The following is a 61050-nucleotide window of genomic DNA, read 5'->3' as shown; positions in this document are numbered from 1 at the left end:
CAGGAATTCCTATTATGGGAAAAGAGCAGAAGACAGTTCTCTAGTTGGGTAATTATTAGCTAACACATTTGAATTCAGGCTTATATATCAGTATTTTCGGAGTCAGGTTAGTGGAGCTTCATGCTAAGAGGCTGGTCAGCTATGAAGAAGGCCTTGGGCTGATCTGATTTTCAAGTCTGAAAAATCAGGAATTCTAAGGGCAGCAAATAAGTACTACTCCCCAGGAACTACTGGGTGACTTGAATCAGGCTTCACTCAGCAGTGCTTTTCCTTTGCTGGCTGTCCCTTCAAGTTACAGTACATGTGTTCAGACTCCATCAGATGATTAGCAGCATAAACACTGAAAGTGCAAAATCTAGAAATGATCTCTACTTGCATTGAGGATTTAATTGTTCTATGAATCAGAGTCAAGGTCCTTATGAAATAAACAGAAAATGTTTTGGAGGCAGATTTATAATCTTGAATGAATGCTGTATGAAAACAGAAACAGTTCAACGTTGTGATGGACGTTACACACCTCTGAGGCCACCTGATGAATTGCTACAAAAGAGGAACAGTGAGAATATGAGAAGTGCTGATGGTCCAAAACTATGCTGCTCTAATGTCCTTGCATGATGACAGAGTTGGTTCAGCTTGCTCGAGTTGACCCTGAGACCTTGACCTTTAGTTTCTAGATGTGTCTGTTGCTTTTCCCTTCTTTCTGTCATTTTGATTCTTACTGTGTGCTGGTGCTTTACATGCTGACAACTGCATACCTTTCCCATTCCCAACATCCAAGGCCTTTTATAATCTGACCCTTCTCTGCCTTGTCTCTTTCTTCTCTTAAGCACTTAGATGTTCTTTCCTCAAGCTAACGCTGACTGCGGTGCCTGCCTTATTTTCTGGGGCACTCACAGGATACTTAGCTTGTGATATTAAACTGATTATTCCACATTGTGGGAAGAGAACTTCTCCTTTTTTACATATTCATGCTTAACACAATCTTGAAGTAGAGAAGTGCCCAGGACATGTTTGATCATAGTACTTGGATGCAGAAAAGGGCTCATGATAGGATGTGACTATCATAAGTGGAAGACTGGTTGGCTGTCTTCAAGCCGATGAAGAGCTTGGCATTACTATAGAAATGTCCCATGGCTCAGACTCCAGTTCGATAACTTGCAAAAGACTAATGTATATAGTCATGAATATCAGTTAATTCATTCACTACCGGCTTATTTATCACCTTGCCCACCTCAAATCAGAAATTAAACCTCCTGGGATCAAACCGAAACTCTCCACTAAACATTAATGGATAAATGTGGTCAATATCTTATTTTTAAACCTTGCTCAAGGGCAGCCCTGGTGGCTCAGCGGCTTAGCACCTGTCTTGGGTCCAGGGTGTGATCCTGGAGACCCAGGATCAAGTCCCATGTTGGGTTCCCTTCATGGAGCCTGCTTCTCCCTCTGCCTGTGTCTCTGCCTCTCTCTCTCTCTCTCTCTCTCTCTCTGTATGTCTCTCATGAATAAATAAATAAAATCTTTTAAAAATAAAAATAAATAAACCTTGCTCAAAATTGACCCTACACTCCTGCAGATATACTGACTTGTAACTTTATCTCTCACACATATTTAACAAAATGCCGTTTATTCCCCTTAATAAAGAACTCTTACCTTTCATTTTTGCCTTTGAGTTTGTATCCAGTTGTCGGTCTGATTATAGTTGGAGCTCTCCAACATTTTAGTTATAAAATCTCTTGGTTCAGTACATTAGGTGTTTTGAATACACCCATTGGATATGGATTTTACTATCAAGGCCCAATCTTCTGTCCAAGTTCATCTCTAGTGACACACTTTGAACATGGCCTTGAGGTCGGAGCAGTGGGCACTGCTGTATCAAGTCCACTCACCTGAATACACGTTGGTAGGCACCTTTCCAATTATCAGAGAGCTGGCCATCATCCTGACGCTGGCACATGTGGTCCTGCCATTTATTTATTTATTTTTTTTTAATTTATGATAGTCACAGAGAGAGAGAGAGAGAGAGAGAGAGAGAGGCAGAGACACAGGCAGAGGGAGAAGCAGGCTCCATGCACCGGGAGCCCGACGTGGGACTCGATCCCGGGTCTCCAGGATCGCGCCCTGGGCCAAAGGCAGGTGCTAACCACTGCGCCACCCAGGGATCCCCCCCTCCTTTTTTAAAAAAAAGATTTATTTACTTATTTATTCATGAGAGATGCAGAGAGAGAGGCAGAGACACGGGCAGAGGGAGAAGCAGGCCCCGAGGGACTGGACCCGGGACCCCGGGGTCACGCCCTGAGCAGAAGGAGCCGCTCCACCACTGAGCCCCCGGCGCCCCTGGCGAAGCCAGGTTCCTTTCTCGGGGTGTCGGAAGCGGCGGTGTTCCTTTAAGGCCGGGATCGAGGGGGAGCCAGCCGACCGCCCCAGCTGCAGTCTGGGGCCCAATTAGCCGGGAGCTAAGCAGGGCAGGGGTTTGTTTAGCTTAGCAACGGCCGCGCGTCCCGGGGGCCGCCGGGGTGTCCCGCGGGCGGGGCCCAGGCACCCTGCAGCCCGCGGTGGCGCTGGGGCCGCGGCCGGCGCGTCCGTGGGCTCCCGCACCTCGGGCCCCCGGGCTCTGCCCACGCACCGGGCGCAGCCAGGCCGTCCCGTCGGGGAAGGTCAGTCTCGGGCGGCGCGGGGCTGAGCGCGGGGCCGGTTGCTCCGCGCGGGGGGTCAGCGCCCTCCCCCCCGGCGTGCGGGGACCCCAGGACCCCCGGCAGCCCCGGCGGCGGTGGATGGAGCCCCGCGGCCCGGCCGCGCGCGGTCTGCAGGTTCCGGCTGCAGCGGGCTCAGCGCCTCGGAGACCGGGTCATGAAGGTCGCCGTGTCGGACCTGGGGTCGCTCTTTGCCAGGCTCTTCAAGACCTCGGCGGCGCCCCCCGCGGTCCCGTCGCCCGCCGCCGCCTGCAGCCCCGCGGGGGGCGCGGCCGCGGCGGGGAGGGCGGGCTGGGGCGCCTGCACCCCGCTTAGCGCGCCCGCCCCCGCGCCCCCCGCCCCCGCGCCCCCGCTGCCCCCCGCTCGGCGGGTCCCGGGCCCCGGCGGGGTCTGCGCGGCGCTGCCGTCGGCGGGGGGCAGCAGTGCAGCCGCGAGCCCGCGGAGCTCGGGCCGGGCGGACCCCGCAGAGCGAGAGCCCGGCGCTCGGGAGCCCCCCGGGCCCGGCCCCAAGGCCCTGCTCTTCACGCTGCCGGACATCGGCGAGGAGCGGACCTCGGACAGCGACTCGGAGGGCGGCCGCGAAGCGTGAGTAGCGCCCCCCGAGGGACCTCGGGGTCCCCGGGGGTCCGGTCGGGACGCCTCCCTCCTCCTGCCGCCCCTCCCGCTTAGCAAACCAGTTGCAGTAACTTGCCCTGGCTCCCCTGGGCGCCCTGCTCGCACTTTGCGCCTGGCCGGAGTCCTTGCTGCTTGGCGGCCTGTTCTTTTCAAGCAGGAGCTGTGACAGGCTGCGCTCCGCCTCCTCGGAGGGGATCCTCTGCTGTTTGCCAGCGCCGGGGCGGGGGACACCAAGTAGGGCTTTAGGGAAAGGAGGACACAATTGTGTCTCTTCCAGCTGAAGCGTTCGTTTAGATCGTTGGATACCCTGGTTTCCTTAGGGACCCCGAACGGAGGCCTCAACTCTTTCTCTCATGCAGAATTGGACAGATAGAAGGGCAGCCTAACCCCCCCCCCATACACACACACACACACACACACACACACACACACACACACACGTTGGCAGCTACAATGTTAAGAAATGGTGAGACACTGTGCTTCCCTGCTTTTCAGAGATCACCCACAACTTTTATCCCAAATGGAGTAGGTTTTCTTTGCGTGACATCTAATTAATTTACATACGTACAACATCATCTGACACAGATGGGACTTGTAATGCTCAGGACACTTCTGATCATATACCCTAGAGCTTCTGAGTTCTTGCAGCAGCGCCCTGAGATACTACAGAAGCGCTGTCTGACTTCATGGGAGCCTTTCACTGGGAATTGGGGAACGCTGTCCTCGACACACACATGCACGCACATACACACTTCCCCATCAAGAGCAGTGATGAAAACATTCCTCTTGCGAAATATGCATTTTTAGAATTAAGGTGAATTTTTAAAAAAAATTAAAGATTTTATTTACTCATGAGAGACACAGAGAGAGAAGCAGACATAGGCAGAGGGAGAAGCTGACTCCCTGTGGGGAGCTGGATGCAGGACTCTATCCCAGGCCCCTGGAATCACCACCTGAGCAGAAGGCACTCAGCCACTGAGCCACCCAGGTGCCCTTTGAATTTTATTTCTTTTATTATTATTAATTATTATTATTTTGAATTTTATTTCTTAATGAGCAAAACATATGGCTACTCCTATGTGGGTACAAAAATGCTCAGCCTTCGGCATCCTACAAAAAAAAAATAATGAAATGGTGGAAATTTCTACATGTAATGGAAGAATAGTCAGGCCTGCTGGCACAGAAGCTCTTGCCCATCTCTTTTCCCCCACGCCCCCCTTCCCTTCTCCCCCACCCCCCTTCCCCTAGAGCTTTTGCATTAAAACCCATCCTAACCCATACACAATTTAAATAACTGCATTTTCACAATTCTGCATGACATTCATCTCAGGTGCTAAAATAAATAATTAAATAACGTTTCTTTTGATTGAAACATCATTATTAGAAAATACATTGATCAATTGATTTTTTTTTCAAAGGGAAATCAATTACATTTGAATAAATGGCTAGAACACCTATTCTAAGGAATTAGGCCTTTCTTTTTGGCTACTGGTCCTTAATACTTACAAAGTTAATGTTTTATGAGCCAACTGGTCTACACATTGACTTTAAACTCTAGTCTTAGTGCTTTTTACAAACAGACACTGAGGCATTCAGCGTGGCCACCGAAGGAACTGCTATTGGTTTCAATTCTCAAGCATCTTGGTCCATGTTTATATTGCCCAAAAATTTTTAATAGGCACTTTTTGAATAACACTGTATTTGGCATTCTCTATGGAAGTGACTCTTCCATATTAGTAAATGTACCCAATTTTACTGAAAGTGTAGGTGCTGAGTTTTGAATAATTGCTATCAGAAATAATATGCACAGATATGTGCATTCAAGAATCTTTCTGGTAATGTGTGTGTATACTCTCCTAGGACATCAGACAGCCTTCTCAGTGCACCATTTTTCTTTTGTAAATACACAAATACTCATTCCCTTCCTTTCATGCCTCATTCCTTTTTCATTTATAAGTTTACAAAGGGACAAGGAGAAAGGAAGACAGTATTAAGATGATTTTTCCTTCAATACTACAAACCTTTTGCACCTGAAAATATATTTTTTCCTCTCGGATTTCTGGGTTGGCTATTTATAACATTGAATAAACCAACACCATTCAATCATAGATTTACATTATACAACTACAACCTCACCTGCCGGTTTGCAGATAGCTGCTTCGAATTATTAGCCTGCTTGATTAATATTAAAATAGAGTATTTGGTTTTCTAAGGCCCCGGGGACATGGGGAGGTGGAGGTGGTTAATGCAGGAGTAGGAAGAAAAAGGCAGTAGGTAAAGAGAGTGTGGAGACATGGAAACAACAGTAAATAAACGCCTGAGCCCACGAATCTAATGGTGAGACCATTACACTCAGTTACAAAGGAAAATCCTCATTCAGTTTATATTTCTTTGAAGAAAACCCATACGTTTTACATTCTGATTCTGTACTGTTCTATTAAGGCTAAAAATGGTGAAATTAATTTGATGGGGGAGTATGCAAACTTTCTTGATTCTGTTTTTCTCTTAATTTTTTTTTTTTTTTTTTACTATCATGCTGTATAGCAGCAGGGGTTTTGATCTCTGAACCATGGCTTCAGTAAATGAATGGCCCACGGAAGAAGGGCTTGCCCTTTGCATCCCACAAGGCACATTGGCTGCCCCTCTGAACCAGAGGCAGAGGATACTGAGTTCCCTTCTTCACCTCACCTTCTTGCACTCCCTGATAGGTATCCCACACTTTTTGTCTTCACCCTTACTTCCCCTTGCCTTTCTTCCACACGGTTTTTCAGTTTTGCCCACACGCCACACTACCTCTTTTTGCACTTCTGGTGTGAACTACACAACTACCACCTTGTGAAAGGTCTTATTCTGTTTGTTCTCAAAATAAAAGAATTTCTAACAGTTGTTCAGGTAGGTATATAGATAGATAACAGCTGTATACAAATGTTGGTGGATTGTAAACTTCATGTGATCAGAAAGGATTTCTGTCTTTTATAAGTTATAGCTGTTAGCAGATAATTGTTGCTATTTTGAGTCATTGAGTTCCATTGTCAGAGTCATGTTAGTATGGAATTATTGCAGTAACTGCCTTCAGGGCTTGTTAACTTGGCTGGTAGTAAAACAAATGCAGGGACTTATCTCAGTTCACCTGTTTCAGAAGCAGCCCAGGGTTGGAGCGATGTCTGTCTACCCAGGAATCAGAAGAGCTGGATTCCAATCTTTTTTTTTTTTTTTTAAGATTTTTTTAAATTTATTTTTTATTGGTGTTCAATTTACTAACATACAGAATAACCCCCAGTGCCCGTCACCCATTCACTCCCACCCCCTGCCCTCCTCCCCTTCTACCACCCCTAGTTCGTTTCCCAGAGTTAGCAGTCTTTACGTTCTGTCTCCCTTTCTGATATTTCCCACACATTCCAATCTTAAACCATTTGCTGACTGTGTAAACCATGGCAGGCTATTCAGTGTTCCAAATTGTAGCTTTTCCTCTTCAATAAAATGCAGATGATAATACTGGCCTCATAAGGATGTTCTAGAAATTGATTGCAATAGTATTTTAAGTACCTAACACATGGAGAAGTGCTTTAAGAATGTTAGCCATGATTGCCATCTGCTTCTTGGCACAGATATGAAATTTGAGAACAGGTTTCCTGAAAGGATGCATTCCAGGTGAAGAACCAAGTGACAGAAAAAAAAAAGAATCCATTTACACTTATCATATGACTGTAATAAATGGTGTCTTTTAGTTCCATTATTTGGGAGAACAACTTAGAGTACTCTAATCTTTCATCAAAACTTACAGAAGATAAAGGTTAGCTTGGTTAGTATGACCATTGATTGTGGTATAGTACATAGAAGAAATGTATTTGCCACCCTGGGATCGAACTTTTAATTTTTTATTTTTGCAGATGCTGAATGATCAGTAATGTCACAAATTATTCCCAGCCCATGTTTTGTACAGGTCCTGCACATTCCTACCCACTAACCTTGTGATTCATGCTCACATATTACATCCTTTTTGGATAATAAACTCTTTGTCCTGTGCCACTTTAGACAACATGTGTAATAAATAAAACACTAAAAATAAAATAATATAACAATAAATATAAGCTAGAAAACAATTTTATTAACTTTAGTGGATAATCTCATAAAACTCTAGAGGCAATTTAAATGTCCTTCCTTAGGAATAATTGCTGTCTTGGGTCTTTCTGTTTCCTTGTCTTAGAGTTTCCCCAAAGTTAGTAATATTTTCTGCTGGGACTTTGCATTTCCACAGGGATGGATAGTGAGCTGAATAGATCATTGTTATATGACTATTACTTTCTATTTCAGTCTTATGACCATTACCTTTATTAAAAATACTAATAAAGTGAGTTGGTTGTCCAAGTATTTGCTTAATCTTCTAGCATTTGCTTCAATCCAAGAAAACAACTTCATTTTTACTGTCTTATGCAGTCGTTTTTTATGCTTTAAATTATCATCTTTACTTTGTTGTATTCAAAAATCTCAAAAATTATATTTGACCTAATAATTATATGTTCTGCTACATATTTAAAGAACACATTTTGATTTTCTTCTAATATAGTAGCTAACATGTCTATAATGTTGGCTACTTGAGATGTGCCAGGTACATAACAACAATCCCATAATGTGGGATATAAAATCTTGATAGTCTAAAATTATAATAATAAATTTAAATGAGGATAGTTTTGGGATTCCTGGGTGGCTCAGTGGTTGAGTATCTGTCTTTGGCTCAGAGTGGGATCCCAGGGTCCAGGGATCAAGTCCTGTATCGGGCTCCCCAGAGGGAGCCTACTTCTCCCACTGCCTAGGTATCTGCCTCTCTCTCTGTGTCTCTCATGAATAAATATATAAAATCATAAATAAATAAATAAATAAATAAATAAATAAATAAATAAAGTTTTTAGAGTGTACGTTTGAAGTCAGATTGACTTGGATTCAAATCCTTCTTTATAATCTTTCTGAGAATATTAAGAATAGAATACTAGTTAAGTATCCACCTTACTTGTCTTTAAGCCTTACCTTTTCATCCCTAAAGTGGGCGTTAATAATAATACCTAGTCAAAGAGATATTGTACACATTAAAAGTGATAACACATGCAAACATCTTCCAGTGGCTGGTATGTAAGCACTCAGTAAGTAGCTACTACTATTGGCTCATAATTATTTTCAATATCTTTTTACTTATCACCCACCATCAGCATTCTTTATATAAAGTACAGTTTATTGCTATGATCTTCAGTAGAGATTAATATATTATTTTCCAAACATTAGTCATCAACTTGTGTTTATAAAATATCTGTTCTATCTAAAACCCATATAGAGCTAGACCTTCTGTGCAACAACTGGAAATGAATCTTATCATCAAAGAATAAGAAAAATAAGATGAACGATTCAGGAGAGGTTTCAGACGAATTACCATGAGCACATGGTTAGGGGAGAAGGTGTCCATAGATAATGGGAAGGGGGCGAGGCTCAGGAATTTGAGTCCTAAAAAACGTGTCAAACTGGGGGACATAGAGACTTGTGATTTGGAAGGACATTTCAGGAGACTAAAGCCATGTGAGCCAATCATGGAGGCACAAAACCATATGTCACATAGGAAGTCCAATTTGTTAGGAGCACAGTGTTTGTGAAAAGGCATTAGGAGAAAACCAGGGAGAGCCTTGGATACCAGATTCTGTTTAGTAAACACTGGAGAGGCCACCAAGTGTTTTTAGACAGGGAAGTGGCCTGAACAGGGCTGAGCTTTTGAAGGATTAAGCTAATGCACAGGAGAGTGTAAAGCCTGAAATAGTAGAGAGGCTCTGGCAATAAACCGAATGACAAGTAGGAGGGTCTGGGATGCAATTAATAATAATAAAGATATTGGGATGATAAATACCATAAGATTGGCAATGCATCAGTGCCGCTGAAAGAAGCAAGAAGGAGACATGAAGATCATTTTACATGGCTGCGAGGAGAAGGTCATTAATAAAGCAGAAACACAGAAGAAGTGGGTGTGTTGGGTAGATGAGGAATTCACTTTGGGTTGCACATTGAGTTGAAATTTTAGGGAGGCAACTGAAGAAGGTGTCAGGCAGAGAGCTGGACATTCACATGTGGAACTTGGGAGAAAGATTAAGGACTGGAAATATAAATGTGGCAGCTTTCCTTAGGCAGTTAGTGGTGAATGTGTACAGCAGTTGCAGATTCGATAGCAGAGCATTACATGCTCTGCAAGTATAGAGTGTTCTTTCTGTTGGTGTTGCTGGGTGTTATAAGATCTTCTAAAATTAGAGGTGTTTCTTCTCTGTGCTAGACTAGTGTTTCTCAACATGTGTCCTGTCGGTTACCTGTTCACAGTCCAAGACTATATAAGTACAGAAAGTGAGAATAAGCATTTAGAAACTTTCACAGCAATTGACAGAGTAACTTTATGCCTATTGACTGATAGGCAAACATTTGTGTTTGTATTTTGTGTGTCTTTTTTCCAGTATATTTTCTAGTTAATTTATATTGTTTATACTTTGACAATTATTTATCCACAATGAATTGGAAACTTTTTTTTTTAAATGGTCAGACACTACACAGTAGTTTGAGAAGCACCAACACAGACTTCACTTACATAAGTTTAGACCACAGGGAACAAAAAATTTCAGGACAGCAAGAGAGAAAAAACCAACCAAGCGATTATACTATCTTTTCACTTTCCCTAAGGTACAGGGCTAAGCAACATTCAGAGTGCCCTCTGATTAAAGATGAGATTCTTCAAGTTGTTCAAATGATCTAGAGTTGCAAATATGCTCTATTCACAATACCTTTGGGGGCTGTGGTCCTGTGGTTACAACCTACGGCCAAGAGTCCACTGCTCAAAGGGAAGGGATTTCTCATACTATTACTTTTTTGTTTGTTTGTTTTTTGAAGTTATAAGCCAAAGGTGATGTTCATCATGATTCTCATAATTCATTCACAACCCTTGCTGGCAATTTGTCTCATAAAACATAACTTGCAAACACAGATAATTTCCAGACAAAAGTAACTTTTGACAGAAAATTTGCAAACATGACTGCTTTCTTCTCTTGTTGCCAATCTTTGGGAACAGTCCTTTGCTTGTGATTAAGTGATGATCACAATGTATTAATCTCTCCTGAATCCAATGGAAAAGAAGCATGTCACAGTGAGGACTCTGATCTTATGACCCATGAGATTATTTTCCCGTAGTTTACATTTGATTTCTATTTGAGGCTCACATTCTGCCAAACTGATAGAAATGAACACTCAGCTATTTGGGATTTCTCCCATCATTATCTTAGGCTTGAGCCACTTTTTGGGGGTAGGGGTTGGTGCTCACATAGGATCAGGATATTCAGTGGCAGGGAAGGAACCCACTTGTTTTTTGATAACCTCTGTCCTTTCTGGATCCACTGAAATGTCCATAATCTCATCTTATCCTTCTTTATAACCTTCTTTATAACCCAGGTCTCATGCACATATCCACCAAGGCTCTTCAAGTTAGGGCTCTCTCCCTTATTTCTGTGTTGCTCATGGGAGTCCCTGGAGTCAGCCTGTTGCTCTCATACCAACATTCTTCATTATAAGACATCCAGGAGGATGCCAAACCACGCCGCATACACTTTCTTTTCTCTGGGATCCTTACCCCAGCTCTACTGAAGGATCAGGGCACAGGTACCCTCTGATCCGTTACCTTAGATCCTAGAGAAAACCTCTAGGAACTCCCTGGTGCTGAATGCCTGATTTAGGAACCCACCAGTTCATGGGAATGAGAAAAGATACTCCTCCACTAGGCCCATTACTGCACTGTGGTGCAAATCAACCAGAGGGCTATCTAGATTTCAATTGACCTCCTGGCTTTGTGCCTTGTCTAGGGTGCAGTGTCCCTAGTGCACTCTTTTGTCTTTAGTGGCCACTCAAGTCACACATCCTCATTTCCTACTCTCTCAAAGATTGCCTTCTTGGAGACGGAAAATCTGACCCACAGAATCTCTCCATTCTAGGGGATCTTTTTCTCTTTGAAGGGATGGGAAGAACTTCCCTGAGGTATGTGTTTTTCCTTAAATCTTTTACTAGGTTAAAAGTCCATACCAATCTTGTAAGTACAGGTCTTAATAAAAACACACAGACACATAAAAATCAAGGGGAAAAAATCCTGCTACATTCTTTGTTTTCTGAAGCATTAGGCAAAAAATCTTTGGATTATTCAGTGTGGGAAGGGACAAAGGAACATGAAAGCACTAGGGAAAAAATATCAGTTGAAATACATTTAAAAATACTCTACCACATAACCTTCACATGGGAACACTTTTCCCCTCACCAGAGCAGTGTGGATATGTGTTTAATTCACCAACAGCCAAACCACACACCTCTTGGGTATAATTTTATGCTCTATAGGCAAAAATTTTGCTTTATTATAAAAATTTACCTGAATATTCTATGGTCCTAGGAATACCAGGTATTATACATATGCATATTAAATAGGACATGATTCGTTAGGTACTTTGTGCTACTCATTAAATAAATGAATAAATACTATTCATTAAATGTGTATTGAAAAAATTCAAAAATTGACTTTTTATTCTTGAGCAATGGAAACAGTCAACGAAGACAAGACACCATGTTTCATAAAGCACAGAAATTAAATAAAGCTTTCGAAATGAGTAAATATCCAGGTAGAAACTTGGAAAATAAGTGGATGGTCATTGGCAATGATAAGAAAAATAGTCAAGCCAAGCCTTTCCTTACTTTTGTTTAAAAAACAGATTATTTAGACTAAGTTGAACTGAATAAAGTGTTCTTTTCATATGCGCATATACACATATGTTCTTCTTCCGATCATTGTCATCTTAAATTCATTATAATGCCAGTAATAAAGATGAAGACAAACCCCAACTTGGAAGCTCATAAATTACATTAGATTTTTAATGCTAATAATTAAATTACACAGAGTGTCACTAGACGGTTAAACCGTCATAGATGGTTAAAATGGGGACTTCTTTTGAAATGAAACATTTAATTCAAATTTCTACCATTCAACAGTGAAGTCTTAGAAGCTATTCATGCATATCCAAGATTCTTTATAATCTAGTTGAATTAAGAGTCTCCATTGAAAAAATGAACTCCTGCCCCTTAAAATCCAGTAATTTCATTGCTAAGTTAATGCATAAAGATAAATCCTAGGGAACTTTGATTTTATATTTAAAATATATTTTAAAGAAGCAGGTGATATATTCTCAAGAAAAGGCCTACTTCAGTCAGACTTTTGTTTTACTCACTAGTTTTAACATTTTTATAAGCATATTCCTCAAATATGTATTATTCCGCAAAGCTAAGATTCTTAGCATTGGAAATGACAGCTGGTATTTCCATGTCTCCTAGATACCAAATGCTGCATGTAGGTTTTATAGACTTATCATGAATCCCCAAAACAAACATACAAGATAGGAGTTTTATTTCCTTTTTATAGATGAAGAAATTGAGGCTCAGAAAAGAAAAGAAATTGTTTACTTGCACACGGCTAATAGGTGGAGAATGTAACATTCAAATCTGAGCAGTTGATCTGTGTCATGCATACATATGTAGAGCCCAGTGTTTTTCCAGGAATTGTTTAAGATGGTAAGGAGGATAAAAATCTATTTCTAAGATGATTAGTAGTATTTTCCCTGGAACAAACTGACTCTAAGAAATTTTGCCAAAAATAAAGTTTCCAAAATAAAGTTTACTCTTTCCAAAACTAAATCTGAAAAATAAAAATTATGTTAATGAGTAATCTAAAAATACCTTTCTTGGAATAATACTTCTAGTAATACTGATAAAGGGACCAAATTTAAGGCTTAGTTTTGTCCATTTTGAAGTGAAGATAAAAAAAATGACTTTTATCCCAAAGCCATGACTTCTTTAAAATAAAATATTAGTTTAACCAACTCTCTTTTATTGTATATATTATTCTTATAAATTATTTCACATATATTTAATAGCAAATCAAATATTTTATTCATACTAGTAAGGCAGATGATTAGCAAGCATTGTCTTACTAGTAAAAATAGAGAAGCAGCAATTAGATATGGCCCTAGCTAGGGAAAAGGGTACACCTTCACATTAGCATTTTCTTAATCAGACGTTTCACTTAAGGGTTTAGAAGAAGCCTTATAATTAAATATTGACCACTGTAATCCTTACCAGGCACTTATATTCATGTTTATCTAATGAATTTTTTTCTTTCATGTAACAGTTAACATTTTGGATCTTGCTTATTGATTTCTAACATAATGATATAATTTTGAGTACCTAAAAAAAATCAAATAATGAGGTATTTATTTTAAAGATTCATTAAAGTGACAATTTTTAAATTAATCATTAACTTCAGTTCCTTACAATGGAATTTCTTTTAATGGAACACATTGAAATTATATTGAAGAAATCTGTAGGACCCTATTTCCAATGTAAAATAATTATTATTAATGACAGTTGCTAGATTCCAGTGTATGCAAACCTGCATTGTGCCTATCCTAACACACTGCCCCACACATACACACCACCTAGTTTGAGGTTGCAAAATGGAATCTTGTGGGAGTCACCTGCCATCCAGCACCTGTCTCTCTATCCTTGTTCTCCCTTCTGACTCCACTGCAGTTCTGCTTCTAATACTTTGTCTTAACTTGGTGGTAGAGTTTAACAATGGATGTGAAGAGAAAATCTGGCTCTTAATATAACCCTGACTTAAGCTGGCTAAAGAGTAGAATGGACTTCTGCAGTGAGCAAGCTGTCTTGTGAGTCAGTTCGAAATATTGTGGTGATGGCAGTTGTTTTGGAGGCAAAAGTAGCAATTTGTGTGATTCACTGAGAATCCTTCCTTCCTCAGAAGCAGTGGTCTGCTGGAGTTGATTGAAAGGGCTGGTAGGAGCCAATTATGTGCATCTATTTCCTGATCCACGCTGAGTGGCACCACAGCCTCAGCGGTGGCTGGAAGCTGGCCAAGGAGAGAGTATTCACACCCTGCACATCTGCAAACACCTCACATCAGGACTTATGTTTTTTCAAAGAGCCGGTTTACCAGCACACCACTGCTAATGAGTATAAGAAGTATGCTTACTTCCAAAGCCTCCTGGATATGACAGGTAGATTGGAACAAGAGGATGTTTTTAACAATAGCTTATGAAATTACTGAAAATGGTACTCTCATATGAACACTCAAAAGAGATGTTAGGGGCTCTGCTCTTCAGAATTCACAGAGCTGGACAGGAGATGGGGATCCGCCAAGGAGATGCTCTCAATCTCAGTTTCCCCCACGTTAGAGAATGACATTTTTATGTGCAAGACACATTTTCATGCACAATTGTTCGTGTAATCTCTTCCTCTCCACATAAACAAGAATATGAAAATGTAAATGAAAATCTCGAAAGCATTTTAATTTGAAATGAACATCATTGATAAAATTGGTCCCAAATTTGTGGTTCATAGCTCACAATGGAGATTGAAGTTAGGATTTTTGATGATACATGGATAAGAAAAAATTGTGCCCTGCAGGAGAACTCAGAGTAGTTTTTTCAAGACAGAAGTCTTGAAGAGTGACTCAGCTAAATGTTATCAAAAGTCAAACAAAACAAAAACAAAGGAATTCTTCATGAAACACCTTAGCACATAATGTGTTTCCTTCCTGTAATGAGGAAAATGTGTTTTTGAGTTTATTATTATTATTTATTAAGGTTGAGCTGTGCTTACTGGAAATATGTCTGTTATATCTCAGAGCTCATGATTTTTGTGAATTCAAGGTCAATATCAAATTCAGTTTAGGATTAGAATGTTTATTATTATTATTATTTAATGCATTCCAACTGCTCATTTAATATTGACACTTTAGCATCTTTTGTGTATGTGTGTGTGTGTGTGTGTGTGTGTGTTTGTGTACTCCAAATATACTTCTAATTCATATACTTGTCCCTGTTGGAAACATCTGTTTTTGCCTCAAGCTGACCATGAAGCAGGATGCAACCCTGTTTTCACCATAAAATGTTTGCTAATTCTTCCTCATTAAACATTAGGGGAAAAATGTATATTTTATTGAAGACTCTCCTGGGAGATGAATGGTGATTTATATCACACATTGTACAATAGTTTGCTACAAAAATTCCCTTAATTTTAATTCAGCAACAGCAGACTAGACTATGTCAGACCAACCACCACCTGAGTGCAACTAGGAGGGCTGGACAATAAACAAAAGAAACCACTCAGGAGTTAGGGTGAACTGGAAAGAGACCAGCATCAAAGAGACTGAAACCCAGATTTAAATCTTCTTAATTACTGATTGGATTAATGTGATTTGGGATTGCTGGAGTGCCTCAGCCCAGTCTGCCATAAGAGGCAAATTTAATCCTCTCTGAATTTAGCTCTAAGCAACAACTTTACATTGTTTACTGAAGAAGCAGTTTAAATATAAGAATACAGAAATACTGAGTATAAATGTATGGACGGAATGTCTATATGTGTAAATTCTAATGAAAGGAATGCTGTTGTAGGTTATATAATATCAGACCAAGAAAACTTTAAATTTTATTTATTTATTCATGAGAGACACACACAGAGAGAGGCAGAGACACAGGCAGAGGGAGAAGCAGGCCCCATTCAGGAAGCCTGATGTGGGACTCCATCCCAGGACTCAGGATCACACCCTGAGTCAAAGGCAGAGGCTCAACTGCTGAGCCACCCAGGTGTCCCCCAAGTAAACCTTAAACAAAAAGCATTCATGGAGGTAACAAGGGCCATTTTATAAATATAGAAGAGCTACTTTATTAGAAGATATGAAAATTCTAAATTTAGGGACACCAAAAACATAATTTCAAATTATGTAAAGAGGTATCTATTTTTGACAGACCTGGGACATGTAATATCTGCTGCTAAGTTTTCCCTACCAGTGTTCTCATGCTTTATGTCTGGTTGTGGCAGCCAAGATTGAATGGGGGAATACAAGAATTACCAAATATGGGGAGAAGATCATTTTTACAACTCAGTAATAACCTTGTAGATAGCAAAGAGTGTATTTTACAGCAAAAAAAAAAAAAAAGGAGCCTAAAATTTTAGTTTGTGAAAACAAAAACCCATCTATGTTTATAGCAACAATTGACTAAAAGAATAAGGAAATCTAAAATCCTAATGAAAGATATTAACATACCTTTCACAGCAATTGGTAGAGAATATACAGGAAAAATAGCAGTAATTACTATATAACAATATTTACAAAAATATACAATACATACTCTAAAGGATACTAGATTTATTATAAAGCCACATTAATACATAAAGTATATTATTGATGCCAAGACAGACAAATAGGCCAGTGGCGTGTAATAAGGAAGCCAAGTACAGTCTTCTAAGTATATGAATGTGTGATTGTTGCAAAGTAGGCTTTGCAAATGTTGGTCAAATGGTGGTCTTTTCAATAAATGGTGCAACATCAGTTGTACATCCTTAAAGAGGTAAAATGGACTTGATCACTTACATCACATTTCACATAAAAAATCAATTTCAAGTGAATTGTAGATCTCAATATGAAAACAAGCTTCCAGAAGAAGCTTCCAGAAGAAAGCCTAGGAGATGATCTTTATGTCTTATATAGACAAAGATCTCTTAAATAAGACCCTCCAAAAAATGCTAACCAAAAAGAAAAGATTGGTAAATTACACTATATTAAAATTAAGAACTTCAGTTAATCAAAAGAGACCACTAACTAGGAAGGTTTTTTGACTGTTTTTTTCTTTTTATAATAAATTTATTTTTTATTGGTGTTCAATTTACTCTGGAAAACTGTGTGGAGGTTCCTCAAAGAGTTAAAAATAGACCTGCCCTACGACCCAGCAATTGCACTGTTGGGGATTTACCCCAAAGATACAGATGCAATGAAACGCTGGGACACCTGCACCCCGATGTTTATAGCAGCAATGTCCACAGTAGCCACACTGTGGAAGGAGCCTCGGTGTCCATCGAAAGATGAATGGATAAAGAAGATGTGGTCTATGTATACAATGGGATATTACTCAGCCATTAGAAACAACAAATACCCACCATTTGCTTCAACTAGGAAGCTTTTAATTACCCCCAAGAAAGCTTTGTAAGGTGAGCTGGCCCTGTAACTGCAATTAATCATTGCATAGGAGGCCCTTTGGAATTTATGAGTTGAGTTTAGCTTCTATTTTACATTATCATCTCTGTACAAGGTTGAAAAACAAAAACCTAAATAGTTTCAGAGTAAGACTTAGAAACACAGGGCGCTGTGGTGGCTCAGTCCATTAAGCATCTGACTCTTGGTTTTGGCCCAGGTCATGATCTCTGGGTCATGAGGTTGAGTCCCATGTTGGGTTCCACACTCAGTGGGGAGTCTGCTGGAGATTCTCTCTCCTTTGCCTTTCCCCCCACTCTCTCTTTCAAATAAAAAATAAATCTTTGTTAAAAAGACTTAGAAACACAGATAAACTTAGTATTTCCACAGCAGAGACCTGGTAATATTAATTATTTGATAAATTCCCATGGCACAATATCATTCTCCAGTTTATGTTGCCTTTAACAAAGGGCAAATCTTTATAGACTTATTTCCATTTCAGCAAATTTTCTTATTTTTTTAAAAAATTTATTTATTTGAGAGAAAGCAAGTACACAAACAGGGAGCAGCAGACAGAGGGAAAGAGAGAAGCAGACCCCCAGCTGAGCAAGGAGCCTGATGTGAGGCTCCATCCCAGGATCCCAGCATCATGACCTGAGCCAAAGGCAGACACTCAACCGCTGAGCCACCCAGGCACCCTTGTCTATCCTTTTAATTTTGAATTTGTTTTCCACTCAGCATTGTCGGGGCCTTGGTTTTTCCACACATTTTCTATAGCATTAAAACAGGGATGAAACAATCTTTTTAACATGAACCCAGTAAAGTATAAAAGGTGGGGCTGACCTCTTAAGCTGGCTTTGCAGTTAGTAACATAGAGCCAACCTACACTTGACCCCGCTTAGGGAATGTGAATAAAGAAGTCTGATTCAACACTGTCCCATGTCTTCCCTAGGGCATTGGCTGTTAAAGTTTAGATAAGTGCTTCTGTATTATTTCCAGATTTTGTTTCAGGTCACTAATACTCATTACTCAAATTGGAAGGTGATCCTTTTTTTAATGTGATAAAATATAACATAAAATGTACCATTTTAACTACTTTTTTTAGAGAGAGTGTGTGTGAGAGTGATGGAGGGGGAGTGGCAGAGGAAGAGGGAGAGAGTATCACCTTCATGTGATAGCATGTATCAAAATTTCATGTTTTTTAAAAACAGAATAATATTTAATTGTAAGTATAGACTACATTCTGTTTGTTTATATGTTTTGTTTGTTTGTTTGTTTGTTTATATGTTGATGAATATTTGGGTTGTTTCCATCTTGTGGCTCATGCAAATAACGCTGTTATGAATAATGGTACATAAGTATCTGCTGGAGTCCCTGCTTTCAATCCTTGGGGTATTTACCTGGAAGTGGAAATGTTACATCATATGGCAATTCTATATTTAATTTTGTAAGGAACCACCAGATTGTCTTCCATAATAGCTGCACCATTTTACAGTCCCACCAACAATGCCAGGGCTTCAAGTTTTTCACATCCTCACCCACACATGTCATGTTTTATTTTTTTGGATAAAAATCATCATCATCCTAATGATGGATGCCTGAGTGGCTCAGTGTTTGAGCATCTGCCTTTGGCTCAGAACGTGATCCCGGAGTCCAGGGATCGAGTCCCACATTGGGCTACCTGCATGGAGCCTGCTTCTCCCTTTGCCTATGTCTCTGCTTCTTTCTCTCTGTGTATCTCATGAATAAATAAATAAAATCTTAAAAAAATAATCATCCTAATGAGTGTGCCATGGGAGCCTAGTCTTTATGGTGTATCACAAGGATTTCCTGATTGCCACTCAGCTGGCCACTATGGTAAGATGCTCTTAGTGATCTTTATCCCAATCCCAGAGATTAAAAATTTGAGAAACTATGGTTTTATTTTTTACTTCTGCAACTTTTTAGGCTGGCATTTTTTAGACTATTTTTTGAGCAATTTGAAGTTCACAACAAAACTGAGTAACGGTAAAGATATTTCACATATTCCCTCTGCCCAACATATGCAGAACCTTCCTATTATCAACATCTCCCACCAGATCTGGGTATTTCTTACTAATGATGAACCTACATTGTCACATCATCACCCCAAATCCATAGTTTACATTAGGGTTCAGCCTTGTATGTGTTTGGACAAATGTTTGACATGTATCTACCACTGTAGTACCACACAGAGTATTTCCACTGCCCTAAGAATTCTCTGCGTCCTCATCCTTCCCTCTCTCTATAAGCCTTGGTGAACACTGATCTTTTTATGCTCTCCATATTTTCATTTTCAGAATGTCATATATTTGGAATCATACAGTGTGTAGCCTTTTCGGACTGCTTATTTCACTTAGTAATATGTATTTAAGTTTTCTTTCTGCCCTTTCATAGCCTGCTAGCTCATTTATTTTTAGAGCTGAATATTTCATTGTCTGGATGTACCTCAGTTTATTTATCCATTCACCTACTGAAGGTGCTTGGTTGCCTCCAAGCTGTAGTGATTATGAATAAGGCTGCTATAAACATCTGTGTGCACATTTTAGGTAGACATAAATTTTTACTCCTTTGGGCAAATATCAAGAAGTGAGATTCCTGGGTTGCATTGTAAGAGTATGTTTGGGGGCACCTGGGTGGCTCAGTCTGTTGAGCATCAGACTCTAGGTTTTGGCTCGGGTCATGATCTGGTTGTGGGATCCAGCCCGGCTTCTAGATCTGTGCTCTGTGTGGATTCTGCTTCAGATTCTTTTTCCTGCTGCCTCTGCCCCTCTCCCCTGGGACACTCTCTCTCATTATCTCTCTCAAATAAATAAGCAAAATCTTAAAAAAAAAAAAAAAAAAAAAGAGAGAGAGAGAGAGTACATTTAGTTTTGTAAGAAACTGCCGAATTTTCTTCTAAAATGGATGTACCATTTCCCATTCCCACCAGCTATGAAAGAGTTCCTTTGCTCTATCTCCTTACCAGCAATTGGTGTTGTCAGTGTTCAGAATTTTGACCATTGTAAAGGGTGTGTAGTGGTATTTCATTTTTGCTTTAATTTGCAGTTCTCTGATGACCTATGATGTGGAGTATATTTTCATTTGCTTCTTCGATATCTGTACATCTTCTTTGATGGGGTGTCTGTTAAGGTCTTTGGCCCATTTTTAACAAAGTTCTTTTCTTATTGTTGGTCTTAAGAGTTCTTTCTACATTTGGGATAACAGTTCTTTATCAAATGTGTCTTTTGCAGATATTTTCCCCCACTCTTGTTTCCCAGGCTTTTCTTTCCATTCTCTTGACAACATCCCTCAGAGTAGAAATGTTTCATTTTAATGAAGGCCCACTTGTCAAATCTTTCTTTCATGGGGCATGCCTTTAGTGTTTTATCTAAAAAGTCATTGCTAAACCCTAAGTCATCAAGATTTTCTTCTATGTTATCTTCCAGGATTTTTAGAGCTTTTTTGTTTTACATGTAGGTTTATGGTCCATTTCAAGTTAATTTTTGAGGCGGATGTAAGGTCTGTGTCTAGGTTGATTTTTTTGCATGTGGATATCCAGTTGTTTTAGCACCATTTGTTAATGAGATTGTCTTTGCTCACTGTATTGTCTTCACTTCTTTGTCCAAGATTAGCTGACTATATGTAAATATATCTGTGGGCTCTCTACCCTGTTCCATTGATCTATTGTGTACTCTTTTACCAATACCAACCTTGATTATGGTAGCTTTATGGTAAGTCTTGAAGTCAGATAGCATCAGTTCCTTAACTCAGTTCTTCTCCTTCAATGTTGGTTAGTAATCTGGGTCTTCTGTGTCTCCATATAAACTTTAGAATCAATTCTAGATATCAGTTTGTTGATATCCACAAAATAGCTTACTGGAATCTTGATTTGGATTACATTAAATCTATACATCAATTTGGGAAGAACTAATATCTTAACAGTATTGAGTCTTTCTATCCATGAACATGGACTATTTCTTCACTTATTTAGTTCTCCCTTGATTTCTTTCATCAGAATTTTCCTCATATAGATTTTGTACATATTTTGTTGGATGTATATCTAAATAATTCATTTTCGGGTGTGCCAATGTAAATAGCATTGTATTTTTCATTCTAAATCCTCTTGTTCATTGCTGATATGTAGGGAAACAATTCACTTTTAAATGTTAATCTTGTATCCTACAACTTTGCTATAATCACTTATTAATTCCAGGAGGGTGTTTTTCGTTTTTGTTTTTTTGTTTTTTTTTTTGTTTTTTTTTTTTTTAATTTTTATTTATTTATGATAGTCACACAAAGAGAGAGAGAGGCAGAGACATAGGCAGAGGGAGAAGCAGGCTCCATGCACTGGGAGCCTGATGTGGGATTCGATCCTGGGTCTCCAGGATCACGCCCTGGGCCAAAGGCAGGCGCCAAACCGCTGCGCCACCCAGAGATCCCTGTTTTTGTTTTTGTTTTTGTTTTTTGTAAATTCTTTTGGATTTTCCATATAGACAGATAATTTGGAAACAAAAAGAGTTTTCTGTCTTCCAAATCAGCATACTTTTTCTTTCATTTTTGTGTTTTATTGAATTTGTTAGGACTTCCAATATAATGTTGAAAAGTGAGTGGTGAGATAGGACATCCTGACATATTCCTGACCTTAGGGGGAAAGCTTCTAGCTTTCCACCATTGAGTAAAATGTCAGCTGTAAGCTTTATGTGATGCTCTTTATCAAGTTGAAAAAAATTCCCCTCTAATCCTACTTTATTGAGAGTTTTTTCATGAAGGGATGTTGGGTTTTGTCAAATGCATTTTATGCATTTATTGCTGTAATCATGTGATTTTTCTTTAGTTTGTCCATATGATAGATCATGTTCATTGTTTTTTGTATGTTAAACTAGCCTTGCACACCTAGGGTAATTCCTTCTTGGTCATGGTGTATAATTCTTTTTATACATTGTTGGATTCAATTTACTAATAACTTATTGAGAATTTTTGCATTTATCTTTGTGAGAGATATTGATCTCTAGTTTTCTTGTAAGGTCTTTGATTTTAGTATTATGGGGATGCTGGCCCCATAGAATGAGTTAGGAAGTGTTTCCTCTGCCTTTATCTTCTGAAAGAGATTTAGAGAATTGGCATAATTTCTTCCTTAAATGTATGGTAGAATTAGCCAATGAATCAATCCATTTAGGCCTGGTGCTTTCTTTTTGGGAAGGTTTTTAATTATTGATTTAATTTCTTTAATAGATTTAGGTGGCCTATTCAGATTGCCTGCTTCTTTTTGTGTGAGTTTTGGCAGATGTGTCTTTCAAGGAATTGGTCTGTTTTATCTAGGTTATCAAATTTGTATGCAGTGAGTTTTCAGTGTATATTCCTTTAGTGTATTTTTAATGTCCATAGTATTTGTAGTGATATTCCCTCTTTCATTTCTGACTTCAGTAATTTGTGTCTTCTTTCTCTTTTTCCTGCTAGAGGATTATTGATTTTTATCAAGCTTTTCAAAGAACCATCTTTTGATTTCATTGATTTTCTCTATTAAATTTCTTGTTTTCATTTTTAAAATTTCTTCTCTAATTTTAATTATTTCTTTTCTTCTGCTTACTTTGGATTTTATTTGCTCTTCATTTTTCTAGTTTCCTAAGGTGGAAGCTTAGATTATTGATTTTAGATCTTCTTTTCTAATATATGTATTCAATGCTATAATTTCCCTCTAAGCACTATTTTTGCTGTATCTCACAAATTTTGACAGCAAAATCAGTAACTAAAAACACAAAAATACAAAGTAGCATGGCATTAAACAGACTACAAAAGGGCATTTATTTATAGTATTAGAGCAAAAATAAGCAGGCAAAATGGCGCCCTGTTCCACCTCTACTGAGAGCATGCCATTCAGGGAACTCAAGTTTTTTGCCACTCTTCGCATGTCCATGAACAAGCATGAAAGCACTTTGAGTAATGATTTTGGAATTACAAATAAAGTTTAGCAAGTAGGTGAATTCAGAAATATGGAAACCATGAATAATGAGGATCAACTGTATTTTAATATTTCAATGATATCAAATGAAACTGAAATTATAATAGTGATCTAGCAATTATTACCAAGTCTTTATTTTCCACTCTCTGAATTAAGAGAATGAGTGAAATTAAACATTAAGACACTCGGTTTTGGAAAATTTGACTATATTGATGCTGCTGTGGAGGAAATTTGACTCTTCATAGGATATACTTAATTGTTTTCACTTTGAAAGTCTGATGAATTCTTTATAAAAATATTTATAAAACATTTTTTGGATTATTTGTTTCTTTTTTCACTTTCTACTATAATAGTACAGTAAAGTTAACTCCTAAAAGTAAGAAAAACTATTGAAGAATGTTATTGAATCCATTTATCCATTGTATTAGGTTGACTCATAAAATTTCTGGTTTTTTGGTTCAAAACAGTACACAACTGGCAATTTCATATGATCTTACCTGATAATTATTGTTCTTAATAGATTGCAGCACCAATTTAGAAATTGTTGGATTTCTAAATAACCAATTCAGGTGTTTTGTTTTGAATAAAATACTAATTCTATATTTTTCTGTAAATTTTATATAAGCTGTTAACCTCATAAATAACTTAGGACTTTCCAAGTTTTTTATAGGCTTCATAGTAAAAGTCTAATAAAAGTCTCTACTTCTTTACAGATACAACATTTCTGTAACAAATAATATAGAAAAATTTAAAAACTTTTCTATATGCTTTGTTAAATATAGTATGCTTGAGGTGCTCCAGATCTTTTGCAGAGGGCTTGTAAGGTGTATGCCCTGCATAAAAGACTGAAGTACGTCACTGAATATCTCCAATAGCTGAAGTTAGAATGTTGGCTCAGTCACATCATTGACTTCTTTCTGCCTCAGTTTACTAGTCTGCAGAATTAATTATGAAACTTAAATACACTAACTTGAATCAAGAGCTTTAAAACACAGATGGGGAAGTGGTTAATACTCAAGAAATGTTAGTGAATATTATTATGTAACATATTTGGTATATCCATAAGAGATGTCCATAGAGCATCTTTATGAGAGAAGGAACTTCAGCAGAAATCTGCAAATTAGATCAGAGATGAATCTTAGGGCAAACTTGTGAACTCAGACCTGACAGATCTGGATAAAACTGTTTACTCTCAGTAATTTACTTACATTGTTCACTCTGGGTTTTCTTTTCTGTACTTAAAAGCAGCCACTCATCAAGATGTTGTTATGTTTTGAAGTAAGGTGTGTAGGTCCCTGAGCCTATTTGCCTACTAAAGTGTGATACTAACATAGACTAGCATAGAGGATGTTAGCATCTTGACACTGTCAGCTGTGCATAAACAGGATTCCACATCTGTACTGGAAAGAAAATTCACTACATCCTAAATCTTGAAAAAACAAAACAAAACAAAACAGGGCAGCCCTGGTGGCGCAGCGGTTTGGTGCCGCCTGCAGCCTGGGGTGTGATCCTGGAGCCCCAGATCGAGTCCCACATCGGGCTCCCTGCATGGAGCCTGCTTCTCCCTCTCCCTGTGTCTCTGCCTCTCTCTCTGTGTGTCTATGAATAAATAAAATCTTAAAAAAAAAAACAGAAAAAATAAAACAGAAAAAAAACCCAAATCATACGTGGTATTAATATCCGTTTGGACAGTCTTTAGTGTTAACATATGGGAAGGATTGATCCGTTTGGACAGTCTTTAGTGTTAACATATGGAAAGGATTGACATCTAGTGGCTCTTTAGTAGGATTGCATGCAAACATTTCAATCCCAAAATGGGTCAAATAATGTAGTTGTATTTTGCTTTACATAGGCTGTTCTTAGGAAAATTTTATATAAAGCTAATTTATGTTATTATTTAACATTAGATACAACTTATTAAAGTTTATTGCAATTCTTTAAAAATAATGTCCTTATAAATTTTACTACCTACGTAATTCTTTTTCATTTTTATGTTAAATAATATATCAATTTTAGAGCGCCTGGGTGGTTCAGTTGGTTAAGTGTACAAGTTTTGATTTCTGCTCAGATCATGATATCTGGGTTGTGAGACTGAGCTCCATATCGTCTCCTCAATGGGCATGGAGCCTGCTTAAGATTCTCTCTCTCCCTCTGCCCCTTGCCACCTCTCTCTTTTTCTCTCCCTCTCAAAAAAAATTATATATATATATATATGCTATATATATATAAATTCTATGTTTTTCTATAATTTTCTGTAAGCTATTGACTTTACAGTTTAACACATTATGAGATGATTATACTCACATTAAAATAATAATAAAACACGATATTGTTTTATTGGTCTTCTTGGAAAATAGTTACTAACTTGTAAAATATATTTAAATGTGTAGAGAGTTTATCACAAGCACTTTTTAAATAGACTTTGAGAACAGCTTTAAATGCACAGGAAAGTTGCTCCTTATTATTAATATCTTATAATGGTACATCTATCACAAATAATGAACCAACATTGATGTGTTATTATGAACTAAAATTCACGTTTCATTCCAATTTCACCAGTGAATACAGCCAGGGTCTTCCAGAGAAACAGAACCAATAGGATGCATCTCTATGTCTACATCTGTATCTATATTTATAGACTTAAATAAAAAAATATATTCTGAGACAGAGAGAGAGATTTATTTTAAGGTATTGACTCACATGATGGTGGAGGATTGGTAAGTTCAAAATCTGCAGGGTAGGCTGGCAGGCCAGAGACCCGGGGAAGAGTTACATTTTAAGTCCAAAGGCAGTCCATTTGCAGAATTCCTTCTTGCCTGTGAAAAGTCAGTCTTTGTTCTATTAAGGGCTTCAACTGATTGGATGAGGCCCACCCACATTATGGAGGCTAATCTGCTTTATTCAGATCCACTGATTTCAAGTTAGCCGTTGCAGCTAGTTGATCCCCGAGGTACATCTTCGGCTCCACAGTCCCTATTACATTTAATTATCACATCCCCTTAGTATTCTCTGTTTTGAGACAGTTTCTCAGACTTTCCTTGTTTTGATGACCTTAAGAATTTGAAGAGTGCAGGCCCTGTATTTTGTAGAATGTCTCTCCATTAGAATTTGTCACTTTTATCATGATTAGACCGCAATTATGGGCTTCAAGGAGGAAGACCACAAAAAAATGAAGCAACATTCTCTTTGTATCTTCTTAAGGGTACAGGCTATTATGACTCACCACCACTGATGCTGACCTTGACCACCTGGCTGAGGGAGTGCTTGTCAGGTTTTTTCCCTTGTAAAGTTGTCTTGCCCCCTTTTCAGACTCTACTCTTTGGAATCAAGCCCACACTCAAGGTTTAGAGTAGGGTGTGTTAAGCTCAATCTCCTGAAAGAAGGAACAATTACATAATTCATTTATAATTCTTCTATAGGATATTCACTTCTTTCCCCCATTTGTTTGTTCATTCATTTATTTATATCAATGTGTACTCATAGATATTTATTTTGTCCTTTGGATTGTATATCAATGCTACATTATTTGTTACTCAAATTGTTTCAGCTTTGGCTATTCTGGGCTCTTTCAGGTTGGCTCCTGAGTCCCTCTGACATGCCCCCACTCTTTTGTAGGTTTTTGAGTACTTCTTTATTTTCTGGCACTGTGAATGCTCCAGGTATATTTTTATATTTTCCCTATCCCAGCCCTGGAATCATCTTTCTCCAAGGAACCCTAATTCCTTCAATTAGGGAATGGTACTAGAAACCAAAATCTAGGTGCTGGGTGTGCTCATGGCTACTGGAGACAGCTCTGCGGTAGAGATAGAAAATACATGTGTGTCTATATGTGTATATTTGCAAAACAAGGACCCAATTTTTTTTTAAAGATTATAATTTTTTATTTATTTATGATAGTCACAGAGAGAGAGAGAGGCAGAGACACAGGCAGAGGGAGAAGCAGGCTCCATGCACCGGGAGCCCGATGTGGGAATCGATCCCGGGTCTCCAGGATCGCGCCCTGGGCCAAAGGCAGGCGCCAAACCGCTGCGCCACCCAGGGATCCCAAGGACCCAATTTTGATACAGTTTCAGTTCACATGATACCTGTGCAAAGGAAAGACTGCCTGTACTGGGTAAATATAAAAGCTTATCTAGATGCAACATTTGTATATTGCAACTGCATAAGAATTAGATGAACACAAATGAACTCTCCACTCAATTTTCTTTCTAAACTCTCACTGGAAGTAACTCAATGTTTCTAGCGCTGAAGGGGGAATGATTAAAGTTAGGATGTATTATGCATCTACATGCATTTTCCAGAAATCATCTCTAATTCATGCAACTCTATAAGGTAGAGAATAATATTAGATTTGTTTTCTATAACTTATGCTCAGAAAATTGTTGCCAGCTCAGGATGGCCTGGCTAGAGCAAGGCAAAGCCAGGATTTGAAATCAGGTCAATTTTTAGAAAATTTAAATGTTGCTTGTAACTATTGATGTATCTTTAAATTACCAATAGATTTTTAGAGAGTGATAACATATACAATTCCATGTCATCCTAATGAATTCCCCCAAAGTAGGCTAAGGCAGATGCTAAGATCCGTATTTTAGGAATTAAGGTCTCCTATTTAATTACTGTGATTACTGACTGATCCCAAGCCCCTTGCCCGCATTAGAATGTAAAACACTCAAACTAGAATGTGGAAATAGCTATTTACTTTCAGTTCTCAATTATGATTTGAGATAGTCAATGAAGGAGGAAAAATTACATGCGCTAAGTACAAATAACATTGAGAAAAATGTTTTTCTTTTATAAGTCATATCTGAATGTAGAACATTTTTCATTCTTTTTTAAAATTAATTTTTGCCTGCCCATATAAATTTTTATGTGTCTTTAAGGATAAACTGACAGCATCAGTAGCTTTAGATTCTGATATGCAGTTAAGCCTTTAACTGTCTATTGATGTTTGTGACAACTACTTGGAATATGTGTGTATTTAGAAAATAATATATAAATTTTTCATATATATGTATGTTTATATCTTATATATATAAATATCTCACAAGTTCAGTCTTGGCTAAGTAAGATGGAGTCTTAAAATGCTTCAGCCATATTAAAAATAAAAGTCAAGGGATTTTATTTTATGGTCTAGAGCCACCATCCAGCATGGAAGCTGCTAACCACATGTAGTGAATGAGCACTTGAAATATGGGTAGTCTAATTGAGATGTACTATGAGTGTAAAATACACACTGGGTTTCAATGACAGCCCCCCCTAAACATATTTCAAATATCCCAATAATTTTTATATTGATTATACGTTGAAATAATATCTTAGATATATTGAATTAACTAAAATATATTAAAATTAATTTCAACTGTTTATTTTAGCTTTATTAATGTGGATACTGGGACATTTAAAATTATGTGTGGCTCACATTATATTTCTATTGGAGCACACTGCTCTAGACCAATCCAGCCGCAAGACTGTATGACTTTCATCTCGAAATCAATATTGCTTTTGCTTTTGAAATTTGAGAGAAGAGACATATGAACTAAAGAAGGAATGGTCCAGTTTGGGAGCAGAATTCATATGAAATCTATGAGCCAGGACTTGGGTTTGAGAAGTAAACTGTTTCAACATCACAGTTTCTCCGAGCAAAATTAAGAAATGACTTCCATGCACCAAACAGATCCCAGGCAGTGGTAAAGGTGAAACCAAAGATTGGCCAACTAAAAGCCTCAGGAAGATTTAGGGGCATAAGAGCATTGTCCCACAACAGCCTCAAAGGGGCCCCAAAAACCTGTTCCAGAAAGAAAAGCCAAGAGTGTCTTAGGGCCTAATGGAGTGAGCTCTGAGGAAATTCAAAGGAAAGCACACAAGTTCTGTAAGAGGAGGAGACTGGTGGAGGAGTGGAAGCACTGGCAGCTTGGACTAGACGCCCCTCTGGAAGGAAGCAGGCTGCGAGCCTACTCCGTTGCAAACCTGTGCCATGCCCTCCTCGTGAAGACGACTCAGAGGGTGGGAGCCAGAGCCCAGAAGGCAGAGCGAAGAGCTAGAGGAAGCCAGGGAGCAGAAGTGGGTCCTAATCAAGAAATTGGAAACATGAGCTTGCTCGGACTCCAACAGCCATGGGCCAGTGTCTGCGGTGTCTCCCGCTGCCCCTCCTTTGGGACACGAGTGCCAGTTCTGGTTTCTTCAGTCTCTGTGTCTCTATTGTTCTTTGGGCACGTGGGAGGCCGCTGGCTTGTCTCTTTAGTTCACTAGTTTAGTTCTGGGTCTTCAGATCCAGAAGAAATGCCCCCCACGAGGAGCCTCCTTGTCCTCACTTGGACATGATTGAGATGATTAAATTTTAGGGAATTTTGAGTGGCTTGAGTATATTGTGCATGGAGGGGGAGGAGTGTAAATAATGTCTGGACAGAAGGTGGATTATGACTTGAAAAAAAAAGAAAGAAGGTGGATTATGGTAGAGTAAAAATGTTCTTTGACACACTCCCCATTGGAGAGGGGTTCTCTTTTCCAACACTTGGAATCGGTGAATGCTTGGATAATGGAGTACAATGTAAGTGGCACTATGCCCGTTCGGAGCCAGCCTTTAATAGAGCAAACAGCTTCTGCCTTGGTTTCTTAGAGCCCTGAGTGCCATGTAGGACCCACTGGGCTTCTGGCTGTCCTGCTGGAGAGATTCCCCGGGGAGGTCCCGAGACTACGGGAGAGAAGGGCCAGCTGGGCCCAGCCTTCCAGCCATCCCTCTGCCCCAAAGGGCTAGATACGTTGTGCGTGAAGTCTTTTTGGTATCTCCAGCCCAGCCCAGAGGCCAGTTGAATACCACTGAGCAATTCCAAGAAGCCACAGTGACACACAGAACAGACAAATCACCCAGCCACATCTTGCCAGGATTCCTGACTTCTGTGGTTTGTGAGCATAATAAAAATGACTTGTTTTAATCCACTAAATTCAGGGTAGTTCGTTGTGCAGTAACAGATATCTGGGACACATACACACACACACACCCCACATCCTAGATGAGTGACCTGGAACATTTCACTTAAGGTCTCTATCTTCAGTATTTTCATCAGTAAAATTGGATGATAATATCTACCTAGCATGGGTGTTAAAAAAATTAAACAGGGGATCCCTGGGTGGCTCAGCAGTTTGGCGCCTGCCTTTGGCCCAGGGCGCGATGTTGGAGTCCCGGGATCGAGTCCCGTGTTGGGCTCCCTGCATGGAGCCTGCTTCTCCCTCTGCCTGTGTCTCTGCCTCTCTCTCTCTCTCTCTCTATCATGAACAAATAAATCTTTTTAAAAAATTAAAAAAAAATTAAACAAAACAATGTACATATAAAGCAGCCAGTCTATATTGGGATCATAATCATAATATTCTTCTCTTTTGTTTCTCTATCAGGTCTCCCTTTATGTATCAATAGTTTTAGCAGGTATGTGTTTAACCTCAGACACCATCATAGCTTTCCTCATAGACACATCCATGCACACTCGCTCCCCACAGATGTACACATATGTATGGATCAGGATTAAAATCCTATTAATTTTAGGATTTAAAACCATTCACCACTTCAAACTGATTATTTGTGGTGGTAAGTGTGGGGAGGATGCAGTATCCTTAGTTCAAGACATGGATGGTTTTATTGTTGGTAGTGGTTTCTGACCATTTTCTTAGGGTTGCTCATTAAAAGTCAGATAAAAAATAAATAAACCAGACTTTTTTTTTTTTCACTAATAAATGGAAGAGGCGTGGTGTACCTCTAAATGCAGGATGCCGAGCAGAAGGAATAGGTCGGCTTCATTGTACCTGTTCAGACTCGGGAGGCCTCAGATCAAAGGCGAATGGATATACAGGGCGGACTGCAAAGCGTACCAGCACCCGTTTATTCATTGTAATTATGAAAAATCTTGTAGTGGGGAAAGGTACGCTATGTGCAGTGCCCGCACTCTGACACCTTGCTTGCGCAGCCTACTTAAGCTAAATCATTCCCATTCTTCCAGTTTATGAATATGATGGCTTGGTCATCACACGACACAGGGGCCAGTGACTTTGGTCCTGGTATAATTAATTGTGTGACTCCAAGATGGAAACAAGCACATACCAATACACACAGACACAGGTTTGCAGAGAAGTTATTGGATCGGATACGATAAAACACCTGTGTGAGAATGGAGAGAGGGACCCTGAAGGGGCACAATTAGACCTAGAGTTCCTGTTAATCAGGTTTGCATCTTGCATTTACCAGGTCTGAGGCTTCGGGTTTTTTTAACTTTCCTTCTGCCTACCCTCCCCCCCTGCCCAATTAGGAATTCTCTTGATGGAAGGAGAGGATAGGTCGGTTACCCTCGCCCCCCTGCACCCCTGCACAATTAGGAATTCTCTTGATGGGAGGAGGGGGGACAGGTCGCCTACCGTCCCCCCTCCCCCGCACCCCTGCCCAATTAGGAATTCCCTGATGCGAGGAGGGGGACAGGTGAAGTCGTTCTGTGGTTCTCGGTCTATCTCCTGTTAATTAAAGGTCCACTTCGGGGAGTTGAGGAGAGCAAACACCTGTCGGGGCAGCCCGTCCAGCCCAGACAGGCCCGCGGAGGGGTGAGGGGCAGCGGGTGCGCGCGGGCGGCGCAGGGAGGCGGCAGGGCGGGCGCCCAGGGGCCCCGTGGCTCGCGGCCAAAGCTCAGGTCACTGGGTTATGAGATCGGGCCTCTGGCAGCAGGCTTTCCCCAAGGTTAGGTTCCCGGGAACGCGGGAGGCGGCGGCTGGGACGCGGAGCCCTCGGGGACCCCCCCCAGCCCCCCCCGCCCGGCCCGGGCCGACCTCGGCGGGGGCGGAGGAGGAGGAGGAGGAGGAGGAGGGCAGGGCGTGCGCGGCAGGACCCGGCCGGCGGGGGGGGGGGGGGGCGCGCCCCGCGAGCAGCCGCGCCCATGGGCCGCGCGCCCCCGGCCCGCAGCGCCCCCGCCAGCGCCGCTCCGGGCTCGGGCCTCCGGGGCGCCACTGCGCTGCGGGCGCGGGGCTAGCGGGCGGGGCCCCGAGGCTCCGGGGGCGCGGGGCTGGGCGGGCGGGGGCCCGAGGCTCCGGGGGCGCGGGGCTGGGCGGGCGGGGCCCCGAGGCTCCGGGGGCGCGGGGCTGGGCGGGCGGGGCCCGAGGCTCCGGGGGCGCGGGGCTGGGCGGGCGGGGGCCCGAGGCCCCGGGGGCGCGGGGGCGCACGGCCGCCCGCAGCCTGCAGGGGGCCCGCGCGGGGCGTCGGCGGCCGGAGGCGCCCAGGCCTCGGGGCGCGCGGCCGGGCCCCGGGGATGCGAGCCCGGGCCCGGGACTGATGGTGATCGGGTAAGTCTCGGGCGCCCAGGGACGAGGGGCGGGCTTCGCTCGGGTCGCGGGTTGGGGGCGCGTGTGGGGTGTTTCCCCTGCGCTGGCTGCGAAGCGGGACAGCGTCTGCTCGGCTTCCCCGCATCCGTTCGTGAGATCTGCGGTGCGGACATCGCCCGGCTTTCCCAGGGAAGCTGCTCCCGTGCACCGAGGCGACAGACTGTCCATCAGCCCCGAGAGCTGCCGCCGCTTCTAGGATGTGCTCCTCTTGGGTCAGGGCGGCGCTGCTTTGCTTTTGCTTGTGAACTCGTTGTTAGATGTATTTATTATTTGACAGCACAAGCAGGTGATGCAGCTGGCAGAGGGAGAGGGAGAAGCAGACTCCCCGCTGGGTAGGGACCCCCCCCCCGCCCCCTCCCCCCGTGGAGCTGGGTCCCAGGACCCTGGGATCATGATCTTGACCCGAGCCTGACCCCCTGAGCCACCCAGGCGTCCTGGCGCCCTTTCAGGGGACGAGGGGCTTCCTGAGAGCCAGCCCACCCAGGAAACCACCCCGCATTTTAACCCATTCAGAATACAGTGTTCGTTTCAGGCAGGCCTTTAAAGCAGAAATGCAAAATTACGAACGCTTCGATCACACTAATGTTGAATTTCTACAAGGCAAAAGGACAGAGGTTTGTGGGCTATCTAGAGGCAAGTTTTACTTATTTATTCATGAGAGAGACAGAAGGAGAGAGAGGGGCAGAGACCCAGGCAGAGGGAGAAGCAGGCTCCATGCAGGGATCCCGACGTGGGACTCGATCCTGGTCTCCAGGATCACACCCGGGCTGAAGGTGGCGCTAAACCACTGAGCCACCAGGGCTTAGAGGCAAGTTTTAAAGAGTAAAAATAGATAATAGAGTCATATCTTGACACTGGAAATGAGCGGCTCATAGAGATTGGGACTCAGCCTTCCCTTTGTTGCATGGGCAAATTAATGCCATATAGTTCAGTGGGTGCACTTCAGTCTGCTCCAAAACGCAGGTCACCTTTCCAAATGAACAGCCTTAAATGTACACCCATTAGCAGTTTTTTTTTTTTTAACATCTCTAAAATTTAAGCGGCATAGACAAGAAGTAGTGTAAAGCTTATATGCCCATGTGTAACATAATAAAAGCTTAATAGACATTCCACCACTTTCAAGTTTTATTTATAGGATGCATCCTGTACATCCTGTACACTTTTTTTAGGCTGCATAGTTTGCATAGGAATTGATGGTTTACAGGGAATGAGAGATGTTCAGTGCTGTGCATGAAATAACAGTACAATGATTGGTTAGGGGAAAGAAATCAAAGGTTCAAAACAAGGCATAAAAAGAAAAAACAAAAGGAAAATTGTATAGACTCTGTTGTTAACAATGTCAATAATTTGGGATTCCTGGAGAGACAGGCAGATGGCCTGGGCCCAGGGAGCAGCTGCATCCCTGTTTTCTTGGTGACCTTGGGTAGTCATTGCATTAATAGGCTCAGGTTTCTCTTTAGGTTGTTCTGAGTTCTGTGGTCAAATGAACTCTGAAGTTCAAGAAGTTCCACAGAAATACAGAGACTTTTCAAGGAGATGAGAAGAACAGAGGAGAAAAAAAAGTTGGAGAAATACTATAGAAGTAGGTGGTGGTTGAGGACATGGCATCCATTTAATAGTAATTCCTCCCCCTGCACTCCCCCCACTGCATCCCTGCATTTTGAAGCTCTGTCATCAGCTACCCTTTGAAGTGAGTAGTAATGCTATCTGCGAAGGATATGGTGTTATATGAAGAGAGAACTTAGTCCTTTCATTTTGCAAATCATTTTCTTAGGTTGGAAAGACTCCCTCCCCCCTCTCCCCCCAAAAAAGGGTGAATTTTCCTGGAGCAAGAGATTATTGTTCATTAGAAACAAAACAAACAGGCATGAGTCTGATTAGTGAATTTAGTTTTCCGGTTGCTTAAAAGACAGAGGAGGAGTGGAAAGCAAGGAACCATTGTATCCAGCCATCCAGTTGTAAAAGTCACTTTTGGAGATAGCAGTTGCTCCAAGAGCTGGGAATTTTCTGTCTTTATAAAGGAGAAGCAAATCTCCAGAAATGTCTTGAATTGGAAGAGTATGCTTGCGTCTGGTCACAATGTAATCTTTTGTGGTAAGCATGAATTTATAGAGTAAAAACATGTTGTTTGTTTGGCTCACTAATTATTAATTCTTTCAGCAAACATAGACTGACAGGCATCTCTATGTGACAGGCATTCTTTTAGGTGCTGCTGATAAAAAAAAAAAGAAAATAGTGTAAAAATCATCTCAATAAAAGGCTGAGGGCCGGAAAGAGATCTATGTAATACAAAATGCTGCAGGAGGTACAAAGAAGCAGCTCAGTGTAGCAGGTGGTAACACTAATAGCAGTGAGGAAGAGCAATCTGATGGACCCAGCACTGATTATGCGGACTTTACATGCTTTTATCTAAGCTGGGTCTCACAACTGTAGGAAAACATTGACAGTATTGTCACTGTTTTTACAGATGTGTGTATTGGGTCCAGGAAAGGAAACAACTTGCTTGGAGCGCACAGCCAGTCAGGGCAGAGCAGGATTCTAATCTATCTTTATTTATTTATTTTTTTAAGATTTTATCTATTTATTTATTTGAGAGTGAGTGAGAGATCACAAGCAGAGGGAGTGGCAGAGGGAGAGGGAAAAGCAGACTCCCCACTGATGTGGGCTTGATTCTAGGACCCTGGGATCTTGACCTGAGTCAAAGGCAGATGCTTACCCCGCTGAGCCACCCAGGTGTCCCAATCTTTGTTATTCTTATGCAGATTATTATGAAGGAATTTATTTTAATTCACCACCCCGAAGTTTAAAATTGTCTCTCAGTGAGAAGCAGGTTAATTCATATGCTAGTGTGTATTTCTTAATGCTCAAAGAAGCTCTATTTGATGTAATTGTTGTCTCTTTTTTATCAATTATTTTTATGTTTATTTTGAGTTATTGAGTCACATGAAAATGATGAATAATTGATAGTTTTTTGAGGCAACTGAAAAAGGCCAAAGGTAAAGCAATTTGTTAGCATACAAGCTTGTCCTGTATTCTTTTCTCTTAGTGCCTTTATGCTCAGAACCACTTGATGGTATTTAAGATAACGAGCAGTAAGAGGGAAAAAATTATATAATTCTGTTATTCTCGCATATAAGACATATGTATGGAAGAAAGATTCTTGCTAAACTCTGTCGTAATGAACTTGTTTTTTCAAATTTCATTTTTCATAAAGTATTATTGGTACATAACTCAGGGAAGAATTTATTCCTATATTAATATTTTTTAAAACTCCATTTATTTATTGTTTTTTATTTTTTAATTTTTTTAAACATTCTTTTTTTAAAGATATTTATTTATTTATTTATTTATTTATTTATTTATTTATTTATGGTAGAGAGAGAGAGAGAGAGAGAGGCAGAGACACAGGCAGAGGGAGAAGCAGGCTTCATGCTGGGAGCCCGATGTGGGACTGGATCCCAGGACTCCAGGATCGCACCCTGGGCCAAAGGCAGGCGCTAAACCGCTGAGCCACCCAGGGATCCCTAAAACTCCATTTATATTTAGAAATACAAGTGTAAATTAGGCACTGTTTTAATTGATAATGCAGCAAATTTTTTTAAATGAATGTTACTGTGGTATCCCTGTTAGAAATATTGAAAGTTGACTTTCTTTTTCTCCAAATCACTACCATATCTTCACTTAATACAAAATTTGAGTTATTTGTATGGGAAAATATGATTTCTGTAAAAGAATAAGAGGTGTTTACTGTTAAATATTAGGAAGCTACTATGACTAAGAGGGAGGTAAATGTTTTAAGAGGTTCACTGGAAGGGCATTTTAATGATTAACACTATTAACATTAGCTTTTATACACCAGTCAGGTTTAGTACCTTATTTAAAGTTTAGAGATTTCTTCTGTGTTAGTTTTCCATTAATTCTAATATTTTATTTTATTTTTTTGTAGTATTTTATCCATTTATTCACAAGAGACACAGAGAGAGAGGCAGAGACATAGGCTGAGGGAAAAGCAGGCTCCCTGCGGGGAGGGAGCCTGAGGCAGGACTCAATCCCAGTACCCCGGGATCACAACCTGAGCCAAAGGCAGACGCTCAACCATTGAGCAACCCAGGCATCCCTATTTGTAAACTGCCTACACATCAGGCTACAAACCAAACAATGGTGCCAAACTAAAATGAATTATTGTTTGTGTGTTTCAGTCATTTCTTCTATTCATTCACGTGTTTAGTGATTAGAGAGAATTTAATATATTTCAGAATTAATGTGGAATTATCAATTTTTTCCCAGAAGACTGGTTGCTTTTGTAATCACAAGGGCACCTGGTCAAAGGACAAGTGGGATCTGAAATCCAGCTCATGTTTCATTTGCCTGGGAGTGGAGCTGTGTCTGCCAAGTTTTGAGCAAATTTTATTAGTCTGCTAAGTCACAAAAAAAGTTGTGTGTGTTTTTCCATTTTGCATAAAGTGGCATGTAGGTTAATGGCAACCTTGTTCTGAGAAAAATAAAAATGGTAAGCTCCCAGGCCTCAGTTTCTTGAGGATACACAGAGTGTGTGTATGCAGAGTATATGTGTATGTGTGTAGGGGGTGCATGTACACATGTGTTTAGGGGGACATGGAGGAGAGGAACAACTTTATGCAAAAGGATGTTTTAAAAGTTTTAATGAATAAAATCACTACATTAGAGATATTTTTCATAGTTTATTTTATTTTTCAGAAGAGGACTGTCAGAAGGACCTGGAAGGCAAAGTTTGGCTGCGAAAGGCAAAGATCCTTTGCCTACACATTTTACAAGAAATGTGCAGAAAGCCATTGACAAATATACCTGGTAAGAATTAACGTGTTAAATGGTTCTGATCTCAAAATCAAAAACATGCCCATAATGAAGAGAGGAAGCAGAATCAGTGATTGGTCATGCATTTCTAAGAGTTAAAAAAAAAAAAAAAAAGCAGTTTTCAGTTTTAGTGTAATGAAATGTTACACTGCATAAATGTTTTCAAATAAGTTTTAAAATCAACTCAGAGCAGTACAACCACTTCTAGTTTAATCCCTTCCCAAGAAATGTTCTTTCTGTTGCTTGCATTGGTCTCTGCAGTGAATCTGGGTCATCGTTTCGATCCAGTGGAAGCCCCACGCCGGCAGGTGCCCACAGCTCTTGGCCTGGGTCTGGGACACAGAGTTCTACTACCGGCTTATCAACGGAGAGGAGCTCGATTTACTCTTGGAGAGATGATGTATGTCTCAGAATCTTTTGTATAATTCCATGATTACAATTTATAATGAAGAATTTCCTGTCTTACTTTTCAATACTCTCTTTACCAATTTTGAAAGCACTACCTATTTGTTACACATACACACATACATCCATAGAAACGTATTTACACGTCACGTGGGAACACTTAAAAATATAGAATATGTAAGGGAAAATAAAAATCACTCATAATCTCATAGCCCAGCGTCTTAGCCGTTGATAATTTTGCTCTTTCCCCACCTCCTATCCCCTCCCCCCCGTATGTTGTACATGATCTCTTGTATTATATCCGTGACAGGAAATTGGGGACTGACTTTGACAATTAGGAACTTAAATACGAGAAAAAACGTGGAGAGGTAAAAATTGTACAAAATCACCAGATGAAGTGATATCCCCCCAATACTCTAAATCAGATCTTTTACTTTCACCTCTCACCCTAGCAGAAGCTGTTAACTTTAACCCTTTTTTTTGTTCTCTTCAAGAGTGGGATTCTTAGCTGTGGGAGTGAGTGTCCAGCTCAGGCTTTTGTTGGGAGCTCTACTAACCACAGTCTCCTGCCCCTTTACCCTCTCAACTGTCCCTGAGAATAGGGTCCCAGGCCTTTTGTGAAGCCCACGTGGCTGCGCAAGAGCCTCCACTACATCACCTTGGATGCTCTGACTCCTGCTCTTTTTTTGATGTTCCGATTTCCTTTGCCATTTTTAAAGCAGTTCACCACTTGGAAGGCACCTGTAGGTCCACTTCTTCGGGTCTGGGGTGTGTGTGTAATAGCTGGGCTTCTCACAGCCGCGGGGAAACACTGGACAGAGTCAGCTCCAAATCACTCAGGCCTTTTTGAACAAGGTGGGACCAGCTCATCTGTGACAAGCAGCCCTCCCCCTCACCCCCATGCGTCTGCAAATGGGAAGAAGGCTGAGGACCATTGCTTCATGCCATCCAAATTCTGAGATCCTTTCTATACACATTTTTGTGCAATTATCCAGAGAGATTCTTGCGACTTCCATTTATAGAATTGAAACAACTTCAGGCCCTACAATTGCTTTTCATTTAAAAACTTTAACTTACTTTTTTGGTGGGTAATATTTACAAAAAGCAGCAAAAGCCAAAAGAAAGAAAATTGAAAGTAAGCCCAGTCCCCTCCCGGGAGGCAAATATTATTAGTTGTTACCCTCTTGGCATTTTAAAAGAGATCATTCAACTCACCTGCTGTCTGGGAATCTAGTTTATTATCAATTTAAGCGAAGACGCAAAAAAATATTGAATATCATTCCATGATACTCAATCCAGTTTGAACCATCTTGAATCAGGTATATCACACTGAATGTATGCTTTGTTGCTCTGAGTTGTGGATTAGATTACAGGTTCACACACCCCTAAAAGAAATTATAGTCAAGGTTCTTCATTAAAAGAAGGTAAATGGCCCTCACATAAAAGTAATTTTCCATTTCAATGGTATCATCATCAGAAGAAAAACTAGCTGATATTTTGCAGATGTGCTTAGGTGTGTGACACCCAACCATATGAGGGACATGTGTCTATGTACACATGTGTACATACATACATATAGATATATAAATATGTGTAGTGTGTATGAGTCCATTTATGTCTGTCAATATGTGTACCTTTACCTATATTTACATCTCTGTAAAATCTCAAATAGGCCTCATAACTTGTGTGGTAGAAATGGTCTCTATTAACAATTAAAGAAGCTGAGTCTCACATTAGGATATAATTTATCAGAAGAGTAGAAATTGGGCCACTGGTATGTCTGACCACAAAGTCCACATTCTTGTTATCATGTCATACTTCTTCCTATATAATGGGCATTTTAAATTTTGCAAGCGTTATGGATTATGAAGGCCGGATTTCTACAACTTTTAGTCTTGTAACTAAGTGTGCATTTCTTGTTTTAGGAGTTTGACAAAGCCAATGCACAGAAAGTACAGCAGTTATTCTGGGAGGTGGAGGAAATGTTATTTGAAGGGAAAGTCAGCCCTCAGACTCAGAATCTAGTGGCCGAATGCAGTGAGTGGGCAAGAAGATCCCTCCATCTGAGGTAGGGAAGTTGTTTATGGTAATTCTCTGAAATGGGTTTCGGAACCACCCACTGATGTTTTCACTGAAACCAATTGCCCCATCAAAACATGTATCCAGAACACGTCTTTGGTGAGAAAGCATATCCTTTGTTTTTATTTATTTATTTTTTACTTTTTTAGCATACCTTTGAAATGGTGCTGGAGGGAGGAACAGAGTAATTATTTGCCAAATGATTGGAAAGATGAATCTTACTGACTAACCAAGATTCCTTATGTAGGAAAGATCACTTATTTTTTTAATCCCTCTGGTATTTATTTTATTTTATTTTATTTCATTTTTATTTTTATTTTTTAATTGATTTTTTTTATTAGGCTCCACCCCACAGTGAGAAGCCCAGTGCAGGGCTTAAACTCATGACCCTGAGATCAAGACCTGAGCCGAAATCAAGAGTTGGATGCTTAACTGATCCAGGCGCCCCAGGATCATTTATTTTTTTAATATCAAAGATGGAGAATATACATTGGGTCTGAAGGAAAGCTTTTCTTCTCTCAGTATTCAGCCAAACTCACTTAGGAGAGAAAAAAAAAATCCATCTCTGTTATCAGAAGTTCCTTTATATTAATTATATTTGGGGAGAATAGATTAGAGCACTTATACAAATGCAGATGAATTTTCTGGTTACCTCAACTAGGTAACTTAAAAAAAAAAATCTTGACTAAGTAGTCTTTCAATTTTTCTACTCAGTCCTTTATAAGCCTTTTACTTGAAGAGTATAGTACGTCCAACCAATATTAATTGTGGGTGCTTATTTTTCTAGGTGTAGGGCACTTAGTGAAAAGCCAGGAGCTCAGAGCAGCTCCTGTCACTCTTACATAGTTAAGATAATAGTGAAGGAAGGAGGGTGGAAAAAGAAAACACTGCAAGGAATATAAGCCAGGTGTACATATTTATATAGTTTTATTCATTATGTAGATATTAGTTAACATTTATAGAGAGCTCCTACGTGCCCAGCATTACCCTAGCTGTCTGTTCCTTATCACTTCATATATGTGCCTTCAAAATATTATTTCATCTGACTTTCAACATTGCAAAGCATTTTTCCTTTTTCTAATAAATTATATTAGAGTTCCTTTTATTCTTCCTTTTTATTTTTATTTTTTTACCTTGCAGAGTATTAGGAAGACAGCTCATCGTGCCAACTGATGAAGGGTTCCAACATTTCCAGGGCAGCGAGCCTCGTTCTGCACTCCACAAACCCTTCTTAGATGCCTGTGGACACAACCACAACAGCAGAGAGTAGGTTCCTATAGGTTATTTTTAAAAGTATTTTGAATTTCATTTTAGTTTTCCTTTTTTCATGTCTGTAGCCATGAGGCTTGGCTCCACTGATTTGGAAGCTTAGATTTCAGGGACTGGCAGGTACAGAGCATTTTTTTCCCCAGGATGTTTCTGATTCTAAATTGATGGTGATGATGATAATGGTGCAGAGTGTGTGTAACGAGGGAGTTAACTCTTGAAATTCTGTTTCAAAGACTCTGAAAGGTGGGTTAGATACAAAATCAAAACCTGACCTCTTGTCATGGATCCTAAGTTCCAATGCAATAGCAAAAGAAATAAAGCTCTATCATATTTTCTTTTGTTCATCAACAGATTTTGATAAATCCCTCTATGCCAGTCACACATATTTGGGACTATGCCATGACATCATCTTATTACAGCAGAGGGGATACAAACTCACATAGTAACTTAAACTTAAGAGACCCTTAGAATTTTTAATGATGCCTGTGTAAAAATGTTGCTTTTAAGGATATGATTTTAACAAGTGTAATAAACAATGATTTTTTTGTTTGGGATTCTGTACTTTATGGATTTTAAAGACTTGCCAAAATCACACAAGCTTTATATTCTTGATATTTTACAAACTCTCACAGAGGATCTGCTTTTCCCTATAGGTTGTGCATCTCTGGCTCTCAAATACTCCCAGAGGCATGCTCAGCCTCAGCCCGGCCAGGCTCTGATGGCACAGGGGTTGCAGACCTAACAGCATGTTCACCCCTGGAAGAAGAGGTTTATGGCGTGGATGGAAAGATTGAGGAATATTTTGCTTTTGACAGAAAAGAAGAGTAAATAGAATTTATTTGACATTAACTTGGTGTAATAGTATTAATTTACTTGACATTTATTTGGATTATATGCTCATTTATTGTTTTGTGTATTTTTTACTTATCCCCCAAATTTTCCATTCTTTTGAGAGTATTACACTCCCAAAAGATTTTAGATTCCTAGCAGGATATGTCTATGCTGCATCAGGGCTTCCTCTCCACCCCCCCTTTTTTTTTTTTTTTTTTTGAGAATATAGCACAGCTAGTAAACAAGAATTATGTTCAGCATGTTGGTGAAAGCGGACAGAGCTACTAGTGGCCTTCATTTCCTGAGGACTCCAGGCTGCCCAGAAGGGTAAAAGGGAAGGCCCAGACTCTGCACTAAATACAGAGACTTAAATTCGTTCTTAGATAAAAGCTACAAATATTGAATAATAAAAGTTGGCACATTAAAAAGTAACGTGCTGTTTAAAAAAGAATGTTATGTTTACATATGTAGAATGTACATGTGCATGCATACTAGGTAGAGATGAATAGGTTTATAACACTATTTTAACTTTAACCATTGGTACTTTTAGTAACCACAATGGGTTTTTTTCTTAGAGATGATGAATGTCTTGAGCAAAAGTCAGCTCACCGTCATAGGATGTGGCATAAACACGGACTCCCTCCCGTGTCTCCTCATGACTGTATCAAAGATGCAGTGGCCGCAGAAGTGTTTGATCACGTCTGGACAAATGTGGTAGAAATATTGGAAGAACTGATTAGAAAAAATTGGGAAGTGACTCTCACAGGTACTTATATGTAGTAGTTGGCTCTAATGAAAAGAAAAAAAGACCCTTGCTGCTCAGCCATGTGCCCTCACCCAGCTTGGCCACACCTAGGATATGATTCGGGTGAGAAGGCAAGCAGGTTTTCTCCCCTTAGTCATGAATGATCTTTAATCCCTTCAAAAAGGATGTTATTATTTTTTAAGAATATATATGCACTTTGGAACAATAACAGAAATACACAAGAAAGAAGCTTAAAGTTACTTTAAAAAAATCTCTGATAATAGGAGAACTTCTCTAATAATGGGAAATTGCTTTTTAATTGTTTATGACATTATTTGTAAAGCAAAATAGAAACATAGATAATTTAATAATCATTTCATTTAGCCTTACAAAAGGTTCTCTAAACTACTTGAAATTTAGATCATAGAAATGTCAGCGGTGGACGTTAATGGCTAATGTTATAGAATCAGTTTATTTTATAAATAAATGATTTTATTTATTTATTTATAAATAAAATAAACTGATTATTTATAAAATGTTCTCTAAACTACTTGAAGAAACAGATGATAGAAATGTCAGCGGTGGACGTTAATGGCTAATGTTATAGCATCAGTTTGTACAAAAGGGTACTACTCATGTTAATTTAAATATATCCTTTTTTCCACCAAAGGGATTAGTTGGGATATTATAAAATACCAAGAATTTTTCTTGCCCCAGTGTATAGTCCCTGCTTTTCTACCTACTACTGGAATGATAAGCCTGTGTGTGTGTGGAAAATGTCACGTCAGTCAATTGCTCTGTGGGGTCTCTGCTCTACAGCAGGATTCAGTGGCCATAGCAGATTCATGGTAACTAAAAAACAGAGGTACTCTCCGAACAGTGAATTTTAAGTACATGTATTTAATAATATGTTTCCTAATAATCTTGATTTGGTATTGTTGACACAGAAGGAAAGAAACAGAAAGAAAAACTGAAAGTAGCTGAGAATAAATCTCCACTTCTACATATTTCTCGTATTAACACTGATGCACCAAGTGTTCCCCCATCCAGAAGCTCTGAAGCTCGCAGCCTATCCCTGGCTTCTCATCTTAATCCACCTCAGGTAGGTGTTTTTCTACTAGTCTTCAATATTTTTTTAATCTCTGGCCTGGATTTGTCAGAGTGCCATCTAGTGTTTGGTTTTGTTTGTTAATTAGACTAAAATTTAAAAATAATCTTTTCAAGGAGTATAATAGCATAACCATATTCTTTTTTTTAAAAAAGATTTTATATATTTATTCATGAGACACACAGAGAGAAAGAGAGGCAGAGACACAGGCAGAGGAAGAAGCAGGCTCCATGCAGGGAGCCTGACATGGGACTCAATCCCGGGTCTCCAGGATCACACCCTGGGCTGAAGGTGGCGCTAAATCGCTGAGCCACCCGGGCTGCCCACCATATTCTTTAATAGAGTAGGGACACTCAGATTTGAAACTGTCCACCCGCTTTGAGCTGTAGAATTTTTTTCCATATTTTTAAAGAGAAAAAAAATGCTTTTCCTCAACATTTCTAACCAACTTGAAAGTTACAGAGGTTTTCCTGTCTTCCCACCAAAATAATAATAAAAAAAAGTCAATGAGAATATGTTGGGTTCATTCAACATTTATTGAGTTTGCATGAAGTGTACTGTAGTAGATGTTTTGAGGAGACCTGTAGATGAGCAAAGCATGGTCCTCGATCCAGTAAAAGGAAAAGCATAGTATAAATCACATGCAATACATTGTGTGAGTCATGTGCAAAACGAGGCCTCAGGAGAATAAAGGAGAGAATGATTCATCCTGACTGGAGCTCAAGTCTTGATCTTTTAGGTTGGAGGTGAAATTGAGCCGAATCACAAAGAAGTGAATGGTTTTGCATGGGTAGGAAGTCTGTGTGGGTCATTTCAGGCCAAGCAGAGGCATGTTTGGAGAATAGTGTGTGGGTGGGATGGGATCAGAGGTGAGGATGCTGGGACCAGCAGGGGAATTATACCAAGAACAGGGCATTGAGAGTCCTGGACCATTGTGGGGATTATGTTGGACAAGTCATTTAACTTTTCAAAAGTTGAGTTTCCTTTATCTAGGGAATGATGTCCAAGTATTGTTGTGAGGATGAAATCACATAAATAGGTGAGAGCTCCTAACGCAGAACCTGGCACATGTTAGGTACTCAGTACATTCTTCTCAGATTGCTTCCTTAGTTAAAGGTCAGGTGGAGGGTGAGGCCAGAAAGGCTGATCTTGTTCATGGGAGACCTCAGTAGTGCTAGGGAGCTTGGACTTTATGTTTGCACAGCTCGTCTTGTGTGGGGGAGCAGAGAAAAGGGGTAAGACAAGATTCTTGGTCTTGAGGTACAGGCAACTTAGCTGGAGCGAGTCAAGCCATGCCAAACGATACTATACACGTGCACACAGGTGCACACACACAACATGAGGCAGTCAGTGGTAGTAGAGCAGATGAGAGTTTGAGCTGTGGGACTACAAGTATGGGGTCGGATGTGACAATTTATTAGTTCTGTGATCTTGAATCAGTCCCTCAAAGACTTCGTCTCATTATCTGTGGGATCTGTGAGTCAGGAAGCTCTGCAAAGTAGAGGAGATAAGACATTTAGTGCAATGTGTAGCATAGAGTAGACACCCAATAAGTGTTAGCTTTCATTATAACCAGATGCAAACTGTAGGCTATATTGTATCATACCATATCCTAGCCTGGCTATATTGTAATCTGATGCCCTTTAGCTCATAAGTGCCTTGCAGTTCGGGGGGAAAGTAGCATACCTCCATAAAGTAGAGTGACACATAAACTAAATCTGAAATGATAGGTAAGATTTAGAAAGGCTGAAAGAAAAAGGGAAGATGTTCAAGGCAGAGGCAAAAATATGCATCTAGCATAGGAGCAAATAAACAGATGCTCTTTGAGAGATTAGAACACAGAATAGTGTGTAGGGTCCAGGGGCAGAAGTACAAAATAGGAATGTCTAATAGTATTGTTTTACTCTGTACATAAGGGCTTTACAGTAAGCCTTCTTTGCTTTTGCCAATCAAAATAAACTTTTGGGGGCAGCCCAGGTGGCTCAGTGGTTTAGCACCTGCCTTCATCCCAGGGCCTGATCCTGGAGACCGGGGATCGAGTCCCACGTCGGGCTCCCTGCATGGGGCCTGCTTCTCCCTCTGCCTGTGTCTCTGCCTCTTTCTCTCAATCTCTCTGTGTTTCTTATGAATAAATAAATAAAATCTTTAAAAAAAATAAACTTTCGGAACTGCTACCCTTTATTGTATTTTTTGTTTTTTTAAAACTGCTCTGGCAGGTTCAATTGTGTTTCCCACTTTGCAGATTCAAATATGTGGTATGAATCACATAAAAATGGACAGCTGATGGCAGCATGGAAAAAGAATTCTTAAGTATTAGGCAGTATAAGTAAACTTGAGAAATATGGAAATTTTTAAGTTTAAAGGGGTTTTTACAAGTGTTTTCTTTTTGTAGATTTTAATGGGTTTTGGAAATATTTTTTATAGCTAATTTGTTTTCATTTGAGTCAATGTTAAAATGAATGGAAAGCAAGGTTGAAAGTAAAGATGAGATATTATTAGAGCCTGTTTTGAAATAGTCAAAGCGGGTCTAGCAGTAATTACAACAGGTCTTAATTTATTCCTCTAACACTTTTAAAAAATATTCAACCTGGGGAAAATGTGATTGTAGTTGCCACATCTATTCTCCAACTAGAATACGATGCTAGCTTCAGAAACAGGATTTTAAATATTGAATCTAAATATTGTTTCCCATCCTAGTTGGTCATATCATGGGACCAGATAGGGAATTCATGATTATTTACCCTCACTTCATGCTTCCACCAGTGCTATCTAATTTAATTCTCATACAAAGTATCTATCGTTATCCTCACTTTAGAGATTAGGTAATTAAAACTCCAGGAACAAAGTAATCTTTCCAGGACCACCTACCAGGAAACAGAACTGAGATTCTAATGTAAACCTTCAAAATCTGAGATCTGGTTGGGCTTTTACCCAGGCTATTGTGCTGCTCCCAGGGCTGCTAACTGGGGCCAGCTGTGAAGGATAGGGTAGGAGAAGAGGTCTAAGCAACAGGTCTAGGAGGTCTAAGCAGTTAGGAGCTGGGGCATGTCCCTTCCTTTGCTTCTGCAGATTCCCTGTCTGCCTTCTTCATCCTGGTGTTATCTGGAGGCTGGTGCATGGTGGCTGTATGAGGGCTCTCTTGCCCCTTGCCCTGAAGCTCTTGGAGCTCAGAGCAAAGGATGAGAATGACAGGACATTGTTTACTCCTAGCCTCTCTGCCAGGTGACAGTGATCAGTGGCATTTCTCCGAGCAGCTACCCTGTCCAGATTCCAGAAACCTCTTCCTCACTTCTCGCCATTGCAGTCATGCATGTGGTACTGTGTCCCTACTGCTACATGGTTATATTGCCTGGGGGGAATTAAGCCATTTCCTGTTAATTTCTTTTCCCACATCTTTATAAAAGATCCCTTTTGAATTTTTTCGCCAAAGTAGCCAGTTGGAGTGTACCATTTATCGCCCGCTGATTCTTGACAGGCACCAAGTAATCTCAATAGCACTGGATGCCTCTTAATTTCTATTGTTTCTACTTTTCACAGGTTCATCGCTTCTCCAACAATTTTTATAGTGATTTGAGTGGTGTGATGACAATTCAGGCAAAACCACTGCAGCAGAGACCTACTTATTTTGCAGACAGAACACAGTATGTATAAGAAATAATTACCCCCCCCAAAAAAAGAAATAATTACCCCACCTCTTCTCTATGCTGGATACACTCAAGCACTGAAGACTGAAGAGGATGTGGGATAATGAGCATCCCGCTGAACCCCTTGCGATAGGTACGCCTGAACCCATTCGGGGAAGGAGACAGCCACGCGTGAGAATGAAAACACACTTATAATATCAACCACAAAATGGTCATTGTTAGGGTAGATAGATAAGGGGAAGACACCTGTGAAATTTTAATCTTGTGGGCTATTCAGGTAGGCTTACATCAGTGAGAACCTTAGATCTTTTCTTTGTTTCCCCGTGGTTGATTCTTCAGTGAAGTTGAAATTGATTTGGAAATTATAGTCTTTCATTCAACCAATACTTAGGAGTATCTTATTGAGCCAGGCACTGTTCTAGATGATGCCTAGTAGTGGACACATATATGTGCCTTGTTCTCCTAATGCTTACATCTGAGTAATCAACTTGACCTCCACCCCCCAGGAATGAGCAAGAGGACAGATCATTGGGTACAGGGGCTGGTGCTATCTCTTTGGCACGACACCGCCTGGGACGAATCTCAGATGCTCGTGTACTACACACTTCTGGAAAGAAAACACCTGCACACACGAGGCTGCCTTCTCTTACTTCAGACTCACAGAGAATGAAAACCCCCAATGTGTACAGTGATGAGGTTCTTCGGGGAACAAAACTGTAAGTCCTGTCTCTCTCCCGGTAAACCAAATGTCACAGGGGACAGAGACGCTTGCCAGTTAGGACTTACGGATTCTTACTTGTCAAATTTTATGTGGCTACTTCTCAGGTATTTCATGAATTTGAATTTTTTAAAGATTTTATTTATTAAAGAGAGAGAAAGCATGAGCAGAGAAGAGGGGCAAAGGGAGAGGGAGATGCAGACTCCCCTTTGAGCAGGGAGCCTGATGTGGAACTTGATTCCAGGACCCTGGGATTATGACCTGAGCCAAAGGCAGATGCTTAACCGACTGAGCCACTGGGCGCTCCATGCATTGGAATATTTAACATGAATTTTGTTCCAGTAGTATAGTTGGTTATATCCTGGAATAAAAAAATCAGGCAATGTACCTGTAGCAGTGCAGCAAAATGAAGCTATAATGGTGAGGCCATCTTGGGTGGGTATTCAGTGGCCTAATCTGTAAAACTAATAGTTAACTAATGCTTTCAAATTACATACACAATTCTTTCTTATTATGAGGTCCAAAAAATTAGTGTGCATACAATCCTATACAAATAAAAGGGACATACATAACTTTCAGGTTTTTGTTTGTCTCAAATTTTGATTTAAATTCTAGTTCGTTTACATATAGTGTGATACTAGTTTCAGCAGTAGTCCAACTATTAGTTTTTATTTAACTCCGAGGCTGCGTTTCACTCCATGTGGGGAGTTTCACAAAAGCTTTTGACCTTCAGGATCAACTTCAAATCATTGCTGTGTTAGATTCGGAATCTGTCCAGTCTTTTGTTGCAGAATTATGAAGGAGCAATCCAGCTTTCTCACTCAAGTGTCAGGCTATCCTTCCATTAATAACAGCCAGTGTTTATTGACTGCATTCTGTTACCAGCACCAGCTAAAGGAGTCGCATTTATTATCATATTTATTACCTGCCACAGATCTTTCGAGTTGGTACTCACAGTATCCCAGATCCAAGGTGAGGAGACAGAGGCTGAAAGAAGTTGCATAACTTGGCCAAAGATGATCTCCCGAGGGAGAGGCAGAGCTGGGACTCCCCACAGTACTGTTCAGCTTCAGAGACCAGCCCTGGACTACAGGGGCCCCGGGCGTCCTGCAGCCAGGAAGCCAGATATTAAGGGGCTGCCCTGGGCTCCCCACTGCAGGGATGGGAGGCATGAGCTAGCCACCAGAGCTAACCAGTAACTGGATTTTTTGGGATGCATTACATAGTGCCATGGCACCTTTGGTTTTTGATGCGTCTCTGTTTCTTTCACCATCTGGAACTGATATTTCCGATGTTATTTGGGTTATTTGGGTCACCCGGGGTTATCTGCTCTGGGAGTTCTTTCAAGAGTGCTCCCTCTCCTCCATCCTTCGTGGCCATCTGGGACCCCTTCGCCCCCTGCCAGGGTCACTAGCCCATTGAGGCCCTCTCCTCCTCTTCCCCCCAGCCTGCCTGGGCTCCACTGTCAGGCTTTCCTCCCAAGCCTTTTCTATTTTCTCTTGAAATAAGCCAGATGCCTCCAACTGGACATTCCCTTCATGTTCTGGCCCCCTCTATCTGCAGGCCCGTGTTTTTCAACTTTTTTGTTTGTTTGTATTATTCCTGCCATTCTAAAATAGGGTTTTTTTTAAAGATTTATTCATTTATTCATGATAGAGAGAGGAAGAGAGAGAGAGAGAGAGAGAGAGAGAGAGAGATTGAGAGAGAGAAGCAGGCTCCATGCCGGGAGCCTGACACGGGACTCGATCCCGGGACTCCAGGATAGCGCCCTGGGCCGAAGGCAGGTGCCAAACCTCTGAGCCACCCAGGATCCCTATTCCTGCCATTTTAGACTACCTTTTGTAATTCCTCCCCTACCCATGGAATTTTAATGCCACAAATCTACTGTATAGTCTATGTATTGTTCTTTATATCTGTGTTTTATGCATAAAAAGAGTAAGGTTTTTTTTTCTGGGGGGGGGGGGGATGTCCCACCAACAACCAGTGTTTGCCTGCTGGGAGCAATGTCACCATCTTTGATTCCGCATACCTATATCTTCCTGCTACTTCTCATCACCCACCTTGACTGGGGGCAGTCGTATTGTCTCTCTGACCCACAAATACACCAGCTGTGAATGTTCTTACTTCCAGATTTTGTTTGTGCTCTTTCACTTTTATTAAAATAACATCTTTTTAACTATAAAAGTATGACAAGTTCTCTGTGGATACAAAAAATATGAGTAGATATCAAAGATCACCCGTATGCCCAACACATACAAATATAAAAATGATAACTTGGTCAGTTTACTACCAATTTTGTCCATGGTTATGTTTCTTCTTTTCTCTCCTTTCCCTTTTCTTTTTTTCCTAATAATATATTATCGTACTATTGTGGCACTTTTCATATGATTTTTTGACTTAATGTTATTCATATTTTCCATGTTTTTAAATATTTTTGAAAGCATGATTTTAACAACTAGAAAAAGTAACATGTGGGTATGTGACAATTTATTAAGTATTTCCCATTACTGAAACTTTTCATTCCTTCTATATTTTCACTATTATAAGGTACAGTAAACATCGTTTTATACAAATCTTTTTTTAATTTAAATTCCAGTTTATTAATATACAATGCAATATTAGTTTCAGGTGTACAGTGACATTTTATGTAAATCTTAATAAGGATGTCTAAATTGTGTCCTGGTGGTGTCATTCTAGAAGTAAAGCAGCCAAGTCAAAGGTTATGGATGTTTTTAAGACTCTTGGAATACTTTTCCAAAGCTCTTCCCAGAATGGTTTGGGACTACTACAATTTGTAGTTCCATTGGCAGGATGTGAGACTTTTTCCTTGCAGCCTCTTAACTATGGGTAGTATATGTATTTTAAAACTTGATAGGTCAAAAGGGTCATATTTTAATTTTCATAACTATTACCAACAAATAAATGAATTAGAGTCTTATTGTAAAATATCCATCTTTGTCCTTGTGCATGAACTGGACAATTTTCCAGTGTCAGTATCTGGTAGGGAATGTCTACCATCATTACTCTTCTTTTATTAACATTTCCTCACCTTTCCTGACAAACCTTATGATCTGGTTGTCAAATTCAAAACCAAAAAGTATCACATTGAACCTGCTCACATTAAATCTATTAAAAACCTAGGGAAAACTGACATTGTCACAATATTCCATCTTCCCATCAAAGGACTTGTTTGCCTCTCCTTTTAATGACCTTATATAAGTTTTATAGTTCTCTTCATCTGGGTCCTGCACATTTGTAATTAATGTTATACTTCATGGATCACACCACTCCCTAAATTTCTACAGTACAAATATTTAGAATCATTTACTGTGACCTTTTATTACATACAGTAATTATATTGTTCTCTAATTACTTCATGGGTTTTCATCTTGTTTTCAGGAACTTGTAAGCTTGTCAAGGGGGGGGACACTAGATCCTCAGTTACTTGCACATTCTGCCCATGGTTGGCCCAGCTGAGCACTCAGTATATACAGGTTGACAGTCCCTGCTGAACAAGGAGAAGGTGACTGGAGCCGGTGCTCATTCCCCTCCCTACATTTATCTCGGGGACATTCCACTCATGCATCATGAGCATTTCTTTTGGAAGGCAATTGTGATTAGTAGCTCAGATTAAGAGCTTCGGGTGAGGTCCATCCCCTTCTGTCTGCACCTGGGTACCCAGTCACATGTTGTTGTGTTTACAGGCAAACTGGCGGGGACCGTGTGTCCTCCTCATCAGCTCAGGCCTCGCGGAGCAGATTACCCCCAATAGGCTCAGAGACCTGTGAGCAGAATATGGCAGTTCCTGGATCTCGACCTGTTTCTGTAAGACAGATTTCCTTCTACTTAAGTGCACTATTCAGATTTTCTATTGGAAAACAAACAAAACAGAATATAAGTTTGGCACTTCCCTGTGAACACAGTAATAACAAAATGTCTCTCCATAATCTGCTTCCTGACAGTGACAAGTGACAGGAGGTAGGAAAGTTAACTCATTGTGTTGTGAAATACAAACATGATTTGAATTAAGTCAGAAAGTCCAGGTGTCAAGGAAAATCTGATAGGTTGGTATAGAGAAGAAAATACCATGCCTGTCAGGTCAGGAGACAGGAAGATCTGTGTTTGAACCCTGACTGCAAACTCTGTATGACTTGGTAGACAGTAATCTCTCTGAGCCTTAATTTTCTCACTTGTTAAAGGGTCACACTGATTCCTTCATCAAAGAATTGTTATAAGGATGAAATGAAATTACAGATGGTAAATTATGCCTGCATAAATAGGACCTCAGGAAAACACCTCTGCCATTTTATCAGGCCTCATTCTCATGGTTAACCTGCACCACATCTGGGCAGCGTGGAGGGGAGCATCTTCTCCACCCACGTTCAACTCAGCCACACCATGGCAAATGGTCTGGGAAGGTCTGAGGCTGCTAGTGTGCGTACCCACACGTCCCCCTAGACTTACAATGACCCCTCACTTACCTCCCATATGGGTAACATTTCCCTATTTCGGAGAACACAGAAGGACCCTGGGTTTGGGAGCATAAAGGCCTCGAGAGAAAACCTGACAAAAACATTTTCTCTTGCATTCTTTTGCCTTCTTCAGTACAGCAATAGAACCCATGCCCAGAGAGGCAGGAGTTGCAAAGCATTGATGTGTAACCTTAGCATGTTGTGGCTTAAAGTCATGAAAGAAGGCAAACATCACATGAAAAATATTCCGATGCTTCACAAATGCAAAATTCTATTGCGATTATAATTTAATATTAAGAATTTTATGTGGTTAAGGTTTTCAATTCATGTTTATTTATTCGGATGCTACCATTTTACCAGGTTAAATAATAAAGTTACATAATTAGAATATATTTTGATATTTATGCTTGATAGGCCTTGTACTTCACAGTATCTAAATAGAAGTTTCAAATAAGCAAGTGAATGATTGAGCATGTAGAGATCTTCTTTTGTATTTTTTAAGGATTGCATTTACCTTAAACCAGAACATATTATCTTTTATTTAGTACAGAGGGAGGCATCCACAGAACCGTGTGTTAAGTGCGATACCTGACAGTTTAGAACGATCACCTCTTCGTGAAAGATCTCTGACCATAGAACAGTTTTCAAGACCCAGCACAACCCATGCATTTCGGGTAGGTTGTCTGTTAATCATAAATGTGATTTTTAGAAATATGTGAAACAATAAAACTCAATTCTCATTTTATTTTTCTTCTAATAGCTAGATACTCCTCGAAAAGGTTCATTGACATTGATGGAATTTGCTGGCCACTCGTGGACAAGTCAAAGTTTCTTGACAGGTCAGTTTTTCCCACATATAAGTAAAATAATATAATATGTGAAGCTTCAAGTTATGGAAAGAGAAATTGAGGATTATCTACCTTAATAGGACTATTCTGACCATATAGGAGGAAATAGCCCAAGTGTTTATCATCAATGGCCAGACACGAAGTCTCTACAAAGAGCAAAGCTGCAAAAATAAGCACTTACCTGCTGTTAGTAATAAAGGGTAAAATGCCCAAATGCTCTTCATTTAATTGGGGCCTCACAGAAAAAGAAAAATTCTGTCTTAGGAGGCTTGTGAGAAATCAGTATCTCTCTCTGTGCAATGCAGTTTTCATGTTTTCCACGAAACCTTAATCTTAGTTCTCTTTGAAGATCTAATTATAAAAATGCTTCATGAAATTAATACAAATATTCTAAGTATTTTATAATGGAGAGTTTTACAGATAAATACTTGTTTTCAGCCTAGTAGCTATTTTTAGGGTAAAGTTTCTACTTGAATTTAGGCTAACGATGTTTTAGTTTTCAAAACTGTTACCAGCATTTTTGTTTAAGGAGGCAACATAGCATTGTCATGAGTCATGCCACTCTGAAACCAAATGCCTGCTTACCATCGTACTCGCTGAGCTATCTTAGAGCCTCCACCTTTCTGGGCCTCAGTTTCTTCTTTTATAATAGGCTGGGTGGATGGATAGAACAATCATTGGAAAAATGTAGGCAAAGGACCTAACTAGATTCCAGGAATATATTGTTTGTTTAAAAATTATGAATACTTTGTATTATAGATAATCTGAAATGTAAAGGATAATTTGCTATCTTAAGGCAAATGCTATAATTTAAAAATAAATCTGGTAAATTGGAAACAGTGGGACAGCGCAGCAATTTTATCATTGTTTACATCAGCCCTTTTATAATTCTGTACCACAGTGATATCCAAGATTCTTTAGCCCTTTATAATTTTTCTCCTATGCAAATAGCCCTAAGCCACTATGCCTTTCTGCTACTTTTCTTTGTATATCCCCTAGCAACATTAGCTCTCACTGTGAGTGACAGTAGTTCTTTTGTTTTTTTGTTTTCTCTAAAAGCAGTCATGCTATGTTATCAGGTATTGCTCTGACTTGGAGATGGTCAGGAGCAAAGTAGGCATAAAGTGTGTTTATTAATAAATAGCAATGTACCAAGTGCTCCCTCTGTGCCAAGTTCTGTGCTGAGGGCTGGCATTCAAACACCAAGGAAGTTTTGGCCTGTGCCTCAAGGAACGCTCAGTGTAGTGGGGAAGATGGAAAGGACCAGGAGAGAGGTGAGCAGGACCACCAGCTGGATATGCAGATGGCTAAACGGATAGAGAGGCTTCCCAGAGGAGGCGTGAGCCATGCCAAGCAGGATGAGCATCATGTGATACATGAGAGAGACTCATTCCAAGGGAGTCATGTCCAGGAGACAGTGGTGCTGAAAGAGAGAGCTCATGGAATTGTGATGAATTTGGTTTTGGAGATGTTGACTGCAGCGAGCTAAGTGGAGCTGTCTAATAGTTTGTTGGTCACACAGGATTAGAGGTTCAGGAGAGGGAACTGGGCTCTGAATTTGTTTTAAATCTCCACATTTAATTTTCCCCCAATACTAAGTCAGTATATTCTCTTATTGATAACTTCGCGCCTATTATTATTGATGGTCAGAAGCCTTTTTTATTTCTAAGGAGTAAATGAGGGTACGTAAGAGAGATATGCCTATATTTCTAAGCATTTATTTTCTTTTTCTCTGATAAGCAGGCATGTAATCTGTTTCTCGACCTTTGCTTCCAGGTCAGAAAGCATTAGGAGCTATTAATTTATTAACAGTTGTTCTGTGACAGAAAAAAAAAAAAAGGAAATGCTGTGGGGGCATCCCCAATAGTGGGAAGAAGGATCTCTTCAGGCAGCTGACTGCTCCTATGAAGTAGTAGGGTCGTCAGAGCTCACTACCCAACTTCCTGAGCCTTAGGGAATCCACCTTTGGGTAGAAGGTTCGAGCAAACCCATCAGCTCTGGGAGGACACAGGGTAGCACCCAGGCTTAGTGCAGGGGGCGCCCCCTTCCTTCCTCTCAGGACCCCAAATGGCAGTTTTTGCATATTTCCTGGTTTACATAAAATAACATGAACATATTTTTTTTTAATCATGTGCATAGAAAGTAAAAAATAATCCTTTGAAAGCTGGAATTATTAGTGTTTTAATGAGAATTACTTTTTGGTTGGTGTTTCAGGTTCACAACATCCGCCTAAATCTTTTCAGAGGACAACTCTGACTACAAGAAAGAGATTCCAGGTGGCATCTTGATGGAACTTGGGCTTAAACTTCAAAGCCTCACCATGCCATTATCACTTGAAAAGTGGAAGAACAAGTATTATACTGTGTATCTGTCTGATAGTGAGATGTGAACCTGAGTGAAATGCAAACAAATAAACCACTTAATTTTGAACACTCGCATTGTAAAGAGACTACAAGTCAAATTCACCAACCTTCTTTACGGGAAGCATTCCAATAAAGGTTCTTTAGGCTTTGCTCGAAAGAATCTAACATGTTTGTAATCCATCATTTTATCAATTATACACAGACACATAATTAGTATATGTATCCACATACTACTTAACATATGAGAGGATATTATCTAGGAATAAGCCATTTTGTAATGTTGTGTCTTGACATGTGTTTGGAGTCTCAGTCTGTCACTGAGCTGTCCAAATCCTGATCATTAATACATATCACTCTCTTCTCTAGAAAATAGCAAACCCATTTTGGTACAGTGTGTCGGTTTACCTAAGATTCAGATTGTTCTAGTCAATTAATTTGGGCTACTTTTGAATCAACTGGATTTGAGCATGAAAACTAGTAAACAAAAATGGCTTGAGGAATTGCCATTCCTCAAAGAGGCTCACAAACCCAATTGATTCAAAAGTAGCCCGAATTTATTGATTTTTAAATCTGAACATAAACATAATATATCATTTATGGTTTCCTCCTTGTTGTTTACAGGTGAAGGTGTTCATCCACTGAGGGAAGGCTTTCAGCATCCTCTTCCCTTATTTGATCACAGGCTGACTTTTGCTCAGATGTCACCTCTGCCAGAAAGCCTTCCTGACCCTTCTAAGGCAGCGGTTCTCTCCTCTCTGTCCTCTTGCCCTGCTTTCTTTCCTTCAGAGAATGTGTCCCTGTCTGATAGTCATATAGAAAATGAAATAGGGAATGCCAAGGAGACATGGTCGAATTGGAAGTCAAGCTCTAGGGTCATTTTCTTTTGCTTCCCCACCCCATGTTTTTTTCTTTATAGTGACTTATATTCTTAGGTTCACTTTTAGATTCTCAGATCTCAAATCACCATTTTTCCCCCATCACTTAAATTTATCAATCTATATTTTATTAACCCAAAATGAAATTTCATCTATCTATCATCATGGACATGTATTTTCAGACATATTTCCACTGTAAGAAAAGAAGATTTTGGCCTATCTATAGATATCTGAAATTAAAAAGTATGTTGGGACTAGAATTAGTATTGTCCTTGATCACGGAATGATGGAACATATGTGATGCTAGAGCCCCATCTCCTCTGATCATTGCTCCCTTCCATTCCTGATTCATTTCTTATAGTAACAGAGCATGTTAGGGAGTAGATGGATGATGGCCACAGCTCTGCAACTCTAGGTAGCATTTTTAATGCTTAGTTACCCACACAAAGCAGACTGAAACATTTGGAGAATTTTCTAAACTCCCCCCCCCCCCAACATCAGCTAAAGAAACTTTCAAGAGAAAATATTAGTGTTAATTTAGCAGCTACCATCTAGGAAGAATTCCTGGACATGGGAGCAGTCTGGATTCCCGGTTCCTAAGGGCTTCTAGTTTGGGCTCTCTGGTCCCTAATTACGGCCAACTGTACTCATTTTATCCACCCTGCTCTTAACAGAACTGCTCAGGCTAATTTCTACCAGCTTCCAGGAACCATACACCTCCTTTCCTAATCAGCATTAGAAGGAAAGAAATGACTAGAAAGAAAATGACTGCTATGCATTCTAAACTAACATTAAGGATGAGTATTGAAGATAAATTAGTTTCTCCTGGAGAACCACTGAATATATTTTGTGGTAGCTTTACTTTGTGTGGCTTCTGAGTTTTGTAAATAAGAATCTATTCCTTTGTATATAAATTTTAGAATCTATTCTTTATACATGTATTGATAAAAAATGCTTTCAAAAAATAGAACCAAGTCCAGCAATCCTAATTTGCATCTTCTAAACATTTTCAGTTGGAGGATAAAGTACAATTTTAGAGATAACAGACTTGGCTCTGCCACTGAATTTAAAAAAGATCTGCTCAGAGCATATGTTTTTACACCTGTATTAAAGATAATTTATTTCATGTTAAATGAGATTTAGAGGTTAGTAAATAATGCTTATATCAAGGATGGTGCTTTTTGAACTGATTAGGGAAAAATTGGGGCAGTGCTTCCATCATAATCCACCTTGATAAATGAGTCATAGAATTTCTTTGTTAAAAACTGAAAAAGGCAAATTGAATAACTCCTAAGGTCTATTTTTAAATGAAGGTTAATGACTACATTAACTGAAATATCTGTCAATTCATCCAAAACCAAGGAAAGAATGAAGGAATTTTAGAATAACGTAAACACATGTAAAATACCAGAAAACTGCTAAATTTTATATATTAAATATCAACGGAATATCCATACTGATGTTATTCTGAACTAGAATGGAATTTCTATGCCAATTAAGAGGTACAGTTTTATGTCATAAAACAGGTGGGTATTATACTTTTAATGCCCCTGCTTTCTTATGACTACAGATCATTACTCAGGATTTTAGCTCTTTAATTTTTAACAAAAGTATTGAAAGAATTTTCAAAACTTCATTTTACTCATAAGGCTTCTTTTGATTTCCAATTTTTATATGATTTATGTACCTCTCCAGTTTCTAATACACAGATTATTCACTCATTTATTTTTAGCTGCATAGCAAACCTTTCCCAGGGAATTAAAAATACATAACCATACATGTTTGTGAGGGTTTATGCCAATTTAAGTTTTTTCTCCAGAAGATGACATTCCTGTGTGATAATCATGGATTTATTATTTCATCAAATATTCAGCAAGTACCTTTTTTGTGTAAGATTCTGTTCTGAGCATTGGACTGAACAAGACAAAGTCCAAAGTCTTTGCCCTAATAGAACTTAGATTCCAGCAGAGGAAACCCATTATAAACAAATCAGTACAAACATAATGCAAGGTCAGATAGCAATAGTGCTATGAAGAAACATGAAATGGCAAGGTAACATTGGCAAGAGCTGCAACTTTAGATAAAATAGGGAAAACTTTATTGAGAGGCAATATTTTAGCAAAGACTTGAAGATGAGAAGAGAAGCACATATATATGAAAAATTATGCTAGACAGAGGAAAAAACACAAAGGCCTGCAACAGGACCATACCTGGAGGTTTGAGGAATAGCAAAGAGGCTAGTGGGATGTGGTGTGGATTTAGCAGGGGTGTGTGTGGTAGGAGATGAGACTGGTGAAGTAATTGGAGCTGAAGGGATAAGATCCTTTCTGACTTTGGGAATGGTAAATTAACTGAACTGGGAAGCCACTGGAGAGTTTTCAGGACAGAGTGATGTAATCTGACCCCAGGTGATGTTCGGATGAGATGATAGTGGTACAGCTAGTGAGGAGTCAAGGGACTTTGGAGATATTTTGAAACTTGAGCCAATAGGATTTGCTGCTGCATTGGATGTATAGTGTGATGAAAACGAGTCAAGATTGACTCCTAGGCTTTGGTTTAACACTAGGGAACATCCTGGGATATGTCACGTTTGAGATGCCTATTAGATGCCTAAGTGGGAACACGGAGGCATTTGAGGACCTACACCCGGTTTGTAAAGAAATGCAGACTAGAGGGATACATTTGGCAACTGTCAACATATAGACGGTATTTAAGTGCTGAAGTGGATGAGATTACCAAGTGACTGAGTGTTGAGATTCAGGGAAAACAAGTGTGCTGGGTCCTGGGCCTCTTAATATCTAGAGGAATGGGATGTGAAGAGAAACCAGCAGAGCTAGAAGGAATGACTGGTGAGGGAGAATAAAAATCAAAGAACGGGGAATGCTCAAAGTCAAGTGGAAAGAAAACGTTTTCCGAGAAGGTGACAAGGACTCCAATATGTTGGATGCTGTTCGTAAGGGCCAAGAAATGATTTGAAGATTTAGCCACAGGGATGATATTGGTAAAATTGACAAGATCTGTGTTAGTGGAATGGACAAGGCCTGATTGCAGAGGGTTCAGGAGAGAATATGAGGAGAGGAATCAAAGCCAACAGGCACGGCCAGTCTTTTGAGGGATTTTTCTGTAAGGAGCAGAGGAACGGAACGAGAGGGAGATGTGGACTCAATCCCTTAGAAAATAAAAATCATGAGATACCCTTAAAGGTATTAAATAATTTTCTTAAGTTCTTAACATGATTAAACAATGTAGAAGTGAGTAAAAAACAGTGCAAGCTCTTCTCCATTCCCACTCCGTAGAATTCTTTCCAGACATCAGTTTGGAGATAGACTTTTTCTCCCAAAGATGACATGACATTATATATTCAGTTCTGCAACTTGTTTTATTATTTGTTTTCTACTTAGTATTTCATAAGACTCTTTCCATATTGCTACTTACAGATGACAAAAAAAAAAAAATCCGTTGGAGAAAAGCACTAGGCAATGTTTCTCTCTACTTCAAAGAGGCGCTGTAAATGGCTGTGTGAAATCTATACAATAGCTACGGTGAAAACTAATCTAATTAAGCAGAGTAGGAATCCAGAGCATTTCTCAATTTACCATCTTCCTTGCTGCTTTTGCTATAGTTCAGGGACCTGCTACCAGGCTCTTTGTAAATTGGTAAAGGGACCCTTCCTCTAAAATGGAGTGGGAGGCCAGCAGGGGGAGCACTCCCCTCTACTCCCCTTCCTCAATCTCAGACCCAACGGAAAGATACAATCCTTGCAAGGGATACCTCTTCACTATCCCGGCTGGGAGGAAGAAAGGTTTTTCTCCTCCCCTGGCAACAGCACAGCCAATGAGAGTCCTCTTACAACTCAGCCAATGAGAAGCCACTACACTTGGAACTCCCAGTTTAGCGAATGGACTTTTTGTTTCCAACAGCATCACCAATTCCCTCTTTCCTGGATAAGGGAGCACTTTTTTCTCCCTGGTACTCTGGGCTCCTCTATGACTTTGCTGTCTTTTGCCTCAAATTGCAATTCTCTACTACTCCCAAACATACCCATTTTGCTGATAAAAGAACTGACAGTTTTATTTTTAAGGTGGAGGCAGGCTTGAGGGAGGTATCCTTGTCTGCGGAAAAGAAGGAAAGTGATAGGACCCACAGCCAGCCC

General features: G+C 40.0%; 1 protein-coding gene across 4 annotated transcripts; it reads left to right on the top strand.

The window, feature by feature from the left end:
• Nucleotides 1–3168: 3168 nt before the first annotated feature.
• Nucleotides 3169–56182, top strand: FAM149A (family with sequence similarity 149 member A). Of its 4 annotated transcripts, none has more exons than XM_038560327.1 (14): nucleotides 3169–3275; nucleotides 37424–37534; nucleotides 37792–37940; nucleotides 39871–40013; nucleotides 41165–41290; nucleotides 41947–42117; nucleotides 42700–42890; nucleotides 43817–43971; nucleotides 47515–47618; nucleotides 48128–48337; nucleotides 52044–52164; nucleotides 53357–53485; nucleotides 53572–53650; nucleotides 55874–56182. In XM_038560327.1, exons 2-14 carry the CDS (start codon nucleotides 37504–37506, stop codon nucleotides 55945–55947), a joined length of 1683 nt encoding a protein of 560 aa, XP_038416255.1. In that variant the 5' UTR covers nucleotides 3169–3275; nucleotides 37424–37503; the 3' UTR covers nucleotides 55948–56182. The 4 variants fall into 4 exon arrangements, 3 of the variants coding, with proteins under 3 accessions (XP_038416255.1, XP_038416254.1, XP_038416253.1); XM_038560326.1 differs by lacking the exon at nucleotides 3169–3275 and adding an exon at nucleotides 32572–32668; XM_038560325.1 differs by lacking the exon at nucleotides 3169–3275 and adding an exon at nucleotides 32578–32668 and having other exon boundaries at nucleotides 37802–37940.
• Nucleotides 56183–61050: the final 4868 nt, after the last annotated feature.

The sequence above is a fragment of the Canis lupus genome, chromosome 16, assembly GCF_011100685.1.
Source record: "Canis lupus familiaris isolate Mischka breed German Shepherd chromosome 16, alternate assembly UU_Cfam_GSD_1.0, whole genome shotgun sequence".
NCBI lineage: Eukaryota > Metazoa > Chordata > Mammalia > Carnivora > Canidae > Canis > Canis lupus.
Note: the sequence above shows the minus strand (reverse complement) of the source record. Positions and strands in the feature narration are given on the sequence as shown.

Excerpts from the sequence above, each read along its gene's own strand:
- FAM149A (XM_038560325.1), top strand. Across the intron at positions 37,941-39,870 it reads TTTACTCTTGGAGAGATGAT|GAGTTTGACAAAGCCAATGC; the intron begins GTATGTCTCAGA and ends TTCTTGTTTTAG. Across the intron at positions 47,619-48,127 it reads TATTTTGCAGACAGAACACA|GAATGAGCAAGAGGACAGAT; the intron begins GTATGTATAAGA and ends TCCACCCCCCAG.